Genomic DNA, 72,089 nt, shown 5'->3' on the forward strand with positions numbered 1-72,089 from the left:
AGCTGTTGGCTTGTCAGTAGGTTTTGCAGGACCGGTGGAGCTTTCAACCCGAAGGGAACCTGTGGGCTGATGGATAGGACCTGAGGTATCAGTAGGTCTTTCCTCAGCAGTAAGATCATCATCTGGCTGCGGTGGATCATTGGGAATATCCTCAGGAATAGCCGCTTCAAGATTGGGTGTGGTGCCTGGTTCAAGAATGACATCTTCTTCGGCCGCTTTATCCAGGCGGGCCTTCTTGCTCGGCCTAGGTTTGGCCCTGAGAAGAATAACAAAATTAAATACAACATATGTTCTAAGGCAATATACTGCAAACATCACAATAAATATAGCTTACCCAAGCACCGTTTTGAGCGGTGGGAGCTGAGTAGCCAACGACTCGCCAGAAGATGAGTGGGAAATAACCTGATAATCGGAGTCAGATGGATTAAGAGGTTGACGAAAGTAGCCCGCTTTAGGACAAGCACTGACAAGCGGATTAGAGACCTTGGAATGACGTTTCCAAACCGGACTGTTCGGTAAACCGGCGGAGGTAACTACCTGGCCGCTGTGCCGGGTGGTGCGGCGAGCTTCGTGTTGTTGAGTCTTCATAAGAAGTTTAGGATCCAAATAAGCAAGAGGATGAGAAAATTTAACTTTCCGGTTTGCCTGACAGATTTTTTGTGAAGGCAAAGTTTCTGAATCAGAAGAGAGAATAATTACCTCTGCGACATCCTCATGGCTGGCTTCGGCATCATCCTGACAAATATCATCATCAATAAGATGCATGAAAAATAAACCAAGTGAGTCAAGCTCTACCTCAAAGTCCGGATTATCCACCTCGGCATCAGGGGCAGGATTAGAAGAGGCAGTGGTTCTTTTCCGGTGGGCAGGCTTCTTCACAGCTTTAGTTTTTTGCCAGGTTGTTCTTTCCGGTTTATCTATTTTCTCTGGTTTCCCCTGCAGCAGCTTTTTGCTCCAAAACAGATCATCGCCCTGGTTATGCAGACACTGATATTAAAAACAATGACCAGACATATCAATAACAGATTCAGCAAGGAGAAAAATCAAAGTCTTACAGCTGGCGGTTTGTTGGTGGCACAGAAGGGAAGCAGGCCAGTTCTAGCGCAGATGTGCTCTGGTTCATTCAGTATCTTACGCACAGCCTCTGTGATTTCTTCACCGGAGAGCTGGAGTCTTGAATGTCGCAGTGGGTCATCCACACTATCAGTATATTCGCACATCAAACCGGAGCGCTGACTAAGGGGCAGTATGCTCCATGATATCCAACAGCGAGCAAGGTCAACCCCTGTTAAACCGTTGGCCATAAAGGCTCTGAGCTTTGACATCTGAGGAGCATATTTGCTTCTCTCCTGGGCAGTCAATCGTTGAGGAAAAGGATGGGTATTGCTGAGCCGCTCCGGACAAAAGCCAGGCAAGGGATTCTCACCAGCAGGGGAGGTATCTTTGCAGTAGAACCATGTCTGATTCCACTCCTTGGGGTGACTGTGCAGCTTGGCGTGAGGGTATGTGACCTCTTTCCTTTTTTGAATCGCCATGCCACCCAACTCCATATTAGAGCCATCAGTAAACTCAGTACGGCGGTTTAGATGGAAAAGATCTCTGAATAATTCCACTGTGGGCTCCTCTTGAAAGAACACCTCACAGAGCACTTGGAAGTGGCACATATTTGTAATAGAGTTGGGGCCAATGTCTTGCGGACGGAGTTGGAAATCAGCTAGAACATCCCGGTAGAATTTAGAACCGGGCGGTTTAAAACCCCGGGCTAAGTGGTCTACGAAAACAACAACCTCTCCTTCTCGAGGTATGGGGGGCATTCTTTGCCAGGAGCCCTCCAATGGACGGTGTCTTTGCTGCCCAAGGCGCAAATCAGGACTAAATCGTCCAGTTGATCCTCTGTGACGCGAGAAGGGACCCAATTGCACTCTTACACTTGCTTGGCCATGATGAAATCTACAAAGTACATTGATATGTGCAATGTTAAACCAGAAGCAGATCTATCTAAACCGGAGTTTATGAAGCAACAGCATCCCGGCGGTTCAACAAGGGGACTAATGATATATGATAGATTGCTTTTTCAAAGGTGAACCGCCTATGTGGTAAAGAGGATACAGATCTAAGGCAAGAATGACTAAGGAAGGTAAAAACAGATTTCATAAGGTCGCAGTGAAATTTTGGATCTACCGTAAGACAGGAAAATAAAAGGATTTAGACCTAAAAGATCGATCTCAAAGCAATTCACAAGGGACCAGATCAGTGTTTTATGTGCATAAAGGTTTGCTTTGGTAACAGAAGATAAGCCATTATGGAGAATACATCAGGTTTGAAGTTTTATGCATGGGCTAAAGAAGAAACAAAGGAAGAACAGCGCCAGAGTCTCGATGAACTTCGACGAACGAGGAAAGCCTAGAACAGATCTGCGGGGGAAAGGAAAGAAGATTTACCGGAGCTGAGGAAGAAGCGGAAGGTCGCCGCGATGCTCTGGTGTTCTCAGGTTGATGCAGCGGCCAAGGTTGATGCAGAGGTCGACGGTGGCGGCAGAGCTCCGAAGCTGGGCGACGTGAGGAAGATGAAGCAGAAGGGGTCGGAGGGAAAGAGAAAGGAAATGACCCTTCGGTCCTATTTATAAAGAAAGGGATATGTCAGGCGCGAGAATCAAGGAGCCGCGAGTTTGGAAACAAAGCTGCGGCCTTAATTGTCGTAGGCTTGTTAACAGGATAAGGTTCTTTATTACCAGTGACGTCACACCGCTCTACCATGAGCAGAGAAGATGACATCACGGCGGTTCAACAAAATACAAGAAGATGTTGAAGATGAAGATTTTTGCTAAGGATTGACATGAACCTGTTCAAATCAATTTGGGGCCTAATGTTGGGGATATTACTACTGGGCGTAAACCGGCCAGGACAAGCCGGGTTAACTTCATCAATAGTTGAGTGTGATAAAAGCCCATGAGGGCAGATGAGGGCTAAAGGCCCATAATCAGTTTAAGGCCTATAGCTATAAACCGACGTCGGTATGTAACTTGTGTTATAAGTTAGGAATAGTGGAGACCGAACCGGACGCATCTATGAGCCGGTATCGGGACTCTGTAAACCGACGGGCATCACCCATGTATATAACGGGACGACCCGGTGGCGGTTCAAGGACAGACAATAACTCGAGACATAGGTGAAGCTTATTTGCTCCCTAGTCATCGGAACACCCATCAATTCCATCACAACTAGACGTAGGCTTTACCTTCATTGAAGGGGCCGAACTAGTATAAACTCTCTTGCGTCCTTGTGTCCGCTTTAACCCCTTCAAGCTAACCCGTAGCGATGGCTCCATGACTAAGTCCTTTCTCTAGGACATCTGCCGTGACAAAACCACGACACCTGACCTGAGCTTTGGGTGTTAGAACTCGAGGCGGGGGAAGGATTCGATTGAGCACGAGAGGGAAAAAGAGAAAGCCTCGTCCCCTTTATAAAGAGGGTGAATATCAAGCGTCCTCCTCGTGGCCGATTGGGACTTTCCTAAGATCTAGGAGTCATACCAACAGGCACGGTTGGGTTACCCACGTCTGTATTAATGAGAATCCCGTGATAAGGGGGACACAATCTCTGCTTTGACAAGACGTGTCAAGAAAACCGCCTCGCGTTATGTGCAGAGCTGGTTGAGAAAAACGGTTCAAATAATGAGCGGGCCATGGCGTGATGTCATGCTGTCAAAACGTGTCAGCAGATTAGATTAGTGGAAATATTATTCTCTCTACAGTGGTATGTGGAACTTATTTTGCAGGGCCGGAAACTATCCTTGTATTCAAAACTCTTCCATGGTCTATGCGGAGGAGGAACCTGCCTTGCAATGCCGAACACAATACTGTGCGCCGGACTCATCGTCATTGAAGCCAGGTTCAGGGGCTACTTAGGGAGTCCTGGATTAGGGGGTCTCCGAACAGCCGGACTATATCCTTTGGCCGGACTATTGGACTATGAAGATACGAGATTGAAGATTTCGTCCCCTGTCCGGATGGGACTCTACTTGGCGTGGAAGGGAAGCTAGGTAATACGATATGTATATCTCCTCCTTTGTAACCGACCATGTGTAACCCTAGCCCCCTCCGATGTCTATATAAACCGGAGGGTTTTAGTCGGTAGGACAAGATACAATCATACCATAGGCTAGCTTCTAGGGTTTAGCCTCTTTGATCTCGTGGTAGATCAACTCTTGTAATACTCATATCATCAAGAACAATCAAGCAGGACATAGGGTATTACCTCCATTAAGAGGGCCCGAACCTAGGTAAACATCGTCTCCCTGCCTCCTGTTTCCTGATACGTCTCCAACATATCTATAATTTTTGATTGCTCCATGCTATATTATCTACTGTTTTAGAGATTACGGGGCTTTATTTTCCACTTTTATATTATTTTTGGGACTAACCTATTAACCGGAGGCCCAGGCCAGAATTGCTGTTTTTTGCCTGTTTTAGGGTTTCGAAGAAAAGGAATATCAAACGGAGTCCAAACGGAATGAAACCTTCGGAAACGTGATTTTCTCATCAGATAAGATCCAGGAGACTTGGACCCTCTGTCAAGAAAGCCACGAGGCGGCCACGAGGGTGGAGGGCGCGCCCCCTGCCTCGTGGGCCCCTCGAAGCTCCACCGACGTACTTCTTCCTCCTGTATATATCCACGTACCCCCAAACGATCGGGGACGGAGCCAAAACCCTAATTCCACCACCACAACTTTCTGTATCCACGAGATCCCATCTTGGGGCCTGTTCCGGAGCTCCGCCGGAGGGGGCATCGATCATGGAGGGCTTCTACATCATCATCCAAGCCCCTCCGATGAATTGTGAGTAGTTTACTTCAGACCTACGGGTCCATAGTTAGTAGCTAGATGGCTTCTTCTCTCTCTTTGGATCTCAATACAATGTTCTCCCCCTCTCTCGTGGAGATCTATTTGATGTAATCTTCTTTTTGCGGTGTGTTTGTTGAGACCGATGAATTGTGGGTTTATGATCAAGTCTATCTATGAATAATATTTGAATCTTCTTTGAATTCTTTTATGTATGATTGGTTATCTTTGCAAGTCTCTTCGAATTATCAGTTTGGTTTGGCCTACTAGATTGGTTGTTCTTGCCATGGGAGAAGTGCTTAGCTTTGGGTTCGATCTTGCGGTGTCCTTTCCCAGTGACAGAAGGGGCAGTAAGGCACGTATTGTATCGTTGCCATTGACAATAACAAGATGGGTTTTTTATCATATTGCATGAAACTATCCCTCTACATCATGTCATCTTGCTTAAGGCGTTACTCTGTTTTTAACTTAATACTCTAGGTGCATGCTGGATAGCGGTCGATGAGTGGAGTAATAGTAGTAGATGCAGAATCATTTCGGTCTACTTGTCTTGGACGTGATGCCTATATACATGATCATACCTAGATATTCTCATAACTATGCTCAATTCTGTCAATTGCTCAACAATAATTTGTTCACCCACCATAGAATACTTATGCTCTTGAGAGAAGCCACTAGTGAAACCTATGGCCCCCGGGTGTCTTTCTCATTATATCAATCTCCATCATTTTATTATTGCTTTGCATTTACTTTGCTTTTACTTTTTACTTTGCATCTCTATACCAAAAATACCAAAAATATTATTTATCATCTCTATCAGATCTCACTTTCGTAAGTGACCGTGAAGGGATTGACAACCCCTAATCGCGTTGGTTGCGTTGAGCTATTGTTTTTGTGTAGGTACGAGGGACTCGAGCGTAGCCTCCTACTAGATTGATACCTTGGTTCTCAAAAACTAAGGGAAATACTTACGCTACTTTGCTGCATCATCCCTTCCTCTTCGGGGAAATCCAACGCAGTGCTCAAGAGGTAGCAAGAAGAATTTCTGGCGCCGTTGCCGAGGAGTCTGCGCAAAAGTCAACATACCAAGTACCCATCACAATCCCTATCCCCCGCATTACATTATTTGCCATTTGCCTCTCGTTTTCCTCTCCCCCACTTCACCCTTGCCATTTTATTCACCCTCTATCTCTCTATCCTCTCTCTCTTTCTCTACTTGCCTCTTTTGCCTGTTTGCTTTTTGTTTGCTTGTGTGTTAGTTTGTTTACTTGTCGTTATGGCTAGTCCCTTATCTTCTCCGTTGACCCCTGAGTTCGAAATCTTTCACTTTAAACAAAGGTTAGGAGAAAACCTAAAAGATGCCTGGTTCAGAATAATGGAATCTCATCGTAATTGTACCTCTGAAATAAATCTGAGAATTTTTCTTCGCAATTTTTATGTTGGATTAAATATGTCTCATAGGTAACTCTTGGATTGCGTTGCCAAAGGCAATTTTATTGAAATCGATCCCCATATTGCACTTGAAATTACATAAGGTATAGTGGGAACACTACCTCAACAAAAGTGGCCTCATCCTACTCAGGAAGATACACAAGGTTTTGAAAAAAAATTGTGAAGTCACTAAAATCTTGCAGAAATCTCTTGAACCTCTTAAGAACATTAGTGGAAATATTCACCGCATGAATATGTTGATTACCCTTTGCAATAAGCGGTTGGATTCTTTAGATCTAAAAATTTCAGAATATGAAGGGAAACATAAAGAACCTCCCGGGTTCGAGCTTGATTCTGCTAAAAAATTGAAAACCAAAGATGGCAATACCTAGATCTATTCTTGCTTGTTATGCCTAGCTAGGGGCGTTAAACGATAGCGCTTGTTGGGAGGCTACCCGATTTATTCCTTGCTTTTTGCTCCTGTTTAGTAATAAATAAATTATTTAGCCTCTGTTTTGGTTGTGTTTTTTGTGTTTAATTAGTGTTTTTGCCAAGTAGAACCGTTGGGAAGACTTGGGGAAAGTCTTGTTGAACTTGCTGTAAAAAACAGAAACTTTAGCGATCACGAGAACTGTTGTCATTTTTGTTTGGAAAGTGATATTTAGTTAATTCTTTTTTAAGATGATTAATAGATAAATTCCTCTCGTCCAGAAATTTATTTTAGAATTTTTGGGGTTCCAGATCTTGTGTTAGCTACAGATTACTACAGACTGTTCTGTTTTTGACAGATTCTGTTTTTCGTGTGTTGTTTGCTTATTTTGATGAATCTATGGCTAGTAAAATAGTTTATAATCCATAGAGAAGTTGGAATACAGTTGGTATAACACCCATATAAATAAAAGAATGAGTTCATTACAGTACCTTGAAGTGGTCTTTTGTTTTCTTTCGCTAATGGAGCTCACGAGATTTTCTACTTTAAGTTTTGTGTTGTGAAGTTTTCACGTTTTGGGTAAATATTTGATGGACTATGGAACGAGGAGTGGCAAGAGCCTAAGCTTGGGGATGCCCATGGCACCCCCAAGATAATCTAAGGACACCTAAAAGCCAAAGCTTGGGGATGCCCCGGAAGGCATCCCCTCTTTCGTCTACTTCTATCGGTAACTTTACTTGGAGCTATATTTTTATTCACCACATGATATGTGTTTTGCTTGGAGCGTATTTTATGATTTGAGTCTTTGCTTGTTAGTCTACCACAATCATCCTTTCTGTACACACCATTTGAGAGAGCCATACATGATTTGGAATTTGATAGAATACTCTATGTGCTTCACTTATATCTTTTGAGCTTTATAGTTTTGCTCTAGTGCTTCACTTATATCTTTTAGAGCACGGTGGTGGATTTGTTTTATAGAAACTATTGATCTCTCATGCTTCACTTAGAATATTTTGAGAGTCTCACTAGCATGGTAATTTGCTTAAAATCCTAATATGCTTGGTATGCAAGATTAATAATAAAACTTTCTTATGAGTGTGTTGAATACTAAGAAAAGTTTGATGCTTGATGATTGTTTTGAGATTTGGAGGTAATAATATCAAAGTCATGCTAGTTGAGTAGTTGTGAAATTGAGAAATACTTGTGTTGAAGTTTGCAAGTCCCGTAGCATGCACGTATGGTAAACGTTATGCAACAAATTTGAAACATGAGGTGTTATTTGATTGTCTTCCTTATGAGTGGCGGTCGGGGACGAGCGATGGTCTTTTCCTACCAATCTATCCCCCTAGGAGCATGCGCGTAGTGCCGAGGTTTTCGATGACTTGTAGATTTTTGCAATAAGTATGTGAGTTCTTTATGACTAATGTTGAGTCCATGGATTATACGCACTCTCACCCTTCCATCCTTGCGAGCCTCTTCGGTACCGTGCATTGCCCTTTCTCACATTGAGAGTTGGGGCAAACTTCACCGGTGCATCCAAACCCCGTGATATGATACGCTCTTTCACACATAAACCTCCTTATATCTTCCTCAAAACAGCCACCATACCTACCTATTATGGCATTTCCATAGCCATTCCGAGATATATTGCCATGCAACTTTCCATCATTCCGTTCATCATGACACATTCATCATTGTCATATTTCTTAGCATGATCATGTAGTTGACATAGTATTTGTGGAAAAGCGACCGTTCATAATTCTTTCAGACATGTCACTCTTGGTTCATTGCATATGCCGATACACCGCCGGAGGCATTCACATAGAGTCATCTTTGTTCTAGTATCGAGTTGTAATCATTGAGTTGTAAATAAATAGAAGTGTGATGATCATCATTATTAGAGCATTGTCCCAAGTGAGGAATAAAAAAAAAAGAAAGGCCATAAAAAAGAGAAGGCCCAAAAAAGAGAAAGGCCATAAATAAAGAGAAGGCCCAAAAAAATGAGAGAAAAAGAGAGAAGGGACAATGTTACTATCCTTTTACCACACTTGTGCTTCAAAGTAGCACCATGATCTTCATAGTAGAGAGTCTCTCATGTTATCACTTTCATATAGTAGTGGGAATTTTTCATTATAGAACTTGGCTTGTATATTCCAACAATGGGCCTCCTCAAGTGCCCTAGGTCTTCATGAGCAAGCAAGTTGGATGCACACCCACTAGTTTCTTTTGTTGAGCTTTCATACATTTATAGCCCTAGTGCATCCGTTGCATGGCAATCCCTACTCCTTGCATTAACATCAATTGGTGGGCATCTCCATAGCCCATTGATTAGCCTCGTTGATGTGAGACCTTCTCCTTTTTGTCTTCTCCACATAACCCCCTCATTATATTCTATTCCACCCATAGTGCTATGTCCATGGCTCGCGCTCATATATTGCGTGAAAGTTTATAGGTTTGAGATTACTAAAGTATGAAACAATTGCTTGGCTTGTCATCGGGGTTGTGCATGATGAGAGCATTCTTGTGTGACGAAAATGAAACATGACTAAACTATATGATTTTGTAGGGATGAACTTTCTTTGGCCATGTTATTTTGAGAAGACATAATTGCTTAGTTATATGCTTGAAGTATTATCATTTTTATGTCAATATGAACTTTTGTCTTGAATCTTTCAGATCTGAATATTCATACCACAATTAAGAAGAATTACCTTAAAATTATGCCAAGTAGCACTCCGCATCAAAAATTCTGTTTTTATCATTTACCTACTCGAGGACGAGCAGGAATTAAGCTTGGGGATGTTTGATACGTCTCCAACGTATCTATAATTTTTGATTGCTCCATGCTATATTATCTACTGTTTTAGAGATTATTGGGCTTTATTTTCCACTTTTATATTATTTTTGGGACTAACCTATTAACCGGAGGCCCAGGCCAGAATTGCTGTTTTTTGCCTGTTTTAGGGTTTCGAAGAGAAGGAATATCAAACGGAGTCCAAACGGAATGAAACCTTCGGAAACGTGATTTTCTCATCAGATAAGATCCAGGAGACTTGGACCCTCCGTCAAGAAAGCCACGAGGCGGCCACGAGGGTGGAGGGCGCGCCCCCTGCCTCGTGGGCCCCTTGAAGCTCCACCGACGTACTTCTTCCTCCTATATATATCCACGTACGCCCAAACGATCGGGGACGGAGCCAAAACCCTAATTCCACCACCGCAACTTTCTGTATCCACGAGATCCCATCTTGGGGCCTGTTCCGGAGCTCCACCGGAGGGGGAATCGATCATAGAGGGGTTCTACATCATCATCCAAGCCCCTCCGATGAATTGTGAGTAGTTTACTTCAGACCTACGGGTCCATAGTTAGTAGCTAGATGGCTTCTTCTCTCTTTTTGGATCTCAATACAATGTTCTCCCCCTCTCTCGTGGAGATCTATTTGATGCAATCTTCTTTTTGCGGTGTGTTTGTTGAGACCGATGAATTGTGGGTTTATGATCAAGTCTATCTATGAATAATATTTGAATCTTCTCTGAATTCTTTTATGTATGATTGGTTATCTTTGCAAGTCTCTTCGAATTAATAGTTTGGTTTGGCCTACTAGATTGGTTGTTCTTGCCATGGGAGAAGTGCTTAGCTTTGGGTTCGATCTTGCGGTGTCCTTTCCCAGTGACAGAAGGGGCAGCAAGGCACGTATTGTATCATTGCCATCAAGGATAACAAGATGGGGTTTTTATCATATTGCATGAAACTATCCCTCTACATCATGCCATCTTGCTTAAGGCGTTACTCTGTTTTTAACTTAATAGTCTGGATGCATGCTGGATAGCGGTCGATGAGTGGAGTAATAGTAGTAGATGCAGAATCGTTTCGGTCTACTTGTCTCGGACGTGATGCCTATATACATGATCATACCTAGATATTCTCATAACTATGCTCAATTCTGTCAATTGCTCAACCGTAATTTGTTCACCCACCGTAGAATACTTATGCTCTTGAGAGAATCCACTAGTGAAACCTATGGCCCCCGGGTCTCTTTCTCATTATATCAATCTCCATCACTTTATTATTGCTTTGCTTTTACTTTTTACTTTGCATCTCTATACCAAAAATACCAAAAATATTATTTACCATCTCTATCAGATCTCACTTTCGTAAGTGACCGTGAAGGGATTGACAACCCCTAAGCGCGTTGATTGCGTTGAGCTATTCTTTTTGTGTAGGTACGAGGGACTCGAGCGTCTGTCGGTGTACTAGAGTAGGGGTACCCTAGTATCCCGAACTTGTGCACGGGCAGTCGCAGCATCCCGCGGCAAGGCTTGCCGGGTGACCGCCAAGGTCCTCCGTGGTTCCTTTGGAGCCATTCAAGGAACAAAGTATCCAAGCCAAGGAGACAAGACCCCGGCAAGAGGAGCTTGCCGGGAAGGCCAACCAAGGCATCTCAACCGGCAAGAGAGCTTGCCGGGAAGGCCACCCAAGGCATCTCAAGGAACTTGCCGCACGCGCGCGTCCCGGCAAGGCCCGGTGAGCGACAAGCTCCCGGACGCGACAAGACAACGACCGCGGCAAGGCGCTTGCCGCGGCAAGCCACCACTCTGTGCCCGCGCTCCAGCACATCCACCAACGTGTCGCTCTGGGACCCTTCCAGGCATGCGTGGCGGGGCTGTGCAGCCAGCGGTGCGCGTGGCAAGCGGCGCTGACAAGATTGCCATCGTGGCGAGCGGTGGCGTCCCTGACGGTCCCTTTTGCACTGTTTAGGCGACACAGACGGGCATTTAATGCCCTTGTCCCCTGCCGTCAGGGTTAGGTATGATACACTGTAGCAGGTAGCTGTACCTACCGCAGCACCTTTCCATTTTTACCCTTGTCTCGTTGCCACCTGTCGGTGACCCCTTGAGCATATAAAAGGAGGCCCATGCGCAACGTAGGGGGGGAGCTAGTTCAGAGAACACTCACGCTCGGTCTCGTTAGCTGCTGGTGTGTACTGTAGCACTCCGCGGCTCCCGAGCAAGAACTCAATACAAACCACAAAGCAGGAGTAGGGTTTTACGCATCCGTGCGGCCCGAACCTGGGTAACTGCTCGCGTGCCTCGCCTCGATCCGCTCTTTGCACGGCCTCCGCCCCCGCCGAACCGAAAGGGACTCGGCCCGCCGGTCCCATAGGTGTTCGTGGATCAGTCCCCCGACATCTTTGGCGCGCCAGGTAGGGGAAGTCGAAGTTGTGTGAACCAGATCCGGCGTTCACGCGAGCTAGATCTTCATCATCTTCATCGACATGCCGCCGAAGAAGAAGGCTTCGGAGGCGGCAGCTCCGTCCGCACCGAACCCACCACCGCTGGAGCAAACGGCTGGTGGGGCAGACGCCGGCGGAAGGACGGGCGTCGACGAGGGAGCGCACGGTGCCGCCAGGTCCAAGGACAAGGCTGCGCTGCACGTTGGTGGCGTAGCCGGCTCCCACAATGACCGGGCGCACTCCAAGACCTCGGTGTCCGTACACGCACCGCGCCCATCCCATGAGGCGCGGGACCGGCAGCGTCATGGTGCTCACGGTACCATGCGCTTGCTGGACCAAGATCGAGCTCGTGGATCTCGGAGTGCTCAAGACCAGCATGCACGCCAACATGCTGGCACGAGCGAGGCACGGTCGCCTGGACGGGATACTGCTCCTTCTAACTTAGTTAGAAGTCCGAGCATATCCCGCTCCTCGCACCGCTCGCCACCACCACCCGCCACTGCAGCAGAAGCTTTGGCGCGAGCTCAACTGCTCCCGGACTACCCTCCGATGGCAGACAAGATCGACGACTGGAGGGCCACCATCCAGAGTCTCATCGGCTTCGCCAACGGCGACACTCAACCGCAGTCGAGCACGTCGCAGCCGCAGCCAGTCAGCCAGGCACGAGCCGGTGACGACAAGACCGGTGGGGGTGCAACCTCTGTGCACTCTCCGCCCCGAAGGCCAAGATCGCCGACTCGCCGGATCCACCTCGACAGCGACTCCACCGCGTCGTCAGACCCACGAGCTCGTCGCGATCAGTGCCAAGTTCTTCACGAACGACAACAAGAAGACGCTCGTACTCGCATCGAGCGCCAAAGAGAAGCGCGACGTCAATCAGACCAGCGCGCTGGGCCCTCTGTCGACATGCATGCGCCAGGGGAACCAGGCGACTTGCCGTACGCGGTAGGTTGCCCTGCGTTCACTCGTGAGCTGCGGCAAGTCCAGTGGCCCAGCATGAAGAACTTTAAGCCAGACGTACCAGAGAAGTACGATGGCAAGTCGCATCTGTCGGAGTTCCTCACCATCTACACCATCACGGTGCATGCTGCCGGGGGACGGGACGACAAGATCCTTGCCAACTACTTCCCGCTGGTGCTCAAGCCCAACGTCAGGTCCTGGCTCATGCATTTGCCGGAAAACTCCATATCTTCCTGGGCAGACCTATGCCATCAGTTTGTCGGCGCCTTTACAGGCGGCCACAAACCTCATGGCCAAGAGAGTGACCTTCATCTGCTTGCCCAGAAGGAAGGAGAGCCCCTGCGCAAGTACATTCAGAGATTCAGCCATGTACAGCACAACATCCCAGACGTCCACCCTGCCGCGGTCATCAGCGCGTTCCATCAGAACGTGCATAACCGCAGGATGCGGGAGGAGATGGCGATGTGCAAGATCAGAGACGTCAGTGAGCTGTATGCCCTGGCCGACAAGTGTGCACGTGCTGAGGAAGGGAGGAAACTCCCTGGAGAGAATGCAGGAGCAGGATGATCTGACAGCGAGGATGCTGCCCCGGCAAGGAAAAACCGGCGGCGGAACAGGAAAAAGAAAGGCAAAGATGTGCTAGTCGTTGAGCAGTCCGGCAACGAAGGTGGCACCAAGAAAGCCAAAGTTGGTAGCTCCGGCAAGGAGGTTGCCGCATGCACCAACTGTCAGGCTGTGGCGGTCGCCGACAAGCAGGACGGCACCGACAAGCAGTACTGCAAGATTCACCGCACCAAGGGCCACGACCTCCAGAGCTGCAAGAAGGTCGAGCAGCTTGTCCAACAACAAAAGGCTGAGTACGAGCGACGAGACAAGGAGAGGGCCCAAGGAGGCGCTGGAGAGTCTGGCAAGAAGCGCGCCGGCCGGGGAGGACGCTGCGGCAAGGCCAAGCAGCGGCAAGGAGACAGACCTCCCCGCGGCCGCGACAAAGATGACGACGACGACGAAGACATGGATGATGTCGAGACCAGTGAGCAGGAGTTCTAGAAAGCCACAGAAGTCTTGTGCGTTGACGGCGGTGCTTCTCTGCATACTTCGCACCGCCAACTCAAGCAGTGGGTGCGGGAAGTCAATGCAGCAGAACCACCCGTCGAATCACGCAAGCTTCTGAAATGGTCCAGCACGCCTATCATCTTTGACATTGAGGACCACCCTGATCGCACAAATGCGGTCGGGTGCTTGACGATGTTGGTTTCACCAACTATCCGCAACCTCAAGGTCACTAAGATGCTAGTTGACGGCGGGGCCGGCTTGAACCTGATCTCCTCAGCTGTACTCCAGAAACTCCAGATCCCTGACAGCGAGCTTGAAGAGACCGACACATTCCAAGGAATTAACCCGGGAAGGAGCAAGCTGAAGGGGAAGGTCACGTTGCCAGTAACATTTGGCAGCGAGCTGAACTTCAGGACTGACAGGGTCACTTTTGACGTTGCCGATATTCCATTGCCTTACAATGGGATACTTGGCCGTCCAGCACTCGCCAAGTTCATGGCAGCTTCTCACTACACATACAACATGCTGAAGATGCCAGGCCCGATAAGCATCATCTCTGTCCCCAGCGACAAGAAAGATTCTCTTATCTGTGCCGACAAGATCTACCTGGAAGCGGCAGCCGCAGCAGACCGCAAGTCACTTGCCGTTGAAGCTCGCGGGGGGAAGAAGACCAAGTCCGGCAAGAGTTCTGATGCCTACTCCGGCAAGCGCACCTCTTCGGAGTGCTGCGCTGCCGTCGAGGATGCACCATCGAGCTCCACCGACAAGTGTAAGAAGACAATGGCAGCTCCGCCAGAGACGAAGAAGGTGTCCGCCAAGGAGGACGGCACTGGTGGTACCTTCACCATCAGTGCCACTATCGACCCTAAATAGGAAAGCGCGCTCGTTGCTTTCCTGCGGGCGAATGTCGACGTGTTTGCGTGGCAACCGTCTGACATCCCCGGTGTTCCCAGGGAAGTGATTGAGCACCACCTTGCCGTTTGTCCTCATGCGCGGCCCGTCAAGCAGAAAGTCAGGAAGCAAGCAGTGGAGCGCCAAGAATTCATTGCAGAAGAGATCAAGAAGTTGGAAGCAGCAGGCCTTGTCAGAGGAGTGCTCCATCCTACGTGGTTGGCCAATCCTGTAGTCATGCGCAAGGCGAATGGGAAATGGAGACTTTGTATCGATTTTACCGATGTTAACAAAGCTTGTCCAAAGACCCATTTCCTTTGCCGCGCATTGACCAGATTGTTGACTCCACAGCCAGATGTGATTTGCTTTCATTTCTTGACGCATATTCAGGATACCATCAGATCTTCATGGCAGAAGAGGATGAGGAGAAGACCGCATTTATTACTCCATGTGGCACGTACTGTTTCATACGGATGCCTTTCGGATTAAAAAATGCTGGTTCAACATTTGCAAGAGTAGTCCATGTCGCTCTTGAGCCACAAATACATAGAAATGTGGAAGCCTATATGGATGACATAGTGGTCAAGAGCAAGGACAAGGCAACAAAATTTAGACGAGACCTTTGCAAATCTGCGCAAGATCAGCCCCAAACTCAACCCATAGAAGTGTGTGTTTGGAGTCCCCTCCGGCAAGCTTCTCGGGTTCTTCGTGTCTCAGCAGGGAATTGAAGCCAATCCCGACAAGATCAAGGCCATTGAGCAGATTGAAGCACCAAAGCGCGTCAAGGATGTATAAAGACTTGCCGGTTGCGTGGCTGCTCTCAGCAGGTTTATTTCTAGGTCTGCTGAGCGCACCCTGCCATTTTTCAAATTATTGAAAAAGGCAGGTCCAATGAAATGGACTCCGGAAGCGGAGGCTGCGCTGCAAGACTTGAAGAGATACCTGTCCTCCCCTCCAATACTTGTCGCACCTAAGCCACAAGAGAAGTTGCTGTTGTATATGATGAGCTCAAGCAAGAGCAGCTGCGACAAGATGACGCGCTGCTCCTTGAGGAAGACCGTCTTCAGGCTGCTGTGCGAGCTGCTCGCTACCAGCAAGCTTTGCGCCGCTACCATAGCCGCAGAGTTAATGCCAGAAGTTTTGAGGAAGGCGACCTTGTTCTTCGGCGTGTTCAGTCCGCCAAGAATTCCAACAAGTTGACGCCGAAGTGGGAAGGCCCTTACCGGGTGAAACGAGTCACTAGGCCTGGCGCTGTCCGCCTTGAGACCGAAGATGCCATTCCGATGAGCAACTCCTGGAATATTGAGCATCTTCGTAAGTTTTACCCGTAAGGCGCGGTTGCCGGAACCTGTTCCGGCAACCACCTTTTGTACAAGTCTTGCTGCTGTTGCATGTAATCCTTTGTACAAAGCCGGGCGCAGACCCCGTGCATAAGTAAAGCTCACATGCTCCGCACATTTTGTCATTTTCATGCTTTCTATTTTTGGCATATATGATCTGACACTTTGTGCAGCACCTACTCCCCGGTAAGCAGTAACGAGCCGTAAGGCTCCATATCTTTATTTTCTCTTCTTTCTTTTTTCTCAAGAAAAGGAAGGTTCCCCTCGCCCACAAGTTTGCCGGGAGGGAAAGAAGAAGATAATGGTATGGACCAGGCGTCCTTCAACAAAATTTCGCCTTACCGGGAAGCAAACAACAGAAAAGCTAAGTTGCCAAAGTTTGAGCAACCAGATTTTTTAAATTTTAGGTTATCTCCCTTGAACAACCGCACTTTGTATGGAAAACCTGTGCGCGGAGGAACCAACTCGTAGCTAGTTGCGCCCTTACTTTGTTTCGAGTCCGCTCAACAACTTAAGTGAGCTGCGACTAGTTGTGACAAGGTTTCTTGTCGGTAGCGGCACCGCCAGCAGGCTGCTGACGTCCCGCACTCAGCGCTCGCGGCTCAGGTGCCTGCACCGGCAAGTTCCCTAAAAGCGTAGGGTAAAAAGACATACAAAGGGAGGAATCAAGTAAAGGGAATAACATTGCAATCATTACCCAGAATAAAGTTATATTACAAAGATAGCTTGTCGCAGTTCTAACAGATTGTTTTCATGACATGATAAACAGCGACAAGAAAAGAAGAAATGGGCGGCCTAATCTACGCGATCGCCTTCGATCCTCTTGACCCCGCTCACCTTGTCCACAATGGGTGCGACAAGGGCCTTGAGCGCCTCCAGATCAGCATCCGGCGGCAGGGTCTTGAGGACGTTGGTGAAGTTGAGGCCCGGATTGCGGAAAGCCACCTTCACCAACACTTTCTGAAGAGCTCCCGCGCAGATCTTGCGCGACTCGTCGGCCAGCTGCTTGGGGATCCTCTCCCGGAGTCGCTGGAGGGCTGTCGCCACGCCCTTGAAGAACAAGACGAGCTTGGCGCTGGGTTGGAGATTCTCGTCGGAGGGATACCCGAGATCCTCCATCCCCAGCTGCGCCAACTCCCTGTCAATGTCTGTGGCAGCAGTCACAAGACTTTCCGTCCAATGCTCCACAGTCTCCCTGAAGGCGTTCTGGGTGGCGGCAACACTCTCCAGCAGCGCCTTGTCGGCCTTGATCTCTTCCTTCAAGGCCGCCTCCTGCTTCTTGGCGCCGTCCAGCGTCTTGGTCAAAGCGGTTAGCTTCAACTCAAGATCCGCGTTGGAGTCTTTGGCGGCGCTGAGCTCTTTGCCCTTCTCGGCAAGATCGGCCTCCAGCTGCGCCACCTTCATCTCCAACTCCTTTTTGGCGGCCTCGGCGGCGGCGGCAGCGTCTTCTGCTTGCTTGAGGGCTTCGCCGAGTTTTTCCTCGCGCACGGCAAGCTCCTCCTCGTGGGCGTCAAGATTGACCTTCCGCTGCGCCAGCTCGCCTTCCTCCGCGGATAGCTTCACAGCGGCAAGTCGCTGTTGCTCTTCGACTTCGGCCTTCTCGAGGAAGAAGACTTTCTGCGCTTCGGCGAGCTGCTCCCGCTCCTCCGCCAGGGACCGGAGGGCTTCCCGGTGGAAACCCCCGAGTTCCTCCGCGCGCTTCTCGATATTAGCTCCCGCCTTCGCGACAAGCGCCTCGCGGGATTCCAGCTTGGCTTGCCGCGCGCGGTAGAGCGACATCAACTTCCGCAGCAGCCGCTCTTCTTCGGGCTCATTGCTGCTGCTGCTTGGCGCGTCAACCAGCTTCAGCCCCGCAGAGGCGAGCACCTCCCCGTCGAAGATCTCCCCCTCGACCGGCGCCCTGGAGCTTGAAGCCCAGGGGAGGTTGATGAAGACGTCGTCGCCGGCCTTCAAGTATACGCCTGGCTGGGGCTCTTCGGAGCCTGGCGCTGCGGCAGCGGCGGACGGGTCGGCGGTCGGTGTAGCGCCTGGCGCTCCTGCAGCCTCAGAGCCGTCAGTGCGATCGCCAGACCCCTCGCCAGTTGCCGCGGCGGCAGCCTTGGCGGCCTCTGCGCCGGCGGGATCGCCAGCACCGGCTGCTTCGTCGGCGGCAACCTCGATCTCCATCTGCTCTGCAGCGGATGGGTCTGACGGCCGGAAGAGGGGAGAAGAGTCAAGCAAAAATCCAACAAGAAGAAGATCAAGAGAAGAAGAACCCAAGGGAAGTTTTGAAGCAAGAGGAGTACCTGCACCGGGTCCTGCAGTCGTGGTCTCCGCCGTCGGGGGGCCGCTGGTGCTGTCCCTTGCCGGAGAACCCTCCCTTGCCGGAGACTTCTCCCTTACCGGGAAGCCCTCCCTTGCCGGAGAGTTCTCCCTTGTCGGGGGATTCTCCCTTGGCTCCTGGTGGGGCTGCTCTGCTCCTGCACAAACCAACAATCAAATATCAGCAAAGACAGAGTACCCATGCGCACCTCATAGCGGAAAGCAAACCATATACTTACGCTGGGGGCTGCTCTGGAGAAAAGTTGCTGGGTGCGGCAAGGTTGTCTCGGGTGCACCCCCTTCAGTCGCCGTGGGTTCATCCTCGATGATAATCACCGGGGCCTTGGCTCTCTTTGCTGCTCTCTGGGCCAGAGTCCTGAAAAGGAACAAGTTCAGAGTAAAGCAAATCAGATACAAGACAAACAACAAGGATTGAAGAACTATAAGTACAACAAGGGAGTCTTACTCTTCTTCTTCCTCGCCGGAGCTGAACGCGGAGAAGTCGAAGTCTGGCTCACGTCCGGCGCGAGGAGGCGGAGGAGTAGCTTCCCTTGGCTGCTTGGCGGGAACAGTGGCGGTGGTCTGAGACGACCCCGCTCCGGCTGGAGTAGAAGCGGTGGTCCGGGAGGGCCCCGCTCCAGTTGTCGTTGCGGCGTGAGATGCTCCCGCGGCAACAGTGCTTGCCGCGGTGGAGCGTGTCGCGCGGCGCGGCGGCTGTTCACTCGCCTGCTGCTCCGCCACGTCACCAACCTTGCGGAGACGCCTTCTTGGTGGGGAGGGAGGCTCTGCTTGCGGTGAGCTGCCTGAAGATGAGGAGGAAGAGGAGTTGATTTCCAGCGAGCCGCTCGTGTCCTTGGCGGGCTCGCTCGGCTCGGCGTCACGCCCGGCAAGCTCCTTCTTGCCAGCGGGCTCCCCTCGCTCGGCACGGCTTGCCGCTTCTGCTGCATCTGCCTCCTCCACGGTGAACCCAAATTCGCCCGCGGCTGCGGCTGCCGCCGCCTCTTCCAGCCTAGTGGCGATGAGTGCCATCTCCGCATCCGTGGTGTCGCGGGTGAGGCTGTCCTTCTCGTCGGAGTGGATCGACACTTCTACCAAGTCATCGAAGAACTGCTGTACGACGTCGTCTGCAGGCTCCTGCCAAGTTGGCACAATTCCATGCGAGTCGCACTCCGGCATCATTGCACGGATGCGGTCGAGCGAGGAATTGTTGCACAGCGGAACGACGCCCCCCGGCAACCTGAAAACTTCGGGATGTTGGGGGTCATACTTGAAGAGCTCCTGGAGCATCGCGTTGAGCTCCAGAACTGTGAAGTTAAAATTGAGGCCCGGCCGCAGCCTCATGATGTCTGCCGCGTTCTTGAACTCCCAAGTGGGCCTCCCCCGTTCCTGCAGGGGGGCGATGCGGCGGCGAAGGAAATCTGCGCCAACAGCGCCTACGGTGAGCCCGGCAAGCCTGAGGCGTAGGATCCTAGTGACGGCAATCTTCAGCCTGTCATCTTCCGGGGCCACGTCACTCCAGTCGCTGCCGCGTGCCACTGGGGTTTGGCGCCGAGTGGTGAATGGCTGCGGGTTCTCCTCGTCAATCCAGCACCAGTCTGCTCTCCACTCCTCCCACTTGCCGCGGAATTCTCCCTCCAGATAAGTTTCCTTCTTGCCGGCCCTTGAGATCCAGGCGATTCCACCGGATAGAGGCTCTCCTCTCTCTACTCGGGGTATGAAGAAGTGGCGAAAGAGGGCTACGTTGGGATGGACTCCGACAAAGTTTTCGCAGAGATGTGCGAAAACTTCCATGGTCATAACGGCATTGGGGGTGAAGTTAAGGAGGTGGAATCCGTAGGTATTCATGATGTCGCAGAAGAATTCAGAGAAAGGCGGGCAGAGCCCGCAGTAGAAGAACAGAGCGAAGAAAGGGTATCCGTTTGGGGCCTTCTTCCAAGCGGCGGCGGGGAGTACCTTCGTGCGCGGATGCGCTCGTGTCTCCGTCGACCAGAAGAGGTAGTAGTTCTCCCTCATCTCCTTCGCGGCAAGCTTGGGGGGGAAGACGGCCCGCTCCTTCCGCAGCGCCGCAAGCCGCTGCGCCTCGGTCGACTTCACGACCTTCCCCTTGTCGGCTTTCGGAGCCATGGCGGAAGTGGTGGAGGAGGTCGACGGCGTTGGTGGTGTTGGTGGCGATGGGGGGCGGAGCGCTGCTCTCTCTCTCGGCTTTGGGAAGACGAGGGAGCGGCGGAGATTTTTGAGATTAGGAGCAGCAACGGGCAAATGGGCGAACTTCCCCTGTTTTCCCTGCTTATAAAGAGGAAGGGGCGGACGTTCCGCATTTCCCAATAAAGAAACCACCCACGATCTCTCCCACGACGCCGCATTCAACGCGTGCCGTTCGGGGAGGGCGCGGTGGATACGGAGTGAGATACGGCGTAACCTAGGCCGCGCGTGCCCGTGCCCTGATTTGGGCCTGGCCCAATAGCGCTCGGCACCGTGTATGGCCCAGGCCCGGGGGCTCCTGTCGGTGTACTAGAGTAGGGGTACCCTAGTATCCCGAACTTGTGCACGGGTAGTCGCGGCATCCCGCGGCAAGGCTTGCCGGGTGACCGCCAAGGTCCTCCGTGGTTCCTTTGGAGCCATTCAAGAACAAAGTATCCAAGCCAAGGAGACAAGACCCCGGCAAGAGGAGCTTGCCGGGAAGGCCATCCAAGGCATCTCAAGACCCCGGCAAGAGGAGCTTGCCGGGAAGGCCACCCAAGGCATCTGAAGGAACTTGCCGCGACGTGCCGCGCGTCCCGGCAAGACCCGGTGAGCGACAAGCTCCCGGACGCAACAAGACAACGACCGCGGCAAGGCACTTGCCGCGGCAAGCCACTACTCTGTACCTGCGCTCCAGCACATCCACCAACGTGTCGCTCTGGGACCCTTCCAGGCGTGCGTGGCGGGCGGCTGTGCAGCCAGCGGTGCGCAGTGGCGAGCGGCGCTGACAAGTTTGCCATCATGGCGAGCGGTGGCATCCCTGAAGGTCCCTTTTGCACTGTTTAGGCGACACAAATGGGCATTTAATACCCTTGTCCCCTGCCGTCAGGGTTAGGTATGATACACTATAGCAGGTAGCTGTACCTACCGCAGCACCTTTTCCAGTTTTACCCTTCGTCTCCGTTGCCACCTGTCGGTGACCCCTTGAGCATATAAAAGGAGGCCCATGTGCAACGTAGAAGGGGGGGAGCTAGTTCAGAGAACACTCGCGCTCGGTCTCGTTAGCTGCTGGTGTGTACTGTAGCACTCCGAGCTCCCGAGCAAGAACTCAATACAAACCACAAAGCAGGAGTAGGGTTTTACGCATCCGTGCGGCCCGAACCTGGGTAACTGCTCGCGTGCCTCGCCTCGATCCGCTCTTTGCACGGCCTCCGCCCCCGCCGAACCGAAAGGGACTCGGCCCGCCAGTCCCATAGGTGTTCGTGGATCAGTCCCCCGACAGTAGCCTCCTACTGGATTGATACCTTGGTTGTCAAAAACTGAGGGAAATACTTACGCTACTTTGCTGCATCATCCCTTCCTCTTCGGGGAAATCCAACGCAGTGCTCAAGAGGTAGCAAGAAGAATTTCTGGCGCCGTTGCCGGGGAGTCTGCGCAAAAGTCAACATACCAAGTACCCATCACAATCCCTATCTCCCGGATTACATTATTTGCCATTTGCCTCTCGTTTTCCTCTCCCCCACTTCACCCTTGCCATTTTATTCACCCTCTCTCTCTCTATCCTCCCTCTCTTTCTCACCTTTTTTGCCTGTTTGCTTTTTGTTTCCTTGTGTGTTAGTTTGTTTGCTTGTCGTTATGGCTAGTCCCTTATCTTCTCCATTTACCCCTGAGTTCGAAATCTTTCACTTTAAACAAAGGTTAGGAGAAAACTAAAAGATGCCTGGTTCAGAATAATGGAATCTCATCGTAATTGTACCTCTGAAATAAATCTGAAATTTTGCTTCGCAATTTTTATGTTGGATTAAATATGTCTCATAGGTAACTCTTGGATTGCATTGCCAAAGGCAATTTTATTGAAATCGATCCCCATATTGCACTTGAAATTATAGAAGGTATAGTGGGAAAACTACCTCAAAAAAGAGTGGCCTCATCCTACTCAGGAAGATACACAAGTTTTTGAAAAAAATTGTGAAGTCACTAAAATCTTGCAGAAATCTCTTGAACCTCTTAAGAACATTAGTGGAAATATTCACCGCATGAATATGTTGATTATCCTTTGCAATAAGCGGTTGGATTCTTTAGATCTAAAAATTTCATAATATGAAGGGAAACATAAAGAACCTCCCGGTTGAGCTTGATTCCACTAAAAAATTGAAAACCAAAGATGGCAATACCTAGATCTATTCTTGCTTGTTATGCCTAGCTAGGGGCGTTAAACGATAGCGCTTGTTGGGAGGCACCCAATTTTATTTTTATTCCTTGCTTTTTGCTCCTGTTTAGTAATAAATAATTATTTAGCCTGTGTTTTGGTTGTGTTTTTTGTTTTTAATTAGTGTTTTTTCCAAGTAGAACCGGTGGGAAGACTTGGGGAAAGTCTTGTTGAACTTGCTGTAAAAAACAGAAACTTTAGCGATCACGAGAACTGTTGTCATTTTTATTTGGAAAGTGATATTTAGTTAATTTTTTTTTAGAAGATTAATAGATAAATTCCTCTCATCCAAATTTATTTTAGAATTTTTGGGGTTCCAGATCTTGCGTTAGCTACAGATTACTACAGACTGTTCTGTTTTTGACAGATTCTGTTTTCCGTGTGTTGTTTGTTTATTTTGATGAATCTATGGCTAGTAAAATAGTTTATAAATCCATAGAGAAGTTGGAATACAGTTGGTATAACACCCATATAAATAAAAATGAGTTCATTACAGTACCTTGAAGTGGTCTTTTGTTTTCTTTCGCTAACGGAGCTCACGAGATTTTCTACTTTAAGTTTTGTGTTGTGAAGTTTTCACGTTTTGGGTAAATATTTGATGGACTATGGAACGAGGAGTGGCAAGAGCCTAAGCTTGGGGATGCCCATGGCACCCCCAAGATAATATAAGGACACCTAAAAGCCAAAGCTTGGGGATGCCCCGGAAGGCATCCCCTCTTTCGTCTATTTCTATCGGTAACTTTACTTGGAGCTATATTTTTATTCACCACATGATATGTGTTTTGCTTGGAGCGTATTTTATGATTTGAGGCTTTGCTTGTTAGTCTACCACAATCATCCTTTCTGTACACACCTTTTGAGAGAGCCATACATGATTTGGAATTTGATAGAATACTCTATGTGCTTCACTTATATCTTTTGAGCTTTATAGTTTTGCTCAGTGCTTCACTTATATCTTTTAGAGCACGGTGGTGGATTTGTTTTATAGAAACTATTGACCTCTCATGCTTCACTTAGAATATTTTGAGAGTCTTAATAGCATGGTAATTTGCTTAAAATCCTAATATGCTTGGTATGCAAGATTAATAATAAAACTTTCTTATGAGTGTGTTGAATACTAAGAAAAGTTTGATGCTTGATGATTGTTTTGAGATATGGAGGTAATAATATCAAAGTCATGCTAGTTGAGTAGTTGTGAAATTGAGAAATACTTGTGTCGAGTTTGCAAGTCCCGTAGCATGCACGTATGGTAAACGTTATGCAAAAAAATTTGAAAACATGAGGTGTTATTTGATTGTCTTCCTTATGAGTGGCGGTCGGGGACGAGCGATGGTCTTTTCCTACCAATCTATCCCCTAGGAGCATGCGCGTAGTGCCGAGGTTTTTGATGACTTGTAGATTTTTGCAATAAGTATGTGAGTTCTTTATGACTAATGTTGAGTCCATGAATTATACGCACTCTCACCCTTCCATCTTGCGAGCCTCTTCGGTACCGTGCATTGCCCCTTTCTCACATTGAGAGTTGGCGCAAACTTCACCAGTGCATCCAAACCCCGTGATATGATACGCTCTTTCACACATAAACCTCCTTATATCTTCCTCAAAACAGCCACCATACCTACCTATTATGGCATTTCCGTAGCCATTCCGAGATATATTGCCATGCAACTTTCCATCATTCCGTTCATCATGACACATTCATCATTGTCATATTGCTTAGCATGATCATGTAGTTGACATAGTATTTGTGGAAAAGCGACCATTCATAATTCTTTCATACATGTCACTCTTGGTTCATTGCATATGCCGACACACCGCCGGAGGCATTCACATAGAGTCATCTTTGTTCTAGTATCGAGTTGTAATCATTGAGTTGTAAATAAATAGAAGTGTGATGATCATCAATATTAGAGCATTGTCCCAAGTGAGGAATAAAAAAAGAAAGGCCATAAAAAAAGAGAAGGCCAAAAAAAAGAGAAAGGCCATAAAAAAGAGAGGGCCCAAAAAAATAAGAGAAAAAGAGAGAAGGGACAATGTTACTATCCTTTTACCACACTTGTGCTTCAAAGTAGCACCATGATCTTAATAGTAGAGATTCTCTCATGTTATCACTTTCATATACTAGTGAGAATTTTTCATTATAGAACTTGGCTTGTATATTCCAACAATGGGCCTCCTCAACTGCCCTAGGTCTTCATGAGTAAGCAAGTTGGATGCACACCCACTAGTTTGTTTTGTTGATCTTTCATACATTTATAGCCCTAGTGCATCCGGTGCATGGCAATCCCTACTCCTTGCATTAACATCAATTGGTGGGCATTTCCATAGCCCATTCATTAGTCTCGTTGATGTGAGACCTTCTCCTTTTTGTCTTCTCCACATAACCCCCTCATTATATTCTATACCACCCATAGTGCTATGTCCGTGGCTCGCGCTCATATATTGCGTGAAAGTTTATAGGTTTGAGATTACTAAAGTATGAAACAATTGCTTGGCTTGTCATCGGGGTTGTGCATGATGGGAGCATTCTTGTGTGACGAAAATGAAACATGACTAAACTATATGATTTTGTAGGGATGAACTTTCTTTGGCCATGTTATTTTGAGAAGACATAATTGCTTAGTTAGTATGCTCGAAGTATTATCATTTTTATGTCAATATGAACTTTTTTCTTGAATCTTTCAGATCTGAATATTCATACCACAATTAAGAAGAATTACATTAAAATTATGCCAAGTAGCACTCCGCATAAAAAATTTTGTTTTTATCATTTACCTAATGGAGGATGAGCCGAAATTAAGCTTGGGGATGTTTGATATGTCTCCAACGTATCTATGATTTTTGATTGCTCCATGCTATATTATCTACTGTTTTAGAGATTATTGGGCTTTATTTTCCACTTTTATATTATTTTTGGGACTAACCTATTAACCGGAGGCCCAGCCCAGAATTGTTGTTTTTGCCTGTTTTAGGGTTTCGAAGAAAAAGAATATCAAACGGAGTCCAAACGGAATGAAACCTTCAGAAGCGTGATTTTCTCATCAGATAAGATCCAGGAGACTTGGACCCGCCGTCAAGAAAGCCACGAGGCGGCCACGAGGGTGGAGGACGCGCCCCCTGCCTCGTGGGCCTCTCGAAGCTCCACCGACGTACTTCTTCCTCCTATATATATCCACGTACCCCCAAACGATCGGGGACGGAGCCAAAACCCTAATTCCACCACCGCAACTTTCTGTATCCACGAGATCCCATCTTGGGGCCTGTTCCGGAGCTCCACTGGAGGGGGCATCGATCACAGAGGGCTTCTACATCATCATCCAAGCCCCTCCGATGAATTGTGAGTAGTTTACTTCAGACCTACAGGTCCATAGTTAGTAGCTAGATGGCTGCTTCTCTCTTTTCGAATCTCAATACAATGTTCTCCCCCTCTCTCGTGGAGATCTATTTGATGTAATCTTCTTTTTGCGGTGTGTTTGTTGAGACCGATGAATTGTGGGTTTATGATCAAGTCTATCTATGAAAAATATTTGAATCTTCTTTGAATTCTTTTATGTATGATTGGTTATATTTGCAAGTCTCTTCGAATTATCAGTTTGGTTTGGCCTACTAGATTGGTTGTTCTTTCCATGGGAGAAGTGCTTAGCTTTGGGTTCGATCTTGTGGTGTCCTTTCCCACTGACAGAAGGGGCAGCAAGGCACATATTGTATCATTGCCATCAAGGATAACAAGATGGGGTTTTTATCATATTGCATGAAACTATCCCTCTACATCATGTCATCTTGCTTAAGGCGTTACTCTGTTTTTAACTTAATACTCTAGATGCATGCTGGATAGCGGTCGATGAGTGGAGTAATAGTAGTAGATGCAGAATCGTTTCGGTCTACTTGTCTCGGACGTGATGCCTATATACATGATCATACCTAGATATTCTCATAACTATGCTCAATTCTATCAATTGCTCAACAGTAATTTGTTCACCCACCGTAGAATACTTATGCTCTTGAGAGAATCCACTAGTGAAACCTATGGCCCCCGGGTCTCTTTCTCATTATATCAATCTCCATCACTTTATTATTGCTTTGCTTTTACTTTGATTTTACTTTTTACTTTGCATCTCTATACCAAAAATATTATTTATCATCTCTATCAGATCTCACTTTCGTAAGTGACAGCGAAGGGATTGACAACCCCTAAGCGCGTTGATTGCGTTGAGCTATTGTTTTTGTGTAGGTACGAGGGACTCGAGCGTAGCCTCCTACTGGATTGATACCTTGGTTCTCAAAAACTGAGGGAAATACTTACACTACTTTGCTGCATCATCCCTTCCTCTTTGGGGAAATCCAACACAGTGCTCAAGAGGTAGCAAGAAGAATTTCTGGCGCCGTTGCCGGGGAGTCTGCGCAAAAGTCAACATACCAAGTACACATCAAAATCCCTATCTCCCGCATTACATTATTTGCCATTTGCCTCTCGTTTTCCCCTCCCCCACTTCACCCTTGCCATTTTATTCACCCTCTCTCTCTATCCTCCCTCTCTTTCTCTTCTAGCCTCTTTTGCCTGTTTGCTTTTTGTTTGCTTGTGTGTTAGTTTGTTTGCTTGTCGTTATGGCTAGTCCCTTATCTTCTCTGTTGACCCCTGAGTTCGAAATATTTCACTTTAAACAAAGGTTAGGAGAAAACCTAAAAGATTCCTCGTTCAGAATAATGGAATCTCATCGTAATTGTACCTCTGAAATAAATCTGAGAATTTTGCTTCGTAATTTTTATGTTGGATTAAATATGTCTCATAGGCAACTCTTGGATTGCGTTGCCAAAGGCAATTTTATTGAAATCGATCCCCATATTGCACTTGAAATTATAGAAGGTATAGTGGGAACACTTCCTCAACAAAAGGGGCCTCATCCTACTCAGGAAGATACACAAGTTTTTGAAAAAAAATTGTGAAGTCACTAAAATCTTGCAGAAATATCTTGAACCTCTTAAGAACATTAGTGGAAATATTCACCGCACGAATAAGTTGATTACCCTTTGCAATAAGCGGTTGGATTCTTTAGATCTAAAATTTTCAGAATATGAAGGGAAATGTAAAGAACCTCCCGGGTTCGAGCTTGATTTCGCTAAAAAATTGAAAACCAAAGATGGCAATACCTAGATCTATTCTTGCTTGTTATGCCTAGCTAGGGGCGTTAAACGATAGCGCTTGTTGGGAGGCAACCCAATTTTATTTTTATTCCTTGCTTTTTGATCCTGTTTAGTAATAAATAAATTATTTAGCCTCTGTTTTGGTTGTGTTTTTTGTGTTTAATTAGTGTTTGTGCCAAGTAGAACCGTTGGGAAGACTTGGGGAAAGTCTTGTTGAACTTGCTGTAAAAAACAGAAACTTTAGCGCTCACGAGAACTGTTGTCATTTTTATTTGGAAAGTGATATTTAGTCAATTCTTTTTGAAGATGATTAATAGATAAATTGCTCTCGTCCAGAAATTTATTTTAGAATTTTTGGGGTTCCAGATCTTGCGCTAGCTACAGATTACTACAGACTGTTCTGTTTTTGGCAGATTCTGTTTTTCGTGTGTTGTTTGCTTATTTTGATGAATCTATGGCTAGTAAAATAGTTTATAATCCATAGATAAGTTGGAATACAGTTGGTATAACACCCATATAAATAAAAGAATGAGTTCATTGCAGTACCTTGAATTGGTCTTTTGTTTTCTTTCGCTAACGGAGCTCACGAGATTTTCTACTTTAAGTTTTGTGTTGTGAAGTTTTCACGTTTTGGGTAAATATTTGATGGACTATGGAACGAGGAGTGGCAATAGCCTAAGCCTGGGGATGCCCATGGCACCCCCAAGATAATCTAAGGACACCTAAAAGCCAAAGCTTGGGGATGCCCCGGAAGGCATCCCCTCTTTCGTCTACTTCTATCGGTAACTTTACTTGGAGCTATATTTTTATCACCACATGATATGTGTTTTGCTTGGAGCGTCTTTTATGATTTGAGTCTTTGCTTGTTAGTCTACCACAATCATCCTTGCTGTACACGCCTTTTGAGAGAGCCATACATGATTTTGAATTTGATAGAATACTCTATGTGCTTCACTTATATCTTTTGAGCTTTATAGTTTTGCTCTAGTGCTTCACTTATATCTTTTAGAGCACGGTGGTGGATTTGTTTTATAGAAACTATTGACCTCTCATGCTTCACTTATATTATTTTGAGAGTCTTAATAGCATGGTAATTTGCTTAAAATCCTAATATGCTTGGTATGCAAGATTAATAATAAAACTTTCTTATGAGTGTGTTGAATACTAAGAAAAGTTTGATGCTTGATGATTGTTTTGAGATATGGAGGTAATAATATCAAAGTCATGCTAGTTGAGTAGTTGTGAAATTGAGAAATACTTGTGTCGAAGTTTGCAAGTCCCGTAGCATGCACGTATGGTAAGCGTTATGCAACAAATTTGAAACATGAGGTGTTATTTGATTGTCTTCCTTATGAGTGGCGGTCGGGGCCGAGCGATGGTCTTTTCCTACCAATATATCCCCCTAGGAGCATGCGCGTAGTGCCGAGGTTTTTGATGACTTGTAGATTTTTTCAATAAGTATGTGAGTTCTTTATGACTAATGTTGAGTCCATGGATTATACACACTCTCACCCTTCCATCCTTGCTAGCCTCTTCGGTACCGTGCATTGCCCTTTCTCACATTGAGAGTTGGCGCAAACTTCGCCGGTGCATCCAAACCCCGTGATATGATACGCTCTTTCACACATAAAACTCCTTATATCTTCCTCAAAACAGCCACCATACCTACCTATTATGGCATTTCCATAGCCATTCCGAGATATATTTCCATGCAACTTTCCATCATTCCGTTCATCATGACACATTCATCATTGTCATATTGCTTAGCATGATCATGTAGTTGACATAGTATTTGTGGCAAAGCGACTGTTCATAATTCTTTCATACATGTCACTCTTGGTTCATTGCATATGCCGATACACCGCCGGAGGCATTCATATAGAGTCATCTTTGTTCTAGTATTGAGTTGTAATCATTGAGTTGTAAATAAATAGAAGTGTGATGATCATCATTATTAGAGCATTGTCCCAAGTGAGGAATAAAAAAAGAAAGGCCATAAAAAAAGAGAAGGCCCAAAAAAAGAGAAAGGCCATAAAAAAAGACAAGGCCCAAAAAAATGAGAGAAAAAGAGAGAAGGGACAATGTTACTATCCTTTTACCACACTTGTGCTTCAAAGTAGCACCATGATCTTCATAGTAGAGAGTCTCTCATGTTATCACTTTCATATACTAGTGGGAATTTTTCATTATAGAACTTGGCTAGTATATTCCAACAATGGGCCTCCTCAAGTGCACCAGGTCTTCATGAGCAAGCAAGTTGGAAGCACACCCACTAGTTTATTTTGTTGAGCTTTCATACATTTATAGCCCTAGTGCATCCGTTGCATGGCAATCCCTACTCCTTGAATTAACATCAATTGGTGGGCATCTCCATAGCCCATTGATTAGCCTCGTTGATGTGAGACCTTCTCCTTTTTGTCTTCTCCACATAACCCCCTCATTATATTCTATTCCACGCATAGTGCTATGTCCATGGCTCGCGCTCATATATTGCGTGAAAGTTTATAGGTTTGAGATTACTAAAGTATGAAACAATTGCTTGGCTTGTCACCGGGGTTGTGCATGACGAGAGCATTCTTGTGTGACGAAAATGAAACATGACTAAACTATATGATTTTGTAGGGATGGACTTTCTTTGGCCATGTTATTTTGAGAAGACATAATTGCTTAGTTAGTATGCTTGAAGTATTATCATTTTTATGTCAATATGAACTTTTGTCTTGAATCTTTCAGATCTGAATATTCATACAACAATTAAGAAGAATTACATTAAAATTATGCCAAGTAGCACTCCGCATCAAAAATTCTGTTTTTATCATTTACCTACTCGAGGACGAGCAGGAATTAAGCTTGGGGATGTTTGATATGTCTCCAACGTATCTATAATTTTTGATTGCTCCATGCTATATTATCTATTGTTTTAGAGATTATTGGGATTTATCTTCCACTTTTATATTATTTTTGGGACTAACCTATTAACCGGAGGCCCAGCCCAGAATTGCTGTTTTTTTGCCTGTTTTAGGGTTTTGAAGAAAAGGAATATCAAACGGAGTCCAAACGGAATGAAACCTTCGGAAACGTGATTTTCTCATCAGATAAGACCCAGGAGACTTGGACCCTCCGATAAGAAAGCCACGAGGCGGCCACGAGGGTGGAGGGCGTGCCCCCCTAGGGCGCGCCCCCTGCCTCGTGGGCCCCTCGAAGCTCCACCGACGTACTTCTTCCTCCTATATATATCCACGTACCCCCAAACGATCGGGGACGGAGCCAAAACCCTAATTCCACCACCGCAACTTTCTGTATCCACGAGATCCCATCTTGGGGTCTATTCTGGAGCTCCTCCTATAGCGACCAAACCTCAAACGGTCTGATCTCTGTGCTCAGGTGTCATCCCTGGATCAGTAATGCTGACACCACACAGTACTCGGAGGATTTATAACAGAGTAGCAATCACACACTTACTACATCGAGTGTCTCAATAGAGAACTTATTACAAAAAATATGGCTTAAGGCCATCTAATAATGATAACAGCGGAAGGCTTGGAAGATAAGTGAGTCCATCAACTCCAACAGCATCACTGAGTATAGAACCACGACCTAAAAACTCCTTAATCGTTGTCTGAAAAGTCTGCAACATTAACGTTGCAGCCCGAAACGGTTCAGCACATGGAATATGCTGGGAAAGTAACACATAGAGAGTAATGGAATGAAACTGCTATACTATATGCATATTTGGCTGGTGGAAAGCTCTATGGTTACAGTTTTGCGTAAAGCCAATTTTTCCCCACTACAAAGGAATAAATTTTAATTAACTATCATGGTAGTTGTTAGACATTGAGAATGGTTAACAACATTCTCAATCCCAATTAAGCATCATCATTAAACAAAACCCAACAAAATTAATTTAAAGTAACATGTTGAGATTCACATGATAATCCAAGTACTAGGTACTCAAGATGTCCATAACCAGGGACACGGCTAACCATGATTAGTTTATACACTCTGCAGAGGTTTGTGCACTTTTCCCCACAATACTCGATCGCCTCCGTTTGGTTTCTCGCACTACATGGTATTTGAGAAGACGGATGACCGAGACATAGTGTTTCAGAAGCGCTAGCACCTTACGATGGGTAGACCGTTACACCTACTTTCCCCTACATCTGCTAGTCTACCCTATAAGAGTTCGCACGACTTAATCAACTATGCTAGAGCCCATAATAGCTTGTGGCTGCACACATAAGTTTCTAGTATGAAAAATCTCATGATCCCTTTGGGCCTGGGTTGCGGTCCATAAAGAAAAACAGGCAATCCTGGAATACCCAGGTACCTCAATCCACCCAGATGTGTGTTTAAGTTGCCACCTTAGATAAACCATTAATTAACAAACTCACACCTGTCATGGATATCACTCACCCAATCCACGTCTACTAGCATAGCATGGCATAATAGGCAAACGTAGAAGTAACTCCCAAAGGTTTGATAATAAACAGGTAATAGGTACTACCTCAACTACTTCCCATCCCACAATTTAATTAGATCCTAATCATGCAATGTTTGAGGATTGATCTAATGCAATAAAACTGGGTAGTAGAAGGTATGATCAAAGTGTTACTTGCCTTGCTGATGATCCGTGAAACCTAGAGATTCGAAGTAATAGGCGGCGCACTCCGGGTATTCTATCGCAGACAAACAAACAAGCACACAATAAGTATTCATCTAATGCACAGGTAAAACTCAAATAAGAGATCTAACCAGAAAGTTCAACTTAAGAACTCCGGTTTGCAAAAAGAATCAAATGAAACGAAGCAACGAAAGTCAAACGGCAAAAGAAACAGGATTCGTTTACTATTCTGGATCTAGGGCAATTTTTACAGTGGCAAAAACTTGTTTAAGTTGGTTAAACGGTTAGAGGGTTTCGAGACGAAACTCCAGGCGCTTGAATCGCCTGATTCCGATAACCGAGCGAAAAGTTATACTAAAACGAAAATCGGATCAGGAATCACGATCAGAAAAATCACGGATTTAATCCGAGAAAAGAAAAACGACGAACGTTCGCTAGAACGAACGAACGGACGAACGAACGAACGATTTGAATCTTCTCTGAATTCTTTTATGTATGATTGGTTATCTTTGCAAGTCTCTTCAAATTATCAGTTTGGTTTGGCCTACTAGATTGGTTGTTCTCGCCATGGGAGAAGTGCTTAGCTTTGGGTTCGATCTTGCGGTGTCCTTTCCAGTGACAGAAAGGGGTAGCAAGGCACATATTGTATCCTTGCCATCGAGGATAACAAAATGGGTTTTTTTATCATATGGCATGAAACTATCCCTCTACATCATGTCATCTTGCTTAAGGCATTGCTCTGTTTTTAACTTAATACTCTAGATGCATGTTGGATAGCGGTCGATGAGTGGAGTAATAGTAGTAGATGCAGAATCGTTTCGGTCTACTTGTCTAGGACGTGATGCCTATATACATGATCATACCTAGATATTCTCATAACTATGCTCAATTATGTCAATTGCTCAACAGTAATTTGTTCACCCACCGTAGAATACTTATGCTCTTGAGAGAAGCCACTAGTGAAACCTATGGCCCCCGAGTCTCTTTCTCATTATATCAATCTCCATCACTTTATTGTTGCTTTGCTTTTACTTTGATTTTACTTTTTACTTTGCATCTCTATACCAAAAATACCAAAAATATTATTTATCATCTCTATCAGATCTCATGTTCGTAAGTGACCGTGAAGGCATTGACAACCCCTAAGCGTGTTGGTTGCGTTGAGCTATTGTTTTTGTGTAGGTACGAGGGACTCGAGCGTAGCCTCGTACTGGATTGATACCTCGGTTCTCAAAAATTGAGGGAAATACTTACGCTACTTTGCTGCATCATCCCTTCCTCTTCGGGGAAATCCAACGCAGTGCTCAAGAGGTAGCATTACCATCCGCCTTAGACGCACAGTTCGGGACCCCCTACCCGAGATCTGCCGGTTTTGACACCGACAATAAGCATAACTCTACCATAAGCATAGAATGACCACTAGCATCAGAAATTAATACCATGGCAATAACATAACGATAATACTACCTTGCAAGCATTTAACCAACTAAATGCAACAGAGCATGCATAACAACGGTACTCGGAACTGACGATAGTCATGCACCGAAGGCCATTACCAACATGTACTTCTACCAAGCATGACATACAATAGAAATACTAGCAACTAGTACATGATAACTAGGTGCATAAAAACATATCATGAAAGTGAACACAAATCCATAAGCATCACCGAAACAACGATAACCATATTAAAGCAATCAGAAATTTAAATATTCAAATTGAAAACCATGGCTACTGCATGGCCATTATGCAAGTGGGTGTTGTGGCTTGCCTGAGAATCAAGAAGGTACCGAGAGAAAGTGCGAGAAGTTTGCGGAACAAATCGTCAGATATCTTTCTCTCTCGGAGGGGGCTGAATGAGGGCAAGGGAGTAACGCCCCATATGTAACTTGCCATATTTGTATTCCAACTCTTGCCATTTCCGGCACGAAGTTATAATATTTCCTCGTTGTTGGGTTTTGTCTCCATGTTGCTTTTGTCTTGTCATGCATCTCATATCATGTCATCATGTGCATCGCATTTGCATACGTGTTCGTCTCATGCATCCGAGCATTTTCCCCGTTGTCCCTTTTGCATTCCGGCGGTCCTATGTCCTCTGGTGTCCCCTTTTGCCTCTTTTCGTGTGCGGGTGTTAAACGTTCTCGGATTGGACCGAGACTTGCCATGGGGCCTTCGTTTACTACCGGTAGACCGCCTGTCAAGTTTCGTGCCATTTGGACTTCGTTTGATACTCCAACGGTTAACCGAGGAGCCGTAAAGGCCTCATGTGTGTTGCAGCCCAACAACCCTCCAAAGTGTACCAAAACCCACCAAAACCCCCTCCATCATCTTGGTCGTTCGATCACGATCGCGTGGCCGAAAACCGTGCTCAATTTGGAGCCTCCTAGCTCCTTCTATGTATAAATAGGTGTCTCCCCCGAAAATCTCGGATCAAACACCACCCTAAACCCTAGCCCCGCTCTCTCCGCACCAATCGCCGCCTGCCACGTGGCGCATCGGCGCCGGCCCGCCCGGGCCCGCGGGAGGCCCTCCCGGCCCGTTCGTCCCCGCCGTCCGACTCCGCCTGCCCGCGCCCGAAGGCCGCCGCGCCGCCGTTTCCTCCTCCTCGCCGGCCGCTGTGCTCCGGCCACCGCCTCGCCACACCGCCGACCACCGCGCGCCGCTGCCTTGTCACCCTTCGTCGCCACCACCAGCTCCGCCGCCGCCTCGCCGCCTCCCGGCCGGATCCGGCCCGGTCACCACCAGCTCCGGCGTCCTTCTTCAAGTCCGACAAGAACTCCGGCGAGGAAGGTGTTGAACCTCGATTCGCGTGCAGATCTGGATCGGCTGCAGTAAACCCTAGGTGTTGACTTTTGACCCAGTTTTCAGTATTTTTAGCATATTTCATCATGTCATATCTTTGCATCCGTGGCTCCATTTTGGACGTGTAGCATATCAAATTGTTCGCCTCGTTGTGCACTTCATTTCATTCCATTGCACCATGTCTATTTGAGTTCATCTTGACGCCCTAAATGCTGTTGCAAGAGTGCTATGTAATGTTAGTTTCAGATTCTTAATAGATTATGGACATTTGCCATTTTTGCCATGTTTAATGTGTGCCTCCTATGAATTTAAGCCCTACATGTGTTTTGTTATATGCCATGCCATCGTTACAGGGGTTTATGCCATGTATTTTTGTGATCTTTGTGGTGACTAGCACAAGCATGCAAAGTAGCTCTCGTGATGTTGCTGATTTCAGGGAAATAGAATTCTTCTAAGTCATTTCCCTGTTGATATTTTTATGCCATGTATTCTTGTTGCTACAGAGTGGTCCATGCCTCTTTTGAGCATGTTCAGTAAGGATGTTTTGGAGATATTGTTATGCTCTATCGATCCATGTCTTTTTTGCAATTATGGAGCACCCTAGCATGACTCAATCCTGCTCTACTTTTGCTATAAAATGTTCCTAGCAGATTGTTTACGTGTTAAGCAATTTTGCCGAGGTTGTTGTAGTTGTTCCATGCATGCTATGAGAGTGTTCTTGCCATGGTTAGCTTATTTATCATGTCTACTTGCTGGGTGTATGCTTAGCTTGTCATGCAATGCCTTGTGGTGAGTGCATCGAGCTCGTAAACATGCCTACGTAATTATGTTTTGCCATGTTCCAGTTTTCTGCTAAGTCTGAATCGGTTAACGAAACTTGCTATGTTTACATGGGTGCCATTGTATTTTCTGATCCCTTTTGGCTTATGGTCAGTAAGGGACTTTTGTTGTATGCTTTGTGTAGTATCATGCCATGCCTTGATTTGCCATGATATGTTCCTATAGCATGTTGTTATCTTGCTCTAAACATTGCTTCCTGATGTTAAATCCTGCCATGTTGGTTATTTCACTAAGTCTGTGAACCTGATATCTTTTGCACTTTTGCCATGCTTGTTTGAACCTGCTATTGTGTGAATTAGCCGTAGCTCAGTGTTCATCTTTTATCAAGCCTCTTGAGTGGATCACTGCCATGTGATTTGTTGCTATGTTAGAGTGCAGTAGCTTGTTGTTCATGATGCATTTAGATGGCCTCGTGCTGTTAATCGCAGCTTTGTGCCATTATTGTTTTGCTTACCATTTGCAAACCGTGCATCCGATTTCGGTGATCTTTATATCGATTTCGACCGAAATCAACTCATCTTTCCAGCGTCACTCTTGGTTTGCCAAGTTGAGGCCTGATTCAATCTTTCCTTTCCGAAGCATGCATATGCATTGCATATCACATCCCACATATCATGCCATGTTTTGCATCATGTTGCTTGCGCATTGCACCATGGTTGATTGTGTCTCCTGCTTGTGTTCTTTCTTTGGGTAGAGCCGGGAGACGAGTATGTGATCGAGGAACCCGTTGAGAACGTTTACGAGGATCAAGATTACGTCAACTCGGAGAACTTTGCAGGCAAGATGACCATACCCTCAAAATCACTTCTATCTTTGCTTGCTAGTTGCTCGCTCTATTGCTATGCCTATGCTACGATACCTACCACTTGCTTTATCATACCTCCCATATTGCCATGTCAAACCTTTAACCCACCTTGTCCAAGCAAACCATTGTTTGGCTATGTTACCGCTTTGCTCAGCCCCTCTTATAGCGTTGCTAGGTGCAAGTGAAGATTGGAGTTTGTTCCTTGTTGGAACATGTTTATTGTTGGGATATCACTATTATATCTTGTCTACTTTAATGCATCTATATACTTGGTAAAGGGTGGAAGGCTTGTCCTTATGCCTGGTGTTTTGTTCCACTGTTGCCCCCCTAGTTTCCGTCATACCGGTGTTATGTTCCTTGATTTTGCGTTCCTTACACGGTTGGGTTATAATGGGAACCCCTTGACAGTTCACCTTGAATAAAACTCCTCCAGCAAGGCCCAACTTTGGTTTTACCATTTGCCACCTAGCATTTTTCCCTTGGGTTTCGCGGACTCAAGGGTCATCTTTATTTTAACCCCCCCGGGCCAGTGCTTCTCTAAGTGTTGGTCCAAACTGGGCGATGTCCGGCGCCCCCTGGGCAACCAGGGTCTATGCCAATCCGACGTATTGCCCATCTGGTGTAGGATTTGCTAGTTTTGGGTGAGATATTATGCTTCCCCTGTATCCCCAACACCCGATTGCATAACCGGGAAAATTTCGGGAGTTTCATAGGTGGGAATTCATGTAGCTCTAGTATTTCTACCGCAGATATTTGGTTTGTGATTGGGGTAATCCTTACCAAGTATTTGTTCATGTCCGTAGCTTTTTGTTTTATTGATCTACCTCTATCTAAGTGGCTTCTCAATTTATGGAAGTGTGACCATTTAATTTGGAATTCATTCGTTCATTTTTGTTCGAATGTTAAGACTATATGTTGCAATTTCGATCCTTTTGATTCAGCTTGAATATATGTCTTCCAAGATGCTAACGGATGTCACCCTCTTCAGGATGGCTCCTCCAACGCGTTAGAATCCTGAACCGCCGCCACCACCTCCACCTCCGGAGGCATGGCAAGCTGTGATGGCTTCTACCAACACCAACACGCAGCTGATTATGCAACTCTTGCAAGAGCGCAACCAAGGAAATCAAGGCCATGGCAACAATCAGAATCAGTTTGCTACACTCAACCAGTTCCTCGCAAACCAGCCAAAGACCTTTAGTAAGTGTGTCGAGGCAACAGACGCTGATGATTGGCTCGTGGATATCTGCAAGCATTTCGAGTGCAGCAACGTCAGGCCTGAGGACTTTGTCAAGTTTGCCTCATTCCAACTCAAAGACCAAGCTGTAGAGTGGTATCAACAATACGAAGATTGCAAAGGAGGTCATGTCATTACCTGGGATGAATTCCGCCAAGACTTCAAAGCTCACCACATTCCTCAGAGTGTTGTTGAGAGCAAGCGTGAGGAGTTCCACAATCTAAAGCAAGGCAGCTTGTCTGTTTACCAGTACAACATCATGTTCCAGAAGCTCGCTCATTTCGCTAAGCAAGACGTCCCTGACAAGAAGAGCGTGATTTATCAGTTCAGAGGTGGCCTCAGAGAAGATCTGCAACTAGCCCTTGTGCTTTTGAGCCAAAGAAGTATGATGAGTTCTACAACATGGCACTGAAGCAAGAGGCCGCTCAGCTCAAGTGTGATGCTTCCAAGAAACGAGTCAGGGATGCAACTTCTTCTTCCGCAACTCAAGTGACAACTAAGCAGCAAAAGTATTGGTTGCCTCCTCGTCCTCCGTTCCGTCAGCCTTATCAGCAGAAGAGCAAAGGTGGCAATGGATCTTCCCACCCACCCAACCCAAGCTTTCAGAACAAGACTTCGTCTCATGCTCCAAGATCAAGTGCTCTGTATCACCGTCCGCTCTCGGAGGTTACGTGCAACAAATGTCAGCAGAAGGGTCACTATGCAAACAAATGCTTCAACCAGAGGCGTCTTCCGCCTCCTCCTCCTTTGAGATCTGCCAGCAATGCAGTGTTCAAGCATAATCCCAAGTCTGCAAAGATCAACATGATGAACGCAGCTCAGGCAGAGGACTCTTCAGAAGTGATCATGGGTAACCTTCCTGTTAATGATATTCCTACAAGAGTTCTTTTTGATACTGGTGCATCTTTGTCATTCATATTGAAGCCTTTTGCATCCATGCACGATTTGCATACTGTCGATTTGCCTAAGCCGATAGCGGTTTCCTCTCCGCGTTTGTTCATGAACACCAAAATGATGGCTCCGGATGTTTCTATCATGTTGGGCGACTATAAGTTTCTATCTTCTTCAATGGTCCTTGGTAACTCGGATATTGATCTTATTCTCGGAATGGACTAGCTTTCTAAGCACAAGGCTCAGCTTGATTGTGCTTCCAGGAAGATTCAATTGACACACTCGTTTGAGGATGTGATCGTTTTTGCCGCTCGTGATAATACCATTCGACTGTTTTTTCTCAATGAGAAGGGCGAGTTGGATGCCATATCTTAGATTCCAGTCATTTGTGAATATCAAGACGTCTTTCCAGAAGAGCTTCCAGGAATGCCTCCTCACCGGCCAGTTGAATTCGTCATCGATCTTGAACCTGGCAGGGAACCTGTTTGCAAACGTCCTTATAAGCTTGGACCAGAAGAGTTGAAGGAGCTGAAGAAACAACTCGATATTCAAGAGCATATGGGTCTCATCTGACCAAGTTCTTCTCCATGGGGTTGTGGTGTTCTTTTTGTCAAGAAGAAGGATGGAACGGACCGACTTTGTGTCGACTACCGTCCATTGAACAAGAAGACCATAAAGAACAAGTACCCACTTCCCAACATCAATGAGCTTTTCGAACAACTCAAGGGTGCTCAAGTATTCTCCAAGCTTGACCTCCGTATGGGCTATCATCAGATTCACATTCGTGAAGAAGATATCCCCAAGATAGCGTTCAGAACAAGCTATGGTTCATATGAATACACTATCATGTCTTTCGGCCTTGTCAATGCTCCTCCAACATTCTCTCGCATGATGGACTTCATCTTCAACCCCTACACAAATGACTTCGTTTTGGTCTACCTCGATGACATTTTGGTCTTTTCCAAGAACAAAGAGGATCATGCCAAGCACTTGAGGTTGGTGCTGGTTAAACTCAAAGAACATCAGTTCTATGCGAAGTTTTCAAAGTGTGAGTTTTGGCTCGATGAGGTTCTCTACCTTGGGCATATCATCTCCGCCAAGGGCATAGCTGTTAATCCTGAGAAGGTGTCTGCAATTGTGAATTGGGAACCGCCTCAGAATGTGAAGCAACTCCGCAGCTTCCTTGGGCTCACAAGCTATTGTCGAAGGTTCGTTGAGAACTTCTCAAAGATCGTGAAGCCTCTTTCCAACCTTCTCCCAAAGCATGTCAAGTATGTCTGGTCACCTGAATGTGACATCGCTTTCAACACCCTCAAAGAGAAGTTAGTCACAGCTCCAGTTCTGACTCCTCCTGATGAATCCAAACCATTCGAGGTTTTATGTGATGCTTCCCTTCAAGGTCTCGGTGCAGTGTTGATGCAAGAGAAGAAAGTTGTGGCCTATACCTCTCGCCAGTTGAAGCCCAACGAAAGGAACTACCCCACTCATGACCTCGAGTTGGCGGTAGTTGTCCATGCTCTTTTAACATGGAGACATCTCTTGTTGGGAAAGAAAGTGGACATCTTCACCGATCATAAGAGCCTCAAGTACATCTTCACTCAGCCCAACCTCAACCTCAGGCAGACTCGTTGGGAGATGATTCAAGAGTATAATCCGAGTATTGAATACACTCCAGGCAAGGCCAATGTCATTACTGACGCATTGAGCAGAAAGGCTTACTGCAACAGTTTGATTCTCAAGCCCTACCAACCAGAGCTTTGTGAAGCTTTCCGCAAACTTAATCTCCAAGTTGTTCCTCAAGGATTCCTTGCCAACCTCCAAGTCTCTCCTACTTTGGAAGATCGGATTTGTGAGGCTCAACTTCTTGATGCTATGGTGAAGAAGGTGAAGATTGGGATTGCCAAGAGCCAACCCAAGTACAAGTGCTATCGTCTTGATGACAAGGATACTCTATTCTTCGAGGATTGCATTATGGTTCCTAAGGGTGACCTTCCTAAAGTCATTATGAATGAAGCTCACAATTCACTCCTCTCTATTCACCCTGGAAGTACAAAGATGTACCATGACCTCAAGCAGTCGTATTGGTGGACTCGAATGAAGCACGAGATTGCTCAGTTCGTGAATGAATGTGATGTCTATAGAAGAGTGAAAGCAGAACACCAACGACCAGCTGGTCTCATCCAACCTCTTGCCATTCCAGAATGGAAGTTTGACCATATTGAGATGGACTTCGTGACTGGATTTCCCAAGTCCAAGTGTGGCAATGATGCTATCTTCATTGTCATCGACAAGCTCACTAAAGTGGCTCATTTTCTTCCTAGCAAAGAGTCTATCACAGCAACTCAGTTGGCAGAGCTATATACCTCCAGGATTGTCTCTCTGCACGGCATTCCGCAGTTGATATCTTCAGATCATGGTAGCATCTTTACCTCTAAGTTCTGGGATTCTTTTCAGAAGGCCATGGGCACCATCATTCGCTTCAACACAACTTTTCATCCTCAAACCAATGGCCAAGTCGAGCGAGTTAATCAAATTCTTGAAGATATGCTCAGGGCATGTGTCATTTCTTTTGGTATGAAGTGGGAAGATTGTCTTCCATATGCCGAGTTCTCCTACAACAACAACTTCCAAGCGAGTTCGGGCAAGGCCCCATTCGAGATTCTCTATGGCAGAAAGTGCCGTACTCCTCTTAACTGGTCAGAGACTGGTGAACTCCAACTTCTTGGCAATGACTTGATCACAGAGGCTGAAGAAATGTGCAAAGTCATTCGTGAAAATCTCAAAGCCGCGCAATCGCCCCAGAAGAGTTACTATGATAGCAAGCATCGTGACTTGGATATCGAGATTGGAGACCATGTCTACCTCCGCCTCTCTCCAATGAAAGGTACTCATCACTTCGGTATCAAAGGGAAGCTTGCCCCTAGATACGTGGGTCCTTTCAAGATCATTGGCAAAAGAGGCGATCTCGCCTATCAACTTGAGCTTCCATCCAACTTTGCAAATGTGCACGACGTGTTTCACGTGTCTCAACTCCGCAAGTGTTTCAAGACTCCTGACCGCACCATCAACTTCGAAGAGATTGATCTCCAAGAAGACCTGTCTTATCATGAGCATCCCGTTGCTATCCTTGAAGAAACTAAGCGCAAGACTCGCAACAAGTCTATCAAATTCCTAAAAGTGAAGTGGTCACATCATTCCGACCGTGAAGCCACCTGGGAACGCGAGGACCACCTCCGTTCCGAATACTCGGAGTTTTTCGAGTCCTAGATCTCGGGACGAGATCCTTTTGTAGTGGTGGAATGTTGTAATGCCCCATATGTAACTTGCCATAATTGTATTCCAACTCTTGCCATTTCCGGCACTAAGTTATGATATTTCCTCATTGATGGGTTTTTTTTCTCCGTGTTGCTTTTGTCTTGTCATGCATCTCATATCATGTCATCATGTGCATCACATTTGCATACGTGTTCGTCTCATGCATCCGAGCATTTTCTGTGACGCCCCGAGACCGATGTGCCAGGTGTCTTCCAGTTATTCGCTGTTGTTGCCTTGTCATTGCTTGCGTGTCATGCATTTCATATCATGTCATCATGTGCATCGCATTTGCATACGTGTTCATCTCATGCATCCGAGCATTTTCCCCGTTGTCCGTTTTGCAATCCGGCGCTCCTATGTCACCCAGTGTCCCTTTCTACCTCTTTTTGTGTGCGGGCGATAAACGTTTTCAGATTGGACAGAGATTTTTCATGCGGCCTTGGTTTACTACCGGTAGTCCGCCTGTCAAGATTCGTACCATTTGGACTTCGTTTGATACTCCAACGGTTAACCGAGGGACCGAAAAGGCCTCGTGTGTGTTGCAGCCCAACACCCCTCCAAAGTGGACCAAAACCCACCAAAACCCCTCCATCATCTAGGCCATTCGATCACGATCGCATGGCCGCAAACCGTGCTCAATTTGGACACTCCTAGCTCCCTCTACCTATAAATATGTGGCCTCCCCCGAAAAATCCGCGGTACAAACCCTAATCCTCTTCCCCTCTCGTCCGCCGGACATGTCCGTTCCAGACGGACAAAAACGAGCCGCCGCCCTGGGTGAATCGGAGATCGCCATTTGTCCCGTGCCGGCCTCCCACCGCCACGGCCCGTCCCGGCCCAGGGCGGGCCCTCCTCGCCGCCCGACCCGGGCCGTGCCCCGCCTCTGCTCCATGCCGCCGCCCGTCCGCCGCGCCTGCCCGCGCCCGATCCCTGCCGCCAACGCCTCGTCGCCGGCCAGCAGCAGCTCCGCCGCGAGGTCCTCCGGCCGCCGCGCCCGCCGCTTCCTCCGTCACCGCTCCGGCGAGGCGCCCCGCGCCGTCCCTGCCAGCCGGCGACTCCCGTGCCCCTCTCCGATGAAGATCCGGCCCGACTCCGGCCGCCTTGACCTCCATTTTGGTGAGCTCAAGTTCAACCTCGTACTGCGTGCAAATCTCAGATCCAGATCCAGTTGACTTTCTCCCCAAAACCCTAGTTTTTATGCATACTTTGACGCATCATAACTTCATCATCGTTGTTCCGATTCATGCGTGTAGCACATCGAAATGTTCGTCTCGATGAGTACATCATTTCACCTCATTGCATCATTTTCATATGAGCTCATCTTGATGCCCGAAATGCTGTTGGAAGAGGGCTATGTGATGATAGTTCCAGATCTGTTTCAGCAAATGCACTTTTCTCATTTTTTCCATGATTAATGTGTGCATGATATGATCCTGAGCTCTACATATGTTTTGAAGAATGCCATGCCATCTTTACCGGGGTGTATGCCATGTATTTTTGTGGTCTTTGTGATGACTAGCACAAGCATGCAAAATAGCTTCCTCAATGATGCTGATTTCAGGGACTTAGAATTTCACTAAGTCCTTGCCCTGTCATTATTTTTATGCCATATGTTCATGTTGTTTCCTAGTGATCCATGCCTCTTTTGAGCATGATCAGTAAGGATGTTTTGTAGATAATGTTGTGCTCTATCCATCCATGTCTTTGTTTGCAATTATGGAGAACCCTATCTTGAGTCAATCGAGCTCTACTTTTACTATAAAATGTTCCTGGCAGATTGTTAACATGTTTAGCAATTTTGCCGAGCTTGTAGTTGTTGATCCGTGCATGATATATTGTTGTTCTTGCCATGTCTAGCTCCTATGCCATGTCTACTTGCTGGTTATATGCTTAGATTATCATGCCATGCTTTATAGTGAGTGCATCGAGCTCGTAAACATGCCTACTTGTTAACTGTTTTGCATGCTCCAGTTTTTCACTAAGTCTGAATCTGTTTATGTTTTTGCTATGTTCACATGCTTGCAATTGTATTTTCCGATCCCTTTTAGCTCATGGTCACTAAGGGACTTTTGTTGTACGCTTTGAGTAGCTTCATGCCATGCTGTGATTTGCCACGATATGTTCCTGTAGTATGTAGTTTTCATTCTTGAAAGTTTGCTTCCCGATGATAAATTCCTGACATGTTGATAATTTCACTAAGTCTGTAACCTGTTATCATTTGCATTTTTGCCATGCTTGTTTGAACATGCTATTGATTGAATTAGCCGTAGCTCAGTGTTCATATTTTGTCAAGTACCATGAGTGGATCCCTGCCATGTATTTTTTTGCCATGTTTGATTGCAGTAGCTTATTTATCTTGTTTCATTTAGAAGGCTACTTGTTGTTAATCGTAGAGCGGTGCCATATTTGTTTTGCTTGCCATTTCCAAACCGTGCATCCGATTCCGGTGATCTTTATATCGATTTCAACCGAAATCACCTCCCCTTTCCAGTGCCACTCTTGGTTTTCCAAGTTGAGGCCAGGTTCAATCATTCCTTTTCAAATCATGCATATGCACCGCATACCGCATCCCACATATCATACCATGTTCATGTGTTGGTTGTTTACTATGTTGTGTGCTTCTTTCCGGTGTTGCTTCTTCGGGTTGGTTCCGATAACGTCGTGTTTCTGAGGATCCATTCGACTATGTCCGGTTGTCTTCTTCATGGACTCGTTCTTCTTCCTTGCGGGATCTCAGGCTAGATGACCATACCCTCGAAATCACTTCTATCTTTGCTTGCTAGTTGCTCGCTCTTTTGCTATGCCTATGCCGCAATACCTACCACTTGCTTATCATGCCTCCCATATTGTTGAGCCAAGCCTCTAACCCACCTTGTCCTAGCAAACCGTTGTTTGGCTATGTTACCGCTTTGCTCAACCCCTCTTATAGCGTTGTTAGTTGCAGGTGAAGATTGGAGTTTGTTCCATGTTGGAACATGGATATTTTGTTGGGATATCACAATATCTCTTATTCATATTAATGCATCTATATACTTGGTAAAGGGTGGAAGGCTCGGCCTTATGCCTGGTGTTTTGTTCCACTCTTGCCACCCTAGTTTGCGTCATATCGGTGTTATGTTCCCGAATTTTGCGTTCCTTACACGGTTGGGTTATAATGGGAACCCCTTGACAGTTCGCCTTGAATAAAACTCCTCCAGCAAGGCCCAACATTGGTTTTACCATTCGCCACCTAGCCTTTTCTTTCCCTTGGGTTCTGCAGACTCAAGGGTCATCTTTATTTAAACCCCCGGGCTAGTGCTCCTCTGAGTGTTGGTTTTACAGTGATCTCGTTGTGTCTTAAAGAGTCCTTGGCTATGCTGACTCGGGGACGCTTCGTATGTCATGTGCACTGCCTTGTACATGATGATGTTGTATGATCGAGCCCGTGTAGGCCCCACCACGAAAACTTCGGACGAAATCTCTATCATATGTTTGTTCCGACTTATTTTGCAAGCCAATCCTTTGTTTTGTTTTCAGTTATGGTATTCGAGTTGCTTCGAAGTCAAGTGTTGATTCCATACCTTCCCTAAGCGGTGTTCTCATATTTCTATGTGAATACTAATCCTTCTTGATCTTTGAGATTGTCATGTCAATCCTTTTCAACCGGCGTGTTTCTCTTCAAGTGGATCCGATCTTTTTCAACATCCGCAAGATCAACTCTAAGTATTCCCAACGGTGTTTGTTTCATTCGTCCCAAGCTGCTTTTGTTTTCCCCGCCCTCCCACCCTTGTTTCTTCAAGGACTCATATATCTTAATCAAGTATCCATATTATTGATGCGAAATCCCTTCTTTCTTTTCAATCAATGTTCTTATCCGGTGATTCTCATGAAGATGCTAAGGAAGCTACAAGTTCGTCATTCTTCATTCTTTTCATCTCTGGTGGTTTCAAGTCAAGCTTTGCTGATCATATCCTTCTCCTCGTTTCAAATGCTATTCTCATGCCGGTGCACCTCTTATTCATTCACTTCTTGCCATTCATTTGTTCCGGAGTGCTCAAGATATCTCAGGAGATTCAAGTTTCCATTCTTAATTCGTTCAAGATTTTGCGAGGATGTTACCTCATTCAAGCCATTAATTTCAACCGGCACAATCTTCCCTTTTAATTGTTCAATGGTGTATCTTTTGAGTGGTCCCTAACCCACATGTCTTTTCCCATGATCTTACCTGGCTCTTTTTATTTTCCCGGAGCTATCCCAAATTCTTTTGGAAGTTTGACATAAGGATGATTCATCATCAGTCAGATGGTCTCTCCAAGATCTTTAAAATTCTTTTCATCGTTGGTTCAACCTTTATAATATTCATCTCGGAGTATCTCAACGATTCTTGGTGGTGCTCTCATCATCATTCCAGAATTTTTGAAGACCAAAGAATAGTCTTTCCTCCATATCTTATCCGTTCTCTCAAAGATGCGTAGTTCTAGCTTGATGCTTTCCTCTCATAATTGTTTTAGATTGTGAGAATTCTTTTCACCTATCCGGAGCAATTCAAGATTCTTTTTCAATTTTATTCTCCGGAGGCCATCAATTCAGTTTTATTCATTCTCAGCTTTCAACTATTGCTCTCCAAATCTTACCGGTGCATCATTCAAGTATTCTCTTGTCAGATCGTGATCTCTTCGTTCTCATGTATCTATATCCCCTCAAGTATCTTCATTCGATCTCTAATTCTTCCCGGTGATTCTTTATCTTTTCTTTGTTCATTTTCAATTCTTACGGTGGTTCGTTCAAGATTCTTCTTCCTTCGTTTATCATATCAATGTATTCATTGTTTTCAATCCTACCAGTGGATCGTTGAAGACCGTCTTAAGTTTGATGCTATATCTATCTTAATACTTTCTACGAGAATAAGTAGCATGCCAAATCCTAGCTCCCTCTACCTATAAACATGTGGCCTCCCCCGAAAAATCCGGTACAAACCCTAATCCTCTTCCCCTCTCGTTTGCCGGACATGTCCGTCCCAGGCGGACGAAATCGCGCCGCCGCCCCGGGCGAATCGGAGATCGCCATCTGTCCCACGCCGGCCTCCCACCGCCGCGGCCCGTCCTGGCCTAGGGCGAGCCCTCCTCGCCGCCCAACCCGGGCCACGCCCCGCCTCCCAGTGCCGCCCCGCCTCTGCTCCGCGCCGCCGCCCGTCCGCCGCGCCTGCCCGCGCCCGATCCCCGCCGCCAATGCCTCGTCGCCGGCCAGCGGCAGCTCCGCTGCGAGCTCCTCCGGCCACCGCGCCCGCCGCTTCTGCCGTCACCGCTCCGGTGAGGCGCCCCACGCCGTCCCTACCACCCGGCGACTCCCGCGCCCCTCTCCGGTGATGATCCGGCCCGACTCCGGCCGCCTCGACCTCCATTCCGGCGAGCTCAAGTTCAACCTCGTACTACGTGCAAATCTCAGATCCAGATCCGGTTGACTTTCTCCCCGAAACCCTAGTTTTTTTATGCATACTTTGACTTATCATAACTTCATCACCGTTGTTCCGATTCATGCATGTGGCACATCGAAATGTTCGTCTCGATGAGTACATCATTTCACCTCATTGCATCATTTTCATTTGAGCTCATCTTGATGCCCGAAATGCTATTGGAAGAGGGCTATGTGATGATAGTTCCAGATCTGTTTCAGCAAATGCACTTTTGTCATTTTTGCCATGATTAATGTGTGCATGATATGATCCTGAGCTCTACATATGTTTTGAAGAATGCCATGTCATCTTTACAGGGGTGTATGCCATGTATTTTTGTGATCTTTGTGGTGACTAGCACAAGCATGCAAAGTATCTTCCTCAATGACGCTGATTTCAGGGACTTAGAATTTCACTAAGTCCTTGCCCTGTCATTATTTTTATGCCATATGTTCATGTTGTTTCCTAGTGATCCGTGCCTCTTTTGAGCATGATTAGTAAGGATGATTTGTAGATAATGTTGTGCTCTATCCATCTATGTCTTTGTTTTCAATTATGGAGCACCCTAGCTTGAGTCAATCGAGCTCTACTTTTACTACAAAATGTTCCTGGCGGATTGTTAACATGTTTAGCAATTTTGCCGAGCTTGTAGTTGTTGATCCGTGCATGATATGTTGTTGTTCTTGCCATGTCTAGCTCCTATGCCATGTCTACTTGCTGGTTGTATGCTTAGATTATCATGTCATGATTTGTAGTGAGTGCATCGAGCTCGTAAACATGCCTACTTGTTAACTGTTTTGCATGCTCCAGTTTTTCACTAAGTCTGAATCTGTTGATGTTTTTGCTATGTTCACATGCTTGCAATTGTATTTTCTGTTCCCTTTTGGCTCATGGTCACTAAGGGACTTTTGTTGTATGCTTTGAGTAGCTTCATGCCATGCCTTGCTTTTCCATGATATGTTCCTGTAGCATGTAGTTTTCATGCTCTAAAGTTTTCTTCCTAATGATAAATTCCTGACATGTTGATAATTTCACTAAGTCTGTAACCTGTTATCATTTGCATTTTTGCCATGCTTGTTTGAACCTGCTATTGATTGAATTAGTCGTAGCTTAGTGTTCATCTTTTGTCAAGCATCATGAGTGGATCCCTGCCATGTATTTTGTTGCCATGTTTGAGTGCATTAGCTTATTTATCTTGTTGCATTTAGAAGGCTACTTGTTGTTAATCGCAGACCGGTGCCATATTTGTTTTGCTTGCCATTTCCAAACCGTGCATCCGATTCCGGTGATCTTTATATCGATTTCAACCGAAATCAGCTCCCCTTTCCATGTTGAGGCCAGGTTCAATCATTCCTTTCCAAATCATGCATATGCACCGCATACTACATCCCGCATATCGTACCATGTTCATGTGTTGGTTGTTTACTATGTTGTGTGCTTCTTTCCGGTGTTGCTTCTTCAGGTTGGTTCCGATAACATCGCGTTTCTGAGGATCCGTTCGACTATGTACGGTTGTCTTCTTCATGGACTCGTTCTTCTTCCTTGCGGGATCTCAGGCAAGATGACCATACCCTCGAAATCACTTCTATCTTTGCTTGCTAGTTGCTCGATCTTTTGCTATACCTATGCCGCGATACCTACCACTTGCTTATCATGCCTCCCATATTGTTGAGCCAAGCCTCTAACCCACCTTGTCCTAGCAAATCGTTGTTTGGCTATGTTACCGCTTTGCTCGACCCCTCTTATAGCGTTGTTAGTTGCAGGTGAAGATTGGAGTTTGTTCCATGTTGGAACATGGATATTTTGTTGGGATATCACAATATCTCTTATTAATATTAATGCATCTATATACTTGGTAAAGGGTGGAAGGCTCGGCCTTATTCCTGGTGTTTTGTTCCACTCTTGCCGCCCTAGTTTCCGTCATATCGGTGTTATGTTCCCAGATTTTGCGTTCCTTACACAGTTGGGTTATAATGGGAACCCCTTGACAGTTCACCTTGAATAAAACTCCTCCAGCAAGGCCCAACATTGGTTTTACCATTCGCCACCTAGCCTTTTCTTTCCCTTGGGTTCTGCAGACTCAAGGGTCATCTTTATTTAAACCCCCGGGCCAGTGCTCCTCTGAGTGTTGGTCCAACCTGTCAGCTGCCGGTGGCCACCAGGGGCAACTCTGGGCTGGCCTACCGGAACCTTGGACAATCCGGTGTGCCCTGAGAACGAGATATGTGCAGCTCCTATCGGTATTTGTCGGCACATTCGGGTGGTTTTGCTGGTTTAGTTTTACCATTGTCGAGATGTCTTGTAACCGGGATGCCGAGTCTGATCGGATTGTCTTGGGAGAAGGAATATCCTTCTTGACCACGAGAGCTTGTGATGGGCTAAGTTGGGACCCCCTGCAGGGATTGAACTTTCGAAAGTCATGCCCGCGGTTATGGGCAGATGGGAATTTGTTAATGTCCGGTTGTAGAAAACCTAAAACTTAACTTAATTAAAACGCACCAACCGTGTGTGTAACCGTGATGGTCTCTTCTTGGCGGAGTTCGGGAAGTGAACACGGTGTTGAAGTTATGCTTGATGTAGGTTGTTCTAGGATCACTTCTTGATCATAGTTGTTCGACCGTGCTTTTGCCTTCTCTTCTCGCTCTCATATATGCTAGTCGCTTGCTGCAGCTCCACATCATACCTTTTACCCTTCCATAAGCTTAAATAGTCTTGATCGTGAGGGTGTGAGATTGCTGAGTCCCCGTGACTCACAGTTACTTCCAAAACCAGCTTGTAGGTGCCGAGGATACCGTGCAGATGATGCAACCAAGCTCAAAGAGGAGCTCTATGAAGATCTTGTCCTTTATGTTGTTTCATTCTAATCGATTAGTAGTGGAGCCCAGTTGGGTCGATCGGGGATCTGTGTAGCATTTGGGGTAGTCTTATTTTATTTTGGTTCCGTAGTCGGACCTTGATTGTATCTGGATCATGTAATGCTTTATTCATGTAATTGTGTGAAGTGGCGATTGTAAGCCAACTATGTAACTCTTTCCCTTTTGTATTACATGGGTTTTGTGAAGATTACCTCACTTGCGACATTGCTTTCAATGCGGTTATGTCTCTAAGTCGTGCTTCGACATGTGGCACATATAGCCGCATCGAGGGCGTTACATTTTCCCTGTTGTCAATTTTGCATTCCGGCGCTCCTATGTCCTCCGGTGTCCCCTTTTGCCTCTTTTCGTGTGCGGGTGTTAAACATTCTCGGATTGGACCGAGACTTGCCATGCGGCCTTGGTTTACTACCGGTAGACCGCCTGTCAAATTTCATGCCATTTGGACTTCGTTTGATACTCCAACGGTTAACCGAGGAGCCGTAAAGGCCTCATGTGTGTTGCAGCCCAACACCCCTCCAAAGTGGCCCAAAACCCACCTAAACCCCCTCCATCATCTCGGTCATTCGATCACGATCGCATGGCCGAAAACTGTGCTTAATTTGGAGCCTCCTAGCTCCTTCTATGTATAAATAGGTGTCTCCCCCAAAAATCTCGGATCAAACACCACCCTAAACCCTAGCCCCGCTCCCTCCGCGCGCCGGACGAATCACCGCTGCCGCTCCGCACCAATCGCCGCCCGCCACGTGGCGCATCGGCGCCCACATCGCCGCCGGCCCGCCTAGGCCCGCGGGAGGCCCTCCCGGCCTGTTCGTCCTCGCCACCTGACTCCGCCTGCTCGCGCCCGAAGGCCGCCGCGCCGCCGTTTCCTCCTCCTCGCCAGCCGCCGTGCTCCGGCCGCCGCCTCGCCACACCACCGACCGCCGCGCGCCGCTGCCTCGTCGCCCTTCGTCGCTGCCGCCAGCTCCGCTGCCGCCTCGCCGCCTCCCAGCCGGATCCGGCCTGATCCGGCCCGGTCACCACCAGCTCCGGCGTCCTTCTTCAAGTCCGGCAAGAACTCCGGAAAGGACGGCGTTGAACCTCGGTTCGCGTGCAGATCTGGATCGGCTACAGTAAACCCTAGGGGTTGACTTTTGTCGCAGTTTTCGGTATTTTTAGCATATTTCATCATGTCATATCTTTGCATACGTGGCTCCGTTTTGGACGTGTAGCATATCAAATTGTTCGTCTCGTTGTGCACTTCATTTCATTCCATTGCACCATGTATATTTGAGTTCATCTTGATGCCCTAAATGCTGTTGCAAGAGTGCTATGTAATGTTAGTTTCGGATTCTTAACAGATTATGGACATTTGTCATTTTTGCCATGTTTAATGTGTGCCTCCTATGAATTTGAGCCCTACATGTGTTTTGTTATATGCCATGCCATCTTTACAGGGGTTTATGCCATGTATTTTTGTGATCTTTGTGGTGACTAGCACAAGCATGCAAAGTAGCTCTCGTGATGTTGCTGATTTCAGGGACTTAGAATTCTTCTAAGTCATTTCCCTGTTGATATTTTTATGCCATGTATTCTTGTTGCTACAGAGTGGTCCATGCCTCTTTTGAGCATGTTCAGTAAGGATGTTTTGGAGATATTGTTATGCTCTATCCATCCATGTCTTTGTTTGCAATTATGGAGCACCCTAGCATGACTCAATATTGCTCTACTTTTGCTATAAAATGTTCCTGGCAGATTGTTTACGTGTTAAGCAATTTTGCCGAGGTTGTTGTAGTTGGTCCATGCATGCTATGAGAGTGTTCTTGCCATGGTTAGCTTATTTATCATGTCTAATTGCTGGGTGTATGCTTAGCTTGTCATGCAATGCCTTGTGGTGAGTGCATCTAGCTCGTAAACATGCCTACGTAATTCTGTTTTGCCATGTTCCAGTTTTCTGCTGAGTTTGAATCGGTTAACGAAACTTGCTATGTTTACATGGGTGCCATTGTATTTTCTGATCCCTTTTGGCTTATGGTCAGTAAGGGACTTTTGTTGTATGCTTTGTGTAGTATCATGCCATGCCTTGCTTTGCCATGATATGTTCCTGTAGCATGTTGTTATCTTGCTCTAAACATTGCTTCCTGATGTTAAATCCTGCCATGTTGGTTATTTCACTAAGTCTGTGAACCTGATATCTTTTGCACTTTTGCCATGCTTGTTTGAACCTGCTATTGTGTGAATTAGCCGTAGCTCAGTGTTCATCTTTTATCAAGCATCTTGAGTGGATCACTGCCATGTGATTTGTTGCTATGTTAGAGTGCAGTAGCTTGTTGTTCTTGATGCATTTAGATGGCCTCGTGCTGTTAATCGCAGCTTTGTGCCATTATTTTTTTGCTTGCCATTTGCAAACCGTGCATCCGATTCCGGTGATCTTTATGTCGATTTTGACCGAAATCAACTCATCTTTCCAGCGGCACTCTTGGTTTGCCAAGTTGAGGCCTGATTCAATGTTTCCTTTCCGAAGCATGTATATGCATTGCATATCACATCCCGCATATCATGCCATGTTTTGCATCATGTTGCTTGCGCATTGCACCATGGTTGATTGTGTCTCCCTTTTCTTGTGTTCTTTCTTTGGGTAGAGCCGGGAGACGAGTACGTGATCGAGGAACCCGTTGAGAACGTTTACGAGGATCAAGCTTACGTCAACTCGGAGAATTTTTGCAGGCAAGATGACCATACCCTCGAAATCACTTCTATCTTTGCTTGCTAGTTGCTCGCTCTATTGCTATGCCTATGCTACGATACCTACCACTTGCTTTATCATGCCTCCCGTATTGCCATGTCAAACCTCTAACCCACCTTGTCCTAGCAAACCGTTGTTTGGCTATGTTACCGCTTTGCACAGCCCCTCTTATAGCGTTGCTAGTTGCAGGTGAAGATTGGGGTTTGTTCCTTGTTGGAACATGTTTATTGTTCGGATATCACTATTATATCTTGTCTACTTTAATGCATCTATATACTTGGTAAAGGGTGGAAGGCTCGGCCTTATGCCTGGTGTTTTGTTCCACTCTTGCCGCCCTAGTTTCCGTCATACCGGTGTTATGTTCTTTGATTTTGCGTTCCTTACACAGTTGGGTTATAACGGGAACCCCTTGACAGTTCGCCTTGAATAAAACTCCTCCAGAAAGGCCCAACTTTGGTTTTACCATTTGCCACCTAGCCTTTTTCCCTTGGGTTTCGTGGACTCAAGGGTCATCTTTATTTTAATCCCCCGGGCCAGTGCTTCTCGAAGTGTTGGTCCAAACTGGGCGATGTCCGGCGCCCCCTGGGCAACCAGGGTCTATGCCAACGCGACGTCTTGCCCATTCGGTGTGCCCTGAGAACGAGATATGTGCAGTTCCTATCAGGATTTGTTGGCACATTCGGACGGCTTTGCTGGTTTAGTTTTACCATTGTGGAGATGTCTTGTAACCGGGATTCCGAGTCTGATCGGGTCGTCCTGGGAGAAGGAATACCCTTCGTTGACCGTGAGAGCTTGTGATGGGCTAAGTTGGGACACCCCTGCAGGGATTTGAGCTTTCGAAAGCCATGCCCACGGTTATGGGCAGATGGGAATTTGTTAATGTCCGGTTGTAGAAAACCTGAAACTAAACTTAATTAAAATGAAACTAAACTTAATTAAGTTGGGACACCCCTGCAGGGATTTGAGCTTTCGAAAGCCATGCCCGCGGTTATGGGCAGATGGGAATTTGTTAATGTCCGGTTGTAGAAAACCTGAAACTAAACTTAATTAAAATGAATCAACAGCGTGTGTAGCCGTGATGGTCTCTTTTCGGCGGAGTCCGGGAAGAGAACACAGTCTCGGGTTATGCTTGAACGTAGGTTGTTCTAGGATCACTTCTTGATCATAGATTCTCGACCGTGCCTTGCCTTCTATTCTCACTCTCATTAGTGTATGTTTAGCCACCATATATGCTACTGCTTGCCACAGCTCCACCTCATACCTTTTCCCTACCTATAAGCTTAAATAGTCTTGATCGCGAGGGTGTGAGATTGTTGAGTCCCCGTGACTCACAGATTACTTTCAAAACCAGATGCAGGGACCGATGATAGCGTTCCAGGATATACGACTGAGCTCAAGTGGGAGTTTGATGAGGAATCAGGACGATACTACATTTCCTTTCTAGACGATCAGTAGTGGAGCCTAGTTGGGGCGATCGGGGATCTTATGCATTTCGGGTTGTCTTTATTTTGGTTCCGTAGTCGGACCTTGATTGTATCTGGATGATTGTAATGCTATATTTATATATTGTTTTGAAGTGGCGATTGTAAGCCAACTATGTACCTCTTTTCTTATTCAGTACATGGGATGTGTAAAGATTACCCCTCTTGCGACATTGCCTACAATGCAGTTATGCCTCTAAGTCATGCTCCGACACGTGGGAGATATAGCTGCATCGTGGGTGTTACAAAGGGCATAATGGTCATACACATGGTGAAAGTGTGACAAACAGAACGGCCTCGACGAGACAAAGAAATGGGATTTGGAATCACCTCAATTGCAGTTGTGGTTGAAAAGATATAGTTGTTTTTCTCCCAGGGACCCATCTGTAAATAAAATATTCTCAAATAGGGCCTCAACAGAAAAACGGGAAGCGCAATTAGAGGAATATGCTTTCACTGGACGGAAAACATATTCCGGGCTGAATAAGAAAGGAAATGTGCTTTCGGTGGAGGAAAACGTATTCACAAGAATACACTTTCACTTATCCACCTCAGCAGCTCGGGTCAACGCGAGGACTTATAGGCGGGGTGTAACACCCTCGATGCGACTATATCTCCCACGTGTCGAGGCACGACTTAGAGTCATAATCGCATTGAAGGCATATGTCGCAAGTTAGGCAATCTTCACAACATCCCATGTAATATGAATAATAAAGGGGAGATAACATAGTTGGCTTACACTCGCCATGTCAATCAAGTACATAAATAACATTACATCATCCAAACACTCATGGCCCGACTACAGCGCCAAAATAAAAGATAACCCAACATGCGACACGGTCCCAATCACCCCCAACTGGGCACCACTACTGATCATCGGGAAAGGAAACATAGTAACGTTGAGAGTCCTCGTCGAACTCCCACTTGAGCTCATACGCGTCTGCTGGAGCGGAATCATCAGGCCCTGCATCTGGTGTAATAGTAATCTGTGAGCCACAGGGACTCAGCAATCTTGCACCCTCGTGATCAAGACTATTTAAGCTTAAAGGTAAGGCAAGGTAATATATGTGGAGCTGTAGCAAGCGACTAGCAAATATGGTAGCTAACTTATTCGCAAAAGAGAGCGAGAAGAGGAGGCAAAGCGCGAGCGAGAAACAAGAGAACAACCTGCGCAAGCATTACTCCAACACCGTGTCCACTTCCCGGACTCTGCCGGGAAGAGGCCATCACGGTAACACACTCAGTTGATTCATTTTAATTAAGTTAAGGTTCAAGTTATCTACAAGCAGACATTAACAAATTCCCATCTGCCCATAACCGCGGGCACGGCTTTCGAAAGTTCAAATCCCTGCAGGGGAGTCCCAACTTAGCCCATGACAAGCTCTCACGGTCAACAAAGGAATAGACCTCCTCCCAAGACGTTCCGATCAGACTCGGTATCTCGGTAATTCAAGACACTTCGACAGGTTAAAACAAGACCAGCAACACCGCCCAAATGTGCCGACAAATCCCGATAGGAGCTGCACATATCTCATTCTCAGGGCACACTCAGATGAGCAAGACGTCGGGTAGGCTAGCCCAGAGTTGCCCCTGGTAGCCCCGGACATCGCTCGATTGGACCAACACTCAGAGGAGCACTGGCCCGGGGGGGGGGGGTTAAAATAAGATGACCCTTGAGTCTGCAGAACCCAAGGGAAAGAAAAGGCTAGGTGGCGAATGGTACAACCAATGTTTGGCATTGCTGGAAAAGCTTTAATCAAGGCGAACTATCAAGGGGTTCCCATTATAACCCAACCGCGTAAGGAACGCAAAATCCGGGAACATAACACCGATATGACGGAAACTAGGGCGGCAAGAGTGGAACAAAACACTAGGCGAGAGGCCGAGCCTTCCACCCTTTACCAAGTATATAGATGCATTAAGATAACAAGATAATATAAAGATATCCCAACAAGTAAATAAATGTTCCAACAAGGAACGGCCTCCAATCTTCACCTGCAACTAGCAACGCTATAAGAGGGGCTGAGTAAAGCGGTAACATAGCCAATCAACGGTTTGCTAGGACATGGTGGGTTAGAGGTTTGACATGGCAATTTTGGGAGGCTTGAAAGCAAGTGGTAGGCATCGTAGCACTGGCATAGCAAAAGAGCGAACAAACTAGCATAGCAAAGATAGTAGTGATTTCGAGGGTATGATCATCTTGCCTGCACAGTTGTTAGAGTTGACTCGATCCTCGAAAGCAAACTCAATGGGCTCCTCGTTAGAGAACTCGTCTCCCGGCTCTACCCAAACAAGACAAACAAGCAACAAGGATACAATCAACCACATCCAAACTCAAACAACGCAATGCAAAGATGGTATGCTATGCGGGATGCGATGCAGGATGCAAAATGCAAGATATGATAGGGAATGCATGAACCTGGCCTCAACTTGGAAATCCAAGTGTGCCACTGGAAATATGAGATGAAATCGCATGAAAACAATATAAAGAACACCGGAATCGGAGTTACGGTTTGGAAATGGCAAGCGATTCAAAAATGACACCGGTCTGTGATTTACAGCAAGTAGGCATCTAAATGCAATGAGATGAACATGCTACAGCACCCAAACATGACAACAAAATACATGGTAGGGATGAATTCAAGATTCTTAACGAAAGTCTAGCACTGAGCTACGGCCAATTCATCCAATAACAGGTTCAAACAAGCATGGCAAAAATGCATATGACAAGCAGATCTCAGACTTAGTGAAATTAACACTTGTCTGGAATTTCAGATTAGATAGTACTCTTCGGAGCAACAAAACTACATGATACAGGACCTGAACATCGCAAAGTAAAGCATGGCATGGAGCTACTCAAAGAGCTTAACAAAAGTCCCTTAGTGACCTTGAGCCAAAAGGGATCAGAAAATACAATTGCAAGCATGTGAACATAGCAAAAACATAATCAGTTTTCAGACTTAGTGAAAACTGACACATGCTGAAACATAACTCAAGTAGGCATATTTACGAGCTCGATGCACTCACTACGGTGCAAGTCATGGCAAGACAAGCATACATCTATCAAGAAAGCACAAAATGCAAGCTATAAATGGCAAGAACAATAGCATAGCATGCACGGATCAACTACAACATCATCGGCAAAATTGCAAACAAGTTGACAATCTGCCCAGATTCACGAAGTAGCAAAAGTAGAGCTCGATTGACTCAAGCTAGGGTGCTCCAAAATTGCAAAAAAAGACATGGATAAATAGAGTACTACAATATTAACAAAACATCCTTACTGATCATCCTCAAAAAAGGCACGGATCACTAGGAAACAACATGAACATATGGCATCATGAGATAAACAGCTCAAGGACTTATTGGAAATGCTAAGTCCCTGAAAACAGAATTAACAAGTGCACCACTTTGCAAGCTTGTGCTAGTCACCACACACATCACAAAAATACATGGGTTGCACCTCTGGAAAGATGGCAAAACCCTTAACAAAACATATGTAGAACTCATGGGCATATCATGCACACATTAATCATGGCAAAAATGACAAAAACCTAAATGGAGTAGCAGATCTGATAATTAACTCAAGTAGCCCTCTTCTAACAGCATTTCGGGCATCAAGATGAACTCAAATGAAAATGATGCAGTGTAACGAAATGATGTACTCTCTGAGATAAACATTTTGATATGCTATATGCATGAATCGGAGCCACAGATGCAAAGTTACGGGGCCGCGAAGATGAGCACTTGAAACAGAAATTTTAGGGACTTAGACGAAAATTCAACCTCCTAGATCTAGGGTTTGACCCGAGGCACGCGAACCGAGGATGGTGGTGGGCACTGTTCATGGAGGGGACGAGGACGGCGGCCGGCGAGGGCGAGGTCGCCGGTGGCCGGGGGCGACGACGCAGGGGCCCGTGGTCGCCGGAGCTGGGGCCGGCCGGAGCTACCTCGGCGGCGGCGAGCGGCTCCGGGTGGCGAGGAAGAGGCGGCGGGGTCGGCGGGGTCCGGCCGGCGTCGCGGTGGTGCGCGGCGGCTCCGGTCGCCGGGCGGAAGGAGGCGGCGGAGCGAACGAGGCGGCGGAGCGAACGAGGCGGCGGGGGCCGATTGCGGTGCGGCGGCGGCGGCTTCGGGCTGCGGGGGCCCTCCCGGGCCACACGGTGGGAGGCGGCAGCGAGGCCACGTGGCAGGACGCCACTGGTGCGGGCGACGGCGGCGATTTTGTCCGATGCCGGCGGACACGTCCGGCGCGCGGAGAGGAGCGGGGAGCTAGGGTTTGGACGAGGGGATCCGGATTTTTTGGGGAGGGGATATAAATAGGCATAGGAGGAGCTAGGAGAGTCCAAATGAGGTGCGGTTTTCGGCCACGCGATCGTGATCGAACGATCTAGATGATGGAGCAGAGTTAGTTGGGTTTTCGGCCAAATTGGAGGGGTGTTGGGCTGCAACACACACGAGGCCTATTCGGTCCCTCGGTTAACCGTTGAAGTATCCAACGAAGTCCAAATGATACGAAACATGACAGGCAGTCTACCGGTAGTAAACCAAGGCCGCTTGGCAAGTCTCGGTCCAATCCGGAAATGTTTAATCACCACATACGAAAGAAAGCTAGAAAAGACCACCGGAGGAGAACGAAGCGCCGGAATGCAAAACGGACAACGGGGAAAATGCTCGAATGCATGAGATGAACACGTATGCAAATGCAATGCACATGATGACATGATAAGAGATGCATGATAACGACAATAACACACGGAGACAAAAACCCGAACCCAAACCCGAGAAAATAAAATAACTTAATGCCGGAAACGGCAAGAGTTGGAGTACAAATTGGGAAACTTACATCCGGGGTGTTACAACACTCCACCACTACGAAAGGATCTCATCCCGAGATCTAGGACTGAAAGAACGCCGGGTACTCAGAACGGAGGTGATCCTCGCGTTCCCAGGTAGCTTCACGGTCGGAATGATGTGACCACTTGACTTTAAGAAATTTGATTGACTTTTTGCGAGTCTTGCGTTCAGTCTCTTCGAGAATAGCAACTGGGTGCTCACGATAGGAAAGATCTTCTTGGAGCTCAATGTCCTCGAAGTTGACGGTGCGGTCAGGAGTCTTGAAGCACTTTCGAAGCTGAGAGACTTGGAACACGTCATGAACATTTGCAAAGTTTGAAGGAAGCTTGAGTTGATAGGCGAGGTCGCCTCTCTTGCTGACAATCTTGAAAGGTCCCACGTATCTAGGGGCAAGCTTCCCTTTGATACCGAAGCGACGAGTACCTTTCATAGGAGAGACGCGGAGGTAAACCTGGTCTCCGATCTCGAAAGCCAAATCACGGTGCTTACTATCATAGTAGCTCTTCTGGCGGGATTGGGCTGCTTTGAGGTTATCACGGATGACTTTGCACATTTCTTCTGCCTCTGTGATTAAGTCATTACCCAAAAGCTGACGTTCACCGGTTTCAGACCAGTTGAGAGGGGTACGGCACTTCCTGCCATACATAATTTCAAATGGGACCTTGCCCGAACTTGCTAGAAAACTGTTGTTGTAGGAGAATTCAGCATAAGGAAGACAATCCTCCCACTTCATGCCGAAAGAGATCACACAAGCCCTGAGCATATCTTCAAGAATCTGGTTGACACGCTCGACTTGACCGCTAGTTTGAGGATGGAAAGCTGTGCTGAAGCGGATGTTGGTGCCCATGGCCTTCTGAAAAGAATCCCAAAACTTGGATGTAAAGATGCTGCCACGGTCTGAAGAGATCACCTATGGAATACCGTGCAGAGAGACAATACGAAGGTATAGAGTTCCGCCAATTGAGCTACAGTGATCGACTCTTTGATAGGCAGAAAATGAGACACTTTGGTGAGTTTGTCGATGACAACGAATATAGCATCATTGCCACGCTTGGACTTTGGAAACCCAGTCACGAAGTCCATTTCAATGTGGTCAAACTTCCATTCTAGAATGGCAAGATGTTGGAGGAGACCTGCTGGCCTTTGGTGTTCTGCCTTCACTCTTCTGCAGACATCACATTCATTCACGAATTGAGCAATCTCGCGCTTCATTCGAGTCCACCAATAAGCTTGCTTGAGGTTCTGATACATCTTCGTGCTCCCAGGGTGTATGGAGAGGAGAGAATTGTGAGCCTCGTTCATGATCACTTTACGGAGGTCACCTTTGGGTACCACAATACGATCCTCGAAGAAGAGAGTATCCTTGTCATCAAGGCGGTAGCATTTGTACTTGGGTTGACTCTTGGCAATCCCAATCTTCACCTTTTTCACCATAGCATCAAGAAGCTGGGCTTGGCGAATCTGATCTTCCAAGGTAGGAGAAACTTGAAGGTTGGCGAGGAAACCTTGAGGAACGACTTGCAGGTTAAGTTTGCGGAAGGCTTCACAAAGCTCGGGTTGATAAGGCTTGAGAATCAGACTGTTGCAGTAAGCTTTCCTGCTCAATGTGTCAGCAATCACATTAGCCTTGCCTGGAGTATACTCCATACTCGGATTATACTCTTGAATCATTTCGACCCATCGAGTTTGCCTGAGGTTGAGATTAGGCTGAGTGAAGATGTACTTGAGACTCTTGTGATCAGTGAAAATGTCCACTTTTCTTCCCAACAAGAGATGTCTCCAAGTCAAAAGAGCATGCACAACTGCCGCCAACTCGAGATCATGAGTGGGGTAGTTCTTCTCATTAGGCTTCAACTGGCGAGAGGTATAAGCAACGACTTTCTTCTCTTGCATCAATACCGCGCCAAGACCTTGGAGAGAGGCATCACAAAAGACCTCGTACGGCTTGGATTCATCAGGCGGAGTCAGAACTGGAGCAGTGATCAATTTCTCTTTCAAAGTGTTGAAAGCAATGTCACACTCCGGAGACCAAACGTACTTGACATGCTTCTGGAGAACATTGGAGAGAGGCTTCGCGATCTTAGAAAAGTTCTCAACGAATCTTCGACAATAGCTTGCGAGACCGAGAAAACTGCGGTGTTGCTTCACGTTCCGAGGAGGTTCCCAATTCACAATTGCAGACACCTTCTCAGGATTCACGGCAATGCCCTTGGCAAAGATGATATGACCAAGATAAAGAACCTCATCGAGCCAAAATTCACACTTGGAGAACTTGGCGTAGAACTGATGTTCTCTGAGCTTATCAAGAACCAAACGCAAGTGCTTGGCATGATCTTCCTTGTTCTTTGAGAAAACCAGAATGTCGTCGAGATAGACCAAAATGAAGTCATTGGTGTAGGCATTGAAGATGAAGTTCATCATGCGAGAGAACGTCGGAGGAGCGTTGACGAGGCCAAAAGACATGACAGTGTATTCATATGAACCAAAGCTTGTCCTGAAAGCCGTCTTGGGAATATCTTGCTCACGGATACGAATCTGATGATAACCCATACGGAGATCAAGCTTGGAGAATACTTGGGCACCTTTGAGTTGTTCGAACAGCTCATTGATGTTGGGAATTGGGTATTTGTTCTTGATGGTCTTCTTGTTCAATGGACGGTAATCAACACAAAGTCGGTCCGTTCCATCCTTCTTCTTCACAAAAATAACACCACAATCCCACGGAGAAGAACTAGGCCGGATGAGACCCATTTTCTCTTGAATATCGAGTTGCTTGTTCAGCTCCTTCAACTCTTCAGGTCCGAGCTTGTAAGGATGCTTGCACACAGGTTCCGTGCCAGGCTCAAGATCAATAACGAATTCAACTGGCCGGTGCGGAGGCATTCCTGGAAGCTCTTCTGGAAAGACGTCTTGATATTCGCAAACAACTGGAATTTGCGAGATAGCATCCAATTCACCCTTCTCATTGAGAGAAAACAGACGGATAGTATCATCATGAGCGGCAAAGACAATTACAACCTCAGACGAATGAGTCAATTAAATCTTCCTGGAAGCACAATCAAGCTGAGCCTTGTGCTTAGAAAGCCAATCCATTCGGAGAATAAGATCAATATCCGAGTTACCAAGCACCATAGGAGAAGAGAGAAACTTGCAATCTCCCAACGTGATAGTAACATCTGGAGCCATCATTTTGGTGTTCATGAACAAACCCGGAGAAGAAACTGCTATCGGCTTAGGCAAATCAATAGTATGCACATCATGCATAGATGCAAAAGGCTTCGATAAAAATGATAAAGATGCACCAGTGTCGAAAATAACTCTTGCGGGAATGTCATTAACAGGAAGGTTACCCATGATCACATCTGGTGAGTCCTCTGCCTGAGCTGCATTCAGTAAGTTGACCTTGGCAGACTTGGGGTTATGCTTGACCACAGCTGTACTTGCTGATCTGACAGGAGGAGGAGGAAGACGCCTCTGGTTGAAACACTTGTTGGCATAGTGACCCTTCTGTTGGAACTTGTTGCATGTGACCTCTGAAAGCGGACGGTGGTACGGAGCACTCGATCTTGGAGCTTGAGATGAAGTCTTGTTCTGAAAGCCAGGGTTGGGTGGGTGGGAAGAACCACTGCCACCTTTGCTCTTCTGCTGATACGGCTGACGAAACGGAGGAGGAGGAAGCCAAAACTTCTGCTGCTTGGCCACTTGAGTAGAGGAAGAAGAAGTAACATCTTTGACTCGCTTCTTGGAAGCATCACACCTCAACTGACAGCCTCTTGCTTCAATGCCATGTTGTAGAACTCATCGTATCTCAAGGGCTCGAAGAGGACAAGAGCTAGCTGAATTTCTTCTCTGAGACCACCCCTGAACTGGTATATCATGCTCTTCTCATCAGGGACGTCCTACTTGGCAAAGCGCGCGAGCTTCTGGAACAACTTGTTGTAGTCATAGACAGACAAAGAGCCTTGCTTCAGGTTGCGGAATTCCTCACGCTTGCTTTCAACCACGCTCTGAGGAATATGATGAGCTCGAAAATCTTGACGGAAATCATCCCAAGTGATAACACGTCCACCTCTGGAGTCCTTGTACTCCTGGAACAATTCTGCAGCTTGATCTTTGAGTTGGAAAGAAGCGAACTTGACAAAGTCCTCGGGCCTGATGTTACTGCACTCGAAATGCTTGCACAGATCCACAAGCCAATCGTCAGCATCGGTTGCCTCAACACAATTGCTGAAAGTCTTTGGCCCGTTAGCAAGGAACTGGTTGAGTGAAGCAAAGTGATTCTGATTGTTGCCTTGATTCCCTTGGTTGCCTTAAATACGCTCTTGGAGAATTTGCATGATCAACTGTGTGGTTGCATTGGTTGCGGCCATCACAGCTTGCCATGCCTCCGGAGGAGGTGGAGGTGGTGGCGGATCAGGATTCGGAGTCGTGCGCGTTGGAGGAGCCATCTGAAGAGGTTGACCACCATTAACACATTGACAGAGAAATATTGAAGCTGAATCCAACGGAATGAAAATTGCAACATATTGTCTTCACATCCGAACAAAATGAACGAATGCATTCCTCTTGAAATGGTCACATATCCATAATTTGAGAAGCCACGTAGAATTAAGGTAGAAAAATAAATCAACAAGGTACGGATCAAGAACGAATAATCGGTAAGAAATCCCAATCTCAAACCAATATCCGTGGAAGAAGAACTAGAGCTACTAGAATACCCACCTATGAAACTCCCGAACTTTTCCGGTTATGCAATCAGGTGTTGGCGATACAGGGGAAGCATAATATCTCACCCAAACTAGCAAATCCTACATCCAACTGTATCCATCCTTGAACACATAACCAAGAAACCTTCGGAAACCATCTACCTCAACCTTCGAAAAGCATCCGTTATACAAGTTATGGCGATACTCCCGAACTCCCGCCCCAGTACTGGGTGGCGTCGAGGTTATCTCACCAACGAACTGCATAAAAGAGATTTTCGATGTCGGCGTACTAAACTCAGGTATTCCAGAACTGCAACGATAAAATTATGATGACAACACCTCAGAGCTCAACTCCCCAGGACACTTCCACTAAACCCCTGACAGGAGGCACCAAGACAATGTTCTCATCATAAAACCATCGGAACGATTCCAAGATACCCGCATGATCCTAAATTTTTTTTGTGAAATTTGAGAAGAGAAGAGTCAAAACTCTACGTCAGGATGCCTTACCAGAGCGATGAGGAGACTGGGAAGTAAAAAGAATTCCTAAACTCTCCGATATATAATTCATAAATGACTCAAAACATTTTTCTAGACTCAACAACGGCTGCTAAAAACGATCAAGCAGTGGGGGCTCCTAAGGTCGGGGAAGGCTCTGATCACCAACTTGTAACACCCTCGATGCGACTATATCTCCCACGTGTCGAGGCACGACTTAGAGGCATAATCGCATTGAAGGCATATGTCGCAAGTTAGGCAATCTTCACAACATCCCATGTAATATGAATAATAAAGGGGAGATAACATAGTTGGCTTACACTCGCCACGTCAATCAAGTACATAAATAACATTACATCATCCAAACACTCATGGCCCGACTACGGCGCCAAAATAAAAGATAACCCAACATGCGACATGGTCCCAATCACCCCCAACTGGGCACCACTACTGATCATCGGGAAAGGAAACATAGTAACGTTGAGAGTCCTCATCGAACTCCCACTTGAGCTCATACGCGTCTGCTGGAGCGGAATCATCAGGCCCTGCATCTGGTGTAATAGTAATCTGTGAGCCACAGGGACTCAGCAATCTCGCACCCTCACGATCAAGACTATTTAAGCTTAAAGGTAAGGCAAGGTAATATATGTGGAGCTGTAGCAAGCGACTAGCAAATATGGTAGCTAACTTATTCGCAAAAGAGAGCGAGAAGAGGAGGCAAAGCGTGAGCGAGAAACTAGAGAACAACCTGCGCAAGCATTACTCCAACACCGTGTCCACTTCCCGGACTCCGCCGAGAAGAGGCCATCATGGTAACACACTCAGTTGATTCATTTTAATTAAGTTAAGGTTCAAGTTATCTACAACCGGACATTAACAAATTCCCATCTGCCCATAACCGCGGGCACGGCTTTTGGAAGTTCAAATCCCTGCAGGGGAGTCCCAACTTAGCCCATGACAAGCTCTCACGGTCAACGAAGGAATAGACCTCCTCCCAAGACATTCCGATCAGACTCGGTATCTCGGTAATTCAAGACACTTCGACAGGTTAAAACAAGACCAGCAACACCGCCCGAATGTGCCGACAAATCCCGATAGGAGCTGCACATATCTCGTTCTCAGGGCACACTCAGATGACAAGACGTCGGGTAGGCTAGCCCAGAGTTGCCCCTAGTAGCCCCGGACATCGCTCGATTGGACCAACACTCAGAGGAGCACTGGCCCGGGGGGGGGGGGTTAAAATAAGATGACCCTTGAGTCTGCAGAACCCAAGGGAAAGAAAAGGCTAGGTGGCGAATGGTAAAACCAATGTTGGGCATTGCTGGAAAAGATTTAATCAAGGCGAACTATCAAGGGGTTCCCATTATAACCCAACCGCGTAAGGAACGCAAAATCCGGGAACATAACACCGATATGACGGAAACTAGGGCGGCAAGAGTGGAACAAAACACTAGGCGAGAGGCCGAGCCTTCCACCCTTCACCTGCAACTAGCAACGCTATAAGAGGGGCTGAGCAAAGCGGTAACATAGCCAATCAACGGTTTGCTAGGACATGGTGGGTTAGAGGTCTGACATGGAAATTTTGGGAGGCTTGAAAGCAAGTGGTAGGCATCGTAGCATTGGCATAGCAAAAGAGCGAACAAACTAGCATAGCAAAGATAGTAGTGATTTCGAGGGTATGATCATCTTGCCTGCACAGTTGTCAGAGTTGACTGGATCCTCGAAAGCAAACTCAACGGGCTCCTCGTTAGCGAACTCGTCTCCCGGCTCTACCCAAACAAGAAAAACAAGCAACAAGGATACAATCAACCACGTGCAAACTCAAACAACGCAATGCAAAGATGGTATGCTATGCGGGATGCGATGCGGGATGCAAAATGCAAGATATGACAGGGAATGCATGAACCTGGCCTCAACTTGGAAATCCAAGTGTGCCACTGGAAATATGAGATGAAATCGCTCGAAAACGATATAAAGAACACCGGAATCGGAGTTACGGTTTGGAAATGGCAAGCGATTCAAAAATGACACCGGTCTGCAATTTACAGCAAGTAGGCATCTAAATGCAATAAGATGAACATGCTACAGCACCCAAACATGACAACAAAATGCATGGAAGGGATGCATTCAAGATGCTTAACAAAAATCTAGCACTGAGCTACGGCCAATTCATCCAATAACAGGTTCAAACAAGCATGGCAAAAATGCATATGACAAACAGATCTCAGACTTAGTGAAATTAACACTTGTCTGGAATTTCAGATCAGATAGCACTCTTCGGAGCAACAAAACTACATGCTACAGGACATGAACATGGAAAAGTAAAGCATGGCATGGAGCTACTAAAAGAGCTTAACAAAAGTCCCTTAGTGACCTTGAGCCAAAAGGGATCAGAAAATACAATTGCAAGCATGTGCACATAGCAAAAACATAATCAGTTTTCTGACTTGGTGAAAACTGACACATGCTGAAACATAACTCAAGTAGGCATGTTTACGAGCTCGATGCACTCACTACGGTGCAAGTCATGGCAAGACAAGCATACATCTATCAAGAAAGCACAAAATGCAAGCTAGAAATGTCAAGAACAATAGCATAGCATGCACGGATCAACTACAACATCATCGGCAAAATTGCAAACAAGTTGACAATCTGCCCAGATTCACGAAGTAGCAAAAGTAGAGCTCGATTGACTCAAGATAGGGTGCTCCAAAATTGCAAAAAAAGACATGGATAAATAGAGTACTACAATATTAACAAAACATCATTACTGATCATCCTCAAAAGAGGCACGGATCACTAGGAAACAACATGAACATATGGCATCATGAGATAAACAGCTCAAGGACTTAGTGGAAATGCTAAGTCCCTGAAAACAGAATTAACAAGTGCACCACTTTGCAAGCTTGTGCTAGTCACCACACACATCACAAAAATACATGGGTTGCACCTCTGGAAAGATGGCAAACCCTTAACAAAATGTATGTAGAACTCATGGGCATATCATGCACGCATTAATCATGGCAAAAATGACAAAAACCTAAATGGAGTAGCAGATCTGACAATTAACTCAAGTAGCCCTCTTCTAACAGCAGTTCGGGCATCAATATGAACTCAAATGAAAATGATGCAATAGAATGAAATGATGTACTCTCTGAGATGAACATTTTGATATGCTATATGCATGAATCGGAGCTAGGGATGCAAAGTTACGGGGCCGTGAACATGAGCACTTGAAACGGAAATTTTAGGGACTTAGACGAAAATTCAACCTCCCAGATCTAGGGTTTGACCCGAGGCACGCGAACCGAGGACGGCGGCGGGCGCTGTTCACGGCGGGGACGAGGACGGCGGCCAGCGAGGGCGAGGTCGCCGGTGGCCGGGGGCGACGGCGCATGGGCCCGCGGTCGCCGGTGCTGGGGCCGGCCAGAGCTACCTCGGCGGCGGCGAGCGGCTCCGGGTGGCGAGGAAGAGGCGGCGGGGTCGGCGGGGTCCGGCCGGCGTCGCGGTGGTGCGCGGCGGCTCCGGTCGCCGGGCGGAAGGAGGCGGCGGCGGAGTGAACGAGGCGGCGGGGGCCGAGCGCGGTGCGGCGGCGGCGGCTTCGGGCCACGGGGGCCCTCCCGGGCCGCGCGGTGGGGGGCAGCGGCGAGGCCACATGGCAGGACGTCACTGGTGCGGGCGGCGGCGGCGATTTTGTCTGGCGCCGGCGGGCACGTCCGGCACGCGGAGAGGAGCGGGGAGCTAGGGTTTGGACGAGGGGATCCGGATTTTTCGGGGAGGGGATATAAATAGGCATAGGAGGAGCTAGGAGAGTCCAAATGAGGTGCGGTTTTCGGCCACGCGGTCGTGATCGAACGATCTAGATGATGGAGCAGAGTTAGGTGGGTTTTGGGCCAAATTGGAGGGGTGTTGGGCTGCAACACACACGAGGCCTATTCGGTCCCTCGGTTAACCGTTGAAGTATCAAACGAAGTCCAAATGATACGGAACTTGACAGGCGGTCTACCGGTAGTAAACCAAGGCCGGTTGGCAAGTCTCGGTCCAATCCGGAAATGTTTAATCCCCACATACGAAAGAAAGCTAGAAAAGAACACCGGAGGAGAACGAAGCGCCGGAATGCAAAACGGACAACGGGGAAAATGCTCGAATGCATGAGATGAACACGTATGCAAATGCAATGCACATGATGACATGATAAGACATGCATGACAACGACAACAACACACGGAGACAAAAACACGAACCTGAGAAAATAAAATAACTTAACGCCGGAAACGGCAAGAGTTGGAGTACAAATTGGGAAAGTTACATCCGGGGTGTTACACGGGGCCCGCTACTTATCCACGTGGACCGGGTGGGGTCAATGCTTGGAGAGGCTGACTGGCGGGGCCCGTGCGCTGGTGGGGCCCGCCGGCAGGGGTCTTCTCCTTCATCTCTCCCGCGCCCGCAGAGGAAGAGGGAGGAGCACGGCGCCGACGCTCGTCCGGCTGGCTCGGGTCGACTCAGGCAACACCTCGGCCACCAAAATGCGTTGCGTGGAGAGGTGCACCCGACTGGGGGCAGCCCGCTCACCGGAGAACGCGGAGACGAGCAGGTGTGTGACCACGGGGGACGACGGCTTCGGTCGGCGATGGGAAACACGGCGAGAGGCCACCGGAAGAAGAGGAGGAGGGCGGGGAAGGCTCTAGAATGATGGTGGATGGCTCTCGTGGTGGAAGGAGAGAGGGAGTGGCTCGCCATTGCCGGAATCGTGGAGGGCAAAGACGTCGGCCATGGCGGCCATTGGAGGGCTCGGGAGCTCTTGGAGCTCAAGGGAGGGGTCGGGGAGGACTGAGGGAGTGAGGCGAGGCGGTTGGAGTGTGATACGTCTCCAATGTATCTATAATTTTTGATTGCTCCATGCTATATTATCTACTATTTTGGGCAATATTGGGCTTTATTATCCACTTTTATATTACTTTTGGGACTAACCTATTAACCGGAGGCCCAATCCAGATTTGCTGTTTTATGCCTATTTCAGTGTTTTGAAGAAAAGGAATATCAGACGGAGTCGAAACGGAACGAAATCAACTAGAGAAGTTATTTTTGGAAGGAAACACACCTGATGGACTTGGACCCCACGTCAGGGGATACACGAGGTGCTCACGAGGGTGGGCCCCCCTAGGGCGCGACCCCTGCCTCGTGGGGCCCCCGTGGCTCCTCTGACATCCTCCCTGCACCCATATATATCCACGTACCCTAAAACTTCCAGAACGCATAATAGATCGGGAGTTCCGCCACCAGAAGCCTCCATAGCCACCAAAAACCAATCGGGACCCTGTTCCGGCACCCTGCCGGAGGGGGCAACCCTCACCGGTGGCCATCTTCATCATCCCGGTGCTCTCCATGACGAGGAGGGAGTAGTTCTCCCTCGGGGCTGAGGGTATGTACCAGTAGCTATGTGTTTGATCTCTCTCTCTCTCTCCTGTTCTTGAGATGATACGATCTTGATTTATCGCGAGCTTTGCTATTATATTTGGATCCTATGATGTTTCTTTCCCCCTTTTCTCTATTGTAATGAATTGAGTTTCCCCTTTGAAGTAATCTTATCGGATTGAGTCTTTAAAGACTTGAGAACACTTGATGTATGTCTTGCCGTGGATATCTGTGGTGACAATGGGATACCACGTGCCACTTGATGTATGTTTTAGTGACCAACTTGCGGGTTTCGTGACATTGGGAACCTATGCATAGGGGTTGGCACACGTTTTCGTCGTGATTCTCCAGTAGAAACTTTGGGGCACTTTTTGAGGTTCTATGTGTTGGTTGAATAGATGATTTGAGATTGTGTGATGCATATCGTATAATCATGCCCACGGATACTTGAGGTGACAATGGAGTATCTAGGTGACATTAGGGTTTTGGTTGATTTGTGTCTTAAGGTGTTATTCTAGTACGAACTCTAGGGATGTTTGTGACACTTATAGGAATAGCCCACCGGATTGATTGGAAAGAAAAACTTTGAGGTGGTTTCATACCCTACCATAATCTCTTCGTTCATTCTCTGCTATTAGTAACATTGGAGTGACTCTTTGTTGCATGTTGAGGGATAGTTATGTGATCCAATTATGTTAGTATTGTTGAGGGAACTTACACTAGCGAAAGTATGAACCCTAGGCCTTGTTTACTATCATTGCAATACCGTTTGTCCTCACTTTTACCATTAGTTACCTTGCTGTTTTTATATTTTCAGATTACGAAAACTATTATCTACTATCCATATTGCACTTGTATCACCATCTCTTCGCCGAACTAGTGCACCTATACAATTTACCATTGTATTGGGTGTGTTGGGGACACAAGAGACTCTTTGTTATTTGGTTGCAGGGTTGCTTGAGAGAGACCATCTTCATCCTACGCCTCCTACGGATTGATAAACCTTAGGTCATCCACTTGAGGGAAATTTGCTACCGTCCTACAAAGCTCTGCACTTGGAGGCCCAACAACGTCTACAAGAAGAAGGTTGTGTAGTAGACATCAAGCTCTTTTCTGGCGCCGTTGCCGGGGAGGTTAGGCTTGAAGGTATATCTTTAGATCTTGCAATCAAGTCTCTTAGTTTCTTGTTTTATCACTAGTTTAGTTTATAAAAGAAAATTAAAAAATGAATTGAGTTTGCCTGATACGCTTCACCTTTTTAATATCTTTCGTGAGTATGATGGAAAGGATAATTGTGCTCAAGTGCTAGAAGAAGAAATCTATAAAATATTTGGCACTAAATATTTGAATGATGAGCATGATTGCAATGTTGTTAGTATGAATTCCTTGAATATCCATGATGCTAATGATATGCAAAGCCACAAGCTTGGGGAAGCTATGTTTGATGAAGATGATATTTTTTTGTCCCCCAAGTTTTCATGAGAAAATTTATTATGATGAAAGCATGCCTCCTATCTATGATGATTATTGTGATGACACGTATGCTTTAAATAATAATGATAACCATGAAACTTGTCATCTTGA

The sequence above is a fragment of the Triticum urartu genome, chromosome 2, assembly GCF_003073215.2.
Source record: "Triticum urartu cultivar G1812 chromosome 2, Tu2.1, whole genome shotgun sequence".
Lineage (NCBI taxonomy): Eukaryota > Viridiplantae > Streptophyta > Magnoliopsida > Poales > Poaceae > Triticum > Triticum urartu.